Source organism: Anas acuta, chromosome 9 (genome assembly GCF_963932015.1).
Source record: "Anas acuta chromosome 9, bAnaAcu1.1, whole genome shotgun sequence".
In the NCBI taxonomy this organism is placed as follows: Eukaryota; Metazoa; Chordata; class Aves; order Anseriformes; family Anatidae; genus Anas; species Anas acuta.
In genome coordinates, this window is record NC_088987.1 from 15,314,159 (window position 1) to 15,371,774 (window position 57,616).

Genomic DNA, 57,616 nt, shown 5'->3' on the forward strand with positions numbered 1-57,616 from the left:
CTCTGGGAACTTTCTTCGCTACCACTCCCAAAATTACTTACAAATAACACGCAGGGATGAGCGTTTCTGACAGGGATGCTTAAAGGAGCAGGGACTCGAGGGTGAAGCTGCTTCCCCAGAGCAGCACAGGTACGTCCCTGCTGAGTCACCCATCCCCAGATCCAAATAAATCAGCTACGGAGCTGCTGCAGGTGTTGGCAGCAGCACTGCCCCCCTTTACGGCAGCTCACAGCTTAGATCTCCAAAGGGACCCTACCTCGTTAGTCCAACGACTTGCAGCTGTCCCAGGGCAAGGGCTGCTGAGACACAGAAGCAGGTAGTTTTTGCCATTCCAACTCAAACATCTTTATTTCTGCGCCGTTAGTTTCCCTGTCCTCACAGAGGACAGAGTGCAGGAGGTGAGTGAGCTTTTCCAGACAAGCCCCTGGTTACGTTTGGGGGCAGGGAAGAACCACGAGGAGCCGTTCCCGTTATTTTCGCCGAAATTTCATGCCGAAGGTCCGAGGAATCTTTGCTAAACCGTTGTGACTTGGAATCTAAAAGTGAACATTAACTTTTGGGCCAAGAGGAGTACTTGGTAGTGATGAGAGCCCACAGGATCTTTCAGAAAGTTTTTTCCCCAGCTGACCGTGGGTCTAACACATTCTGTAAAGGCCCTCCTGCCAGTCCACTCCCAACAGCAGCTGTACTCCTGCCCCAGAAACACACACTCTGAAGCAATACCACACTCTGGACTCAGAGGGGAAGGACTAGGATTAAAAAAAAAATACAAAAACTCAGAAGAGACTGACACAAAGGACATCAAAAATCGGAGAAGCTATGGAAATATGCTGAGATGGTGCAGAAAAGTCACATCAAAATATATTTAAAAAACAGAAATTCCAATCTGTGTGGAATTTAAAACTCCTTCCCCCCCCCCCTTTTTTTTTTCCTGCTCAAGGAGTCTTTGTTGTTCCAGGACATGGAACAGGATAGGCAGCACCAATTGTGTCCTGAACAGGTTAGTATGCCCCCCAGCTCATCTGAGTGCTTCCACCGTTTAAAAAAAAAAAAAAAAGACATATATACCTCAACAATCACCCCACCCTCCCTCTTTCCCATTCTACAATGGGCAGGAGAAAAAACTGCAAACAAATCTGACTTTTGATTTAAGTCCTTTTTTTTCCCCCCACATCAATATCCCTGCAATCCGTTGTACACCTTCTGCACAGATCCTTGTTTCAACAGCTGTTTGAGACCTGGAAAAGAAACGAAGGCGTTACTGCACAGCACAGGCAGGAGGAGGATGCTGCAGCTGCTACATTTAGCAGCTCCTGCTACATTTATTTACACATCAACTTGTAGGCTCCTGGCACGAGCCTCGAGGCTGAGCCCACGTATCTGAGTAACGCTGTCAAACACTGACACCCTGAGCATGATTTAAACAAACAAAAAAAAACCACACCAAAATCCCTCCAAACCCAGAGGTGAAACAGCTTTACACATGCTCCTTCAGCATTTCTATAAGGAGAAATAGGACTGAAGTCAATAGCGCCAGCACAATGCTTTCATACGCTCTCTGAACCACAAAAAGGCAATGATTCCAAGGAGAAAATCCCCTCTGCTATCACTTCAAAGGCGAGAGCACCACCTTGAGATCCTCACAGCTCTGTGAGGGATAAAGCTAGAGATAAAGCTCCGACTCCCAGAGCCATTTTGCTATTGAAGTCGAGAACAAGTTTGCCATCTTAAGTATAACTACACCAAGAACCGGCTTTGAGAGCATTTCCAGAGTTTAATTCTTGTCTAGCTCGTCTCCCCAGGCTCCCTCTACAGCCCAACAGAAACCCTCTGGCAGCACGTTTGGGACAGCTACATCTGGCTCCTTCCGGAATTGCCAGCTACAGAAAGCCAGGTGAATAATTACAGAGCAGGGGTTTTCACACCAGCGTGTGGTGCCTGGGGACAGTACTGTTCACCGAAAATAGTCCCTGGAGAGCAAGTTTGTTCTCTTGCTCGCATCTGTGGAGTCGAATGCTCTACAGACAGCTCGCATTTCTGTTTGGAAAGCCTGTGTTTGTAACTAGATGAGCATCACTAGGCTGGATTCAGCCTTTACAAATGCCATCCTCCCCACCCTTGAAAACCCATTCATAAAACATCCTAAAGAATTCATGCCCTGATGTCCTATCAGCATCCAGAGCAAGATAAGAGAACGGGAGGGTGAGTCAGCACTGAAACCGCAGCAGCTAATCCACTGGGGTCAGAACATTCAGGAAAAGACTGGCAGGGCTTTACTGCTACTTAAGGGTCATATTTGCACTGACCAGAGAAAGCAGACTGGCAAGAACATTATATGTCACACTTTTTCCAGGGATAAATCAGAGGGGACTCCCTGTTCAGAGTCAGCCTGGTCACCCACAGTGCCAGCACTCCCAGCCCTGGCTGTGGGGCCCCTCGGGGCACAGCAGCACCTCTGCTCTGACCAGCACCGGAAAGGATTGTGCGAGCAAACTTTCAAATAAATTAAAAAAAAAAAAAAAGCTGAATTGCTTTAATTCTGACGTTGGATAGCCCCAAAACAGCATCAGCCTCAAAACAAGCACACTGGCTTGCACCACGATGCGACAGAGGAGAGGACTGCTGTCCTGCCTCAGAGCAGCCTGCTGAGCTGCAGCCAGAGTCCTGGTGGAGGGGGGCGGGTGCTGGGCCTGTCTGCACAGCAGAGCACATTCGGCTGCCCGGAAGATTTTGCAGTGGTTGCCACCTTCAGGCAGGGTACACATGCAGGGAGAGGCAGCCAGTTTATAAGGATCAACCAACTCACTCATAAAAACAAAACAAAGTAAACAAACAAACAAGCTTCCAGGCATGCAAGTCCTTTGTTAGGAGAACCGGCTAAAAGGCAATAAATCTCCCTGCAAACCTTAACCCATTCTGGCTACAGACACTACTGTCCTTCAGGACTGGTTATTCGATGCACACAAGGTCACAGAAGTTCCATTAAAATACTGAAAAACCATCCTGGAAAGAACTGGAAATAGGAGGCTTGGAGCTACTTCCTGGCCCATGTGTAAGCGGATGTACCTTCTGGCCGTGCAGCCTTTCAAAAGGAAGGACGTAGCTGAAGAAAGGTGAGCTCCAGCAACCCTGAAAAAAAGTGGGATTTGCACCACTCTCGTACCTCGTTTCCTGCTGACTAGCTCTTAGGCAGATGCACGCTGGCCCCAAAGATAGCCTCATTAGAGCGCAGGAAGTTTTAACACTTATCTGATGCCCCAACACTTATCTGATGTGTTGGGGATCTGGTCCTGGCAGCCAGCAAGCCTGACGTTTGGTGCCACTGCACCCTCAGTCATTCACTAGGGCCAGCTTCAAGTTTTCCTGACTCCACTGGCAGGTGACAGGTTACAACACAACACTGTCACTTTGCTGCCTGCTCGTGCTCTCTGAGCACACTGGAGGGAGGTTTAAGGGTCCCTAAAGACAGCAAACGAGTGTTGGTAGATGTGTAAGAAACAAGAGAGAAAGTAACTTCAGATAAGCAAGCAGTAAGTTCCCTCACCCTACGCAGACAGGAAGGAGAGCAGATTGTTTCTGACCCAAGAGCTTAGATGGACCAAAGCAGTGCTCTCAGTCTCAGTGTCTTCTGACTGCCCCAGGAGCCATCCATATGGTTAGGAGATAAGAAATTAGGAACAGCGCCAACAACAAGGAAAGGGATGTTTTGAATTTTGAGGCCTTCAGTCTTCCTTTGAGTGTGTACGCTGAGCTGCTGCCACACTACACGAGCAGACCTATTCCCTCATAAACACCCTGAGATCTCTGGATGTTTGGAGATACTCTAGCGCACAGGGAACGCATCTGGCTGCTTACCCAGTCACCTTCCCCTCGGAAGGGTGGAATTGCTTTAGGAGGGTATGAAACACCCAAAGACCCTGTGCCTGAACACACCCGTGCCAGCACCATCACCTCCCTGGTCCTGGGCATGCTATCTCGTGGTTCTGACCAACACCCAGGGCTTGGTCACTGCTTCTTGCCCTCAGCTTTTACTCAAGCTGCCACCAGCAGCAGCCAGAAGAACCTCACGTCCATGCAAGAGGCGCTGCTGCCTTGTACAGGCTTGAGAAGGACAGCAGAGCCTGGAAGGAGGACACCTCGCACTGCTGCGGACACAGACCTCGCGGCCTGAGCAGCTGCAGCCCTGACTGCAGCAGGAGGAGCCGCAGAAGATGGGCCAGCCCTGGAGCTGCAGCCACCAGCTGGACGCCCTCTGGTAGCTCACACAGCGGTGTTGACACAGCAGGAAGGGCTGAGGAGAGACCACACGGGGCTTGGCCGCCCTCTACAAACTCTAGGAGTCCAGGAAAGCTGCACATTTGCTTCTCTCCACTAGGACAGCTGCCAGAGTCCAGTAAAAAGGCAGATTCAGGAGGTACGATAGCCCTGACCAGCAGGAAGAAGTGCTGCGGAGCAGGGCTTTCTGCAGGAGAGCTGCACTGCTATGGGCCAGGAACTCCTTTGCCCCCCAGCAGAGGATGGGGCAAAGATGTCTTGCCTTGATGTCTACTGTGATGCCTTGAGCAGAGCAGCAGATCCTACTGCAGAAGCCATTGAAGCAGAGCTGAATTTCCAGCTAGGATTACAGCATCTGCCCTCCCATCAGTTTAGGATTCCCATACACCTCACCCACGAGCTTCCATTCCAGCCCTGAGAGCCGAGTAGCTGATCCCTCCAACCACAGGTCCGCACTGCACACATCTTCCCCGAGCACGCCCGAGGCACTGAGGGTACAGGGAGATGTACGGAGGCACAAACCCCCCTGGATGCTGCACGGCACTGTTTACCCCTGACTGCAGGGGGATTTTCACAAGCACTGCCCCCAGGTAGAAGCAGTGGCTGGAAAGCAGCTTGTGATCCTGCTCCAGGAAAGGCAAAGCAGACGGGCTAAGCCCAGTAAGTCCCTTGCTTCAGGCAGATGGCCAGCTACAAAACAAAGCACCGCCAGGTCTGCCAAGTGCAACATTCCAGTAGTGGCACATTCCAATCCAATCCTGTTCCCTACAACTGTAGCAGCCAAGCTCACGGGCTTCAGAAGAAATTGAAAACTATTCAGAGGGCACTGGGTCAAGCATGTTGTGTTGTACAAGAGTTCCATGGAAAAGAAATCCCCTCCTGACCACTACAGGCTCCTGGTTCGGTTATCCTGAAGTCTAATCAGCTTTCCTGAGAACCACACAGCCCAAAGCCACACCAGCCGTCAGACACTCACCTTCACGCTGTTCATTTGTCAGCTGCTCTTTGGGGAATTCCACATCAAATGTGATTATTAGTGAGCCTTTGATATTATTGTTATCAAAATTGGGAAGACCTTCTCCTTTCTTCCACAGTTTGGCCCCAGGTTTTGTAATTTTATCCCGAGCAACATGGACCTAGAGACAAAAGAAGTTTTAGTTCATAGCTACTGTTCTGGGTACGTACCCCAAGCCCCCAAAAGCTCTTTGCAGCACACTGAACAACTTCAACTGATATTGATTACTTGCCAAAGATAGCAACATGCTAGAGGTCCAGGGAGCATTACTGCCAGGACACTGCCAGGACACGTGGCAGTGCTAACACCAAAGACAGCCCACGCAATACTGCTGTGGCAGCCTGGAACCCAGGTTCTCACCACACACCTTGTACAAGGCGCTTTGGCTCTGAAGGAATTGGTGTGGAAGTCTCTAGCTGAGGGGACACTGGGCACAGCCAGCAGCTGCACAGCCCCCATGCAAACTAGCCCTCAGCGCAAGAGGCCTGGCAGCTAAGTTTTAGTTACACAGAGCAGGAAAGCAAACCGTTTCCTCACCTTGTGCCCATCCAAGTGGGTGATATCCATTTCAAAACCTGTAAGTGCCTCGACCAGCGAGATTGTCACGTTTGTATACAAGTCATCTCCTCTTCTTTCAAAGACTGGGTGCCTGTGGAAATAAAGAGACTGGAACAGCCCTTCTTTCCTACAGGAAAAGCGGGTCCTCTAGCTTCCTCCCCTCTCTTTGTGAAAGGGTGTAGAGATTTCACAGAAGTCAGAGAGGAAGTGAAGAATGAATGAAATTTAGCTTCATTTTCCTGTGTGAGATGCGTACTACTAATAACCTTTCTATTTCTAGGGCAATGAGTGGCAAGGTGTGTCAAGAAGTCATGACTCACCCAGCAATCTTCCTTACGTTCTCTTACAATAGGGAGATCGCATGCTTATGGAAAAAGGAGGTACTTCATGTGATTCAGGCAGGAGCTAACTCATGTCAGAACTTGGGCCAAACACAACAAAAGCAGAATACTACTGCAGCATCTCAGCAGTGGTGAACCCTCCAGCATCCTTGGGGCTGAACATCCTGCACAGCCCTGACTACCGGGCCCCTGGCTGTACCAGCTCTGCTGAAGGGTAAGCTACACGCTAGCCAAGCAGGCAACACCGGCCAGAAAATTGCTTGCAAACTTCCTCTACAGTAACCAGAAAGAGTGGTCAAACAGGGCCAGCCACTTACTTAAGAACTTTTATTCGGAAACGCAGATCTCCTGGCTCCCCATCCACATGGGGTTCACCTGTGAAAGAAAGAAGAGTTCTGTTTAAAGGAGCCAGTTTGTGCAACTGCAGAAACAAACAGCGCATTGTTTCTTTACAACAAACAGCAAATACCTACATGTATACATGACAGAGATTTGCAGCTCACGTGTTCGAGGGAAAAAAGCAACTAGTTGATTCTTATGACTACAACCCTGATAACAAGTATTTTTTGCTAAACAACCCAGGATTTTTAGAGCGTTCCCTCAATGAATTCATTGGCTTGGACTGGTGCACGCTTCATTGGGTTAGAAACTGGCTGGATAGCCGGGCCCAAAGAGTCGTGGTAAATGGAGTCAAGTCCAGTTAGAGTCCAGTCACTAGTGGCGTCCCCCAGGGCTCGGTGCTGGGGCCGGTCCTCTTTAATATCTTCATCAATGATCTGGACGAGGGCATTGAGTGCACTCTCAGTAAGTTTGCAGATGACACCAAGTTAGGTGCGTGTGTCGATCTGCTCGAGGGTAGGAAGGCTCTGCAGGAGGATCTGGATAGGCTGCACCGATGGGCTGAGGTCAACTGCATGAAGTTCAACAAGGCCAAGTGCCGGGTCCTGCACCTGGGGCGCAATAACCCCAAGCAGAGCTACAGGCTGGGAGAGGAATGGTTGGAGAGCTGCCAGGCAGAGAAGGACCTGGGAGTGATGGTGGACAGTCGGCTGAATATGAGCCAGCAGTGTGCTCAGGTGGCCAAGAAGGCCAACGGCATCCTGGCTTGTATCAGAAACAGTGTGACCAGCAGGGCTAGGGAGGTGATCGTCCCCCTGTACTCGGCTCTGGTGAGGCTGCACCTCGAGTGCTGTGTTCAGTTTTGGGCCCCTCGCTACAAGAAGGACATGGAGGTGATTGAGCAGGTCCAGAGAAGGGCGACGAAGCTGGTGAGGGGCCTGGAGAAGAGGAGGCTCAGGGGCGACCTTATCACGCTCTACAGATACCTTAAAGGAGGCTGTAGAGAGGTGGGGGTTGGCCTGTTCTCCCACGTGCCTGGTGACAGGACGAGGGGGAATGGTCTTAAGTTGCGCCAGGGGAGTTTTAGGCTGGAAGAACTTCTTTACCGAAGAACTTGTTAGGAAGAACTTCTTTACCAAAAGGGTTGTTAGACACTGGAACAGGCTGCCCAGGGCAGTGGTGGAGTCATCATCCCTGGAAGTCTTTAAAAGACGTTTAGATGTAGAGCTTACGGATATGGTTTAGTGGGAACTGTTAGTGTTACGTCAGAGGTTGGACTCAATGATCTTGAGGTCTCTTCCAACCTAGAAATTCTGTGATTCTGTGATGAATTCGGTTTGCTGTTGTAACGACTTGCCCACACACTAACAATATCCGTCCTTTTCCTGTTAAAGGACTTGAATTCCTTGGACTAAGGGGATTCCCACACATACTCAAGTCAGAAGCAGATGTTTCTGTTCAAGTTACCATCTGCAACATCTGATTTAGGGCTTTCTTGTGTGTCTATCCAATACCAGCAGAGGGAGTGTATCACAGTCTTTGCCAAGTGTGGATAACACTCTACATGCTCCTGGATTTCAGCAGCACACACTGGACACAGCACTTCCAATAGCACGTGCTGGTTAGATTCCCAAAGCAGGGCTCGGACCCTTTCACTATCATGATGACCAGCCTTGCATCAAGGAAAAGGAGCAAGTAACAGCTGGGCAGCGCCCGCATACAGACCTTCCCCGATGAAGGGATACTCCATGCCATCCCTCACACCCGGCTCTATTTCCACTTCTAGCGTTCGCTCTTCATTCACGAGCCTGCAAAGGGGAAGAACAAGCAAGTGCTGAGTTTCCAGCATCAGGTGGTAGCAGCTCCTTATGTTCCTGGGAGAACGGTAACACCCCCACACGTTAACACGTTCCTTGCTCACATCTAAAACTGGAGGCCAAGTGCTGCCTTTCTTGCACACTAATACTCATCTAGGAGAGAGGGCAAGGTTACACTCCTAAACGCACAGCCAGCATCTGGATACACGACTACAACATGGCATTCCTCATCCAGCTGTCCCCAGCTGGAAACTGTGGGCTTCTCCAACTTTGCCTCTGTAGGTTTCAGATACCAATATGGAATTTCTACTGCAACAACTGGTTGTTCAAGGAGTAAAGAGCTGAAAGAGTAAATTGGTAAGCTCTTCATCTAACAGAGCTGGCCCTTACTACTCTAAAAATAAAGACTCTCTCTCCTTAGCCAAGAGAAACCTGGGTTAAATGCTCCCAGATTGCCCAGGTCTTCCTGGTTGTACAGGCGCTTTTCTCCATCTAGTGGCAGGTTTTGAATAAACATGCACATAGCACTGAAGAGCAGAAAACTCACTTGACATTGGGACATTCATCACAAACAACTTCTTGAGTCATCTGGAAACGTCCAGGTCCCAACTGCGTGGTCCTCATCTCCTGCCTGCAGTTGCATTTCCGTTTGCCAGGCGCCTGCCTTGCCACTGGCTTGTTCCTAACCACCTGCATGAAAGAGGCTGACGTAAGCAGACAAACCAGCACCCCTGGGCCTTGATTCCCCAAACAGCCTGAACATAACTTGTTTTTTTACACTCTGCTGCCTCCATGGTAGCTGCATGTGATCTTGGCAAAACTCTAAGTGATTTTCTCCTTAATTTCTCTAAGCGGTTTTCACCTTATGCCTCCCACACTAAATTCCCAAGCACCAGAAAACCATCTCTGAGGTCCTATTGCCACCTTCCTCTAGGAAAGGTAACACTAGGCCGAAACCTCAGCTGAAACCTTTGCTATCGCCTTTGGTTGCGATAGCTTCCTCGTTCCACACACCGGGCAAAATTATTTTGAGTTTCTCATTTACCCACTCACAACATAAATTTGAGCATTTCAAACTCTAACACAGTACAGAAGAGATTGTGAGCACCAGAAATTCAGCTTGCTTAAAAAATAATAATTAAAGTGCCACTATATGTTTGTTAAGTATGCAATCCAGAGATTCATAGTGATGTGCTTGGCCACATAAAAAAAGTGACAAAAAATCCACAGCATGGTTTTCTAAGGATTGCTGAAAACCAGAGAACTAAATTAAGTGTTTTAGCTTCAAACAACAATAAATTCTGGAGAGAAACCGCTAACACGTTTTCCAGCCGTGCTACTGCAGACTGGCCACAGCTAGGCCCTGACAGGCAGTAAGTTACTGTCACAAGAGCATCACACAGGCAAGTTGCCAGATGGCAAAGATAACTGACGGAACAATGTATTCCTTTATCTGCTACCAAACAGCATCATAACATCATCTACTGACAGACACCGAGAAAACAAGCATCTGTTTTAGTTCTCTTCTTCTGGAGAAGAGAGAGTGGCCCAGCCAGCCATCTGAGAGCTGAGAACACGCTGGAGAGCCCAACAGGCCCGCAGACTTACCTCTACGAAGTTCCCTGAATACACCTCCTCCAGCGTAACCTCCAGGTCCACGATGATGTCGCTGCCCCGCGGGATGTTCCTGTCCTGTTGGCGAGGGTTACCTCCGAACATGAACCCGAAGTCCCCAAAAAAGCTAGAGTGAAGGACATCGGTCAGTTCAGGAAGGAATTCTGATCACAGGTAGCTTTGCTGAAGAGAGCCACCCAAGGCAGCAGCAATGCCTCAGAACCTGATAGCTGCCTAACGGGAGGCCTCTCCGCATGGCTCTGTTGCTCAGCCACCCTCACCCTGAGGCACAAGCTCTGAGCTCTTCAATTCAGCGCTAGCAGGTTGGTTTTCACCAGTTTAAGGACAAACAGTATGAGAAAAAAAAACCCTGACAAGTCTGGGTGTTCTTTCCCAAATGGACCAGCAGACGGTGGAAGTTCTCACCCAGGACTACATGAGAGGAGCGACTTAAGGAATTATTTTAGGAAATTAGTTCCTAGCAGAAACAGAAGAGCCTTGAAACAACTACGAGATCAGGTTCTGCCTGAGCAACATGTGAATGCCTTCCAATTTTATTGATCAAAACTTTACAGTTGCTCTCTGGAAGTTACTCCAGCATTACCTTGCAAAAGGAAGAAAAGAACCCCCAAGTGTGCACACAGTCTGTGATAAAATGTTAAATGACCACATAGCAGAAAATGCAGGGGGGATGCTGTGCATTTAATGCAGCTGCAGCACCTCACAAGTCACCCACGTGAGTGACAGCCGTCCGTGTGGACAGACAACACTGCTTCCCACTCACTGTTCTTGCAGAAAGGGCCACCACGAGACAGATAAATGTAACGGCATGTGGGATATCCACTGCAAATGTGTTTCTTCAAACCTTCAGCTGTCACCTCAGATCAGTGCCCCTGAGCCGGTAAAAGCTTTTAACACTGAATTTGTCAAATGTATGCATGAGCATCACAGAATTACAGTTCTGACTACAGAGTAACCTGAAGTGGCAAAGTCTTACTGCGAGAAGATGTCTCCATGGGAACTCTGGTGCCCGTCCTTCAACCCCTCCTCACCATAGGCGTCGTACTGCTTCCTCTTCTCCTCGTCTGACAGCACCTGGCAGCGGGACACAGAGGGACAAGGCTTTTACCCACAGCTGAACAGGGCTATTTAAATGAGGGGCAGAGAAGAGCCATGCCAGGCTCTTACCAGGGGTCAAGCAGCAATGCTTCAGGGTACAGAAGCATTGGCTACAACTTGTTTGCTGTGCTGTGAAGTTAAATGTTTGTTGGTTAAGCCCTTAAGTTAAAATTAGTTTATTAAAACAGCAGAAGCAATGTAGAAAATATGAACAATACTGAGTTTATCTTAACGAGTCGAGAAAGACTCAGAAGGAAATAATAATTTAAAACCAGCTCTTACAAAGCAGGAACTGCTTCTCAATGAAAAAGAAAACAACGCTCAATGTCCCCCCTCATTTCCTCTGCTTGTTCTTTAACCCTTGGAACATGTATTCCTCTGACAAGTGTTTCCTGACACTTAGCAATGAATGCATGTTTACCTACCCAGTTGAATCTGCCAGGTATCCTAACTCTGCACCAGCTCGAACGCTGACCCTCACTTCTAAAAGCAGCCAAATTCAAAAGGAGCAGCCTTGGTACTAAGGTACAATAACGCATCCCAACACACAGCACTCAAGGTTGTAAAGCTTTAAAGTTTTAATTCCTAGGTGTTGATCTTTGCTCTTGCTCCTCAGGCACAGATCTGCAAATTTCTAGTCACACTTAGCCTCCCTTCCCTTTCCTGACCAGTTGATGATGTTTTGGAAGGTCACGGTTGCCAGATTAGCTTTCAGAAGGCTAGAAAGGAGTGGGAACAGGTGGAGAAACTGGCTTAATGATGATCAACAGCCTGAAATCGTAGCCAGCGATAAACATCAGCAACAAAGGAGAAGGAGAGGAAAAAGAAAAACCCACAAAACAGTGACTTTAACTATCAACTTCATCTTTCCAGGACTAGAGATAAGAGCTCAGTTCTCCCTCTGCCACCTAAGATTTGCATTAAAGCACCTGTTTCATAGAAGCAGGATAAGTTTTCCCTTCTGTGATCTGTTGGTGAAGGAACAGAATTCTCCTGGTGGACGACTGACAGTATCACAAGCAGTAACAAAGAATTAAAGAACAAAACATTTGCCTTTCCATTCATTTTGCTTCTGTCTGCAGGCTTCAGTGGAACACACCACTCCAAACATCACAAGGAAAGCTCTTGTTTGTTATGCTAAGTTACCTCAAAAGCAAAGCAGCTACAGTGGGTAAGCTCAGAAAAATAAAAGACAGCAAAAACTTCATACCCAAACCATCCTGAGACTAACAGCTGCTGTTACATGTAGGATTCTCCTTTAATTGAAGCATCTGTGTCTGTGCCACTCAGCTGGTGTGTTAAAAATCACTGAGGCTGTTTGAAGGAAGGACACTGAGCTGTTTAATTAACCTACTTCCCCCACATTTCTTTCCTAAAGGCTTTGCTCTAGATACTCAGTAAGACAAACCTTGAGCAGCACTGGAGAGGCTGTTTTATGGTAAAAACCACCCTGGTTTAGGTGAGAGCATGCTGCGTTTGTTTTGTCTGTGCTGGCACCACAACTCCCAATTTTATGCCAAACAACTTGGACTCTGATGTGCTATTTCTCACCTCACTTCCTCGTTCATTTTGTATTTGCATGTCGGAAGAACAGAGCAGTATCGGGGCGGCAGCTGGAGCCCTGCAGCACCCAGAGGTTTAGCTGCACCACCAGGCTGCACAGGGGGGACAGCCCCTTTCCTTCTGACCACAGCTCTTGGTTCCAGCTCATCCTACAGCCCGACTCCTCTGAGTCAACACCAAGCCCCCACCCGGCTCCCTGTTGGTCAGTGCTCTCATCTTCCTCAGGAGCCCTCTGCTCCAGGGGGTGGCAGGAGCAGCAGGAAACCAGCAGTGGCAGAGGAAGCAAAAAGAAAGAAACAGAAGCAGCTGCCTGGTGAGTTGTGTCCATGCCCACGCACGTGGCAGAGGAGATAGCAGACTTTGACTTAAAACAGCTGGCTAGCAGTTCACACACAATTACCTGGTATGTTATGCTATCAGTTATTATTTACATGCTGCTCCATTGTCACGGAACAGAACTCCTTACGCTTATAGGACTAACAATTATAAAACGCCTTTATCTGGTCAGCCCGGCAGCCTCTCTGCCCACCTGTTCTCATTAGGCCCAGCACCTGAGATCCAGCACAGGACCAGGGGAGGCCGGGTCTCCCCAGAGCCTCACAGAGGGGGGTTTACGTCTCCCAGAAGCCCTGCTGGGGGCGTGGGGCCGATTTCTACCCCAGCCCGAAGCCTCCCGGGCGCCGGCCCTCACCTCGTAGGCGGCTCCCAGGTCCTGGAACTTCTCCTGGGCCCGGGGGTCGTCGGGGTTCCTGTCGGGGTGCAGCTGCAGCGCCAGCTTGCGGTACGCCTTCTTGATGTCCTTCACCGAGGCGCTGCGGGACACCCCCAGGATCTTGTAGAAATCCCTCCTGCAGCGGGGAGACACGGGGGGGGCGGCGGGGCCCCGTCAGCGCCTGAGGGGAGCCTGAGGCGGGCTGAGGGGGGCGGCCGAGGGAAGCCTGAGGAGACATGGGGAGGGCTGGGAGGGGCTGAGGGAAGCCGGGGGGGGGCTGAGGGCACTCACCCGGCGGCGGCCTCCCCGCAGAGGCAGAGCAGCAGCGGCAGCAGGAGGCTGAGGCGGCCGAGCCGCCCGGGGGCCATGGCGGCGGCGGGCCGGCAGCGGGGCGACGAGGAGGAGGCACCGCCACCACCCCGCCCAGCCCGCCTCACGCCTCGCAGCCAATGGGAGCGCTCCCCGCCCGCTCCGCTCCACCAATCCGCGGCTCACACTTCACCGGCGCCTGGGCGGCGGACCAATGGGAAGCGCGCTTAGAGGCGGGGTGGGGTGGGGGGCGGCTGTACGGCAAAGGAGCCGTCATGGCGGCCGCCGTGGCGCTGTGGGTCCGTACGGAGCCGCCGCTGCTGGGCGCGCTGCCGCTGCCGCCGCCAGCCCGGCTGGGCCGCCCCTACCTGCGCAAGATGGCGGCGTACGCGCGGCGCCGGGCGGCCGAGGGCTGCTTCCCCCGGCTGCGCTGGGCGAGCTGGCGGCACATCGCCTGCGGCAAGCTGCGGCTGGGCCGCGGCCTGGCCTGGCTCTACTTCCAGCGCTTCCTCCGCCTCCTCCCGGCCCCGCCGCCCCGCAGCCTGCGGAGAGCGGAGGCGGAGGCGGCGTGCGGCAGCGCTGAGGAGCTGGAGAGGGAGCGGAGCAAGGCACGGCCGGGATGGGGCTGGGGGTCGGGGGCTGTGTGTGTCGTGTCCCCGTGTCATGGCGTTGTCTCTCCCCCCGCAGCTCTCTGTGGACACGCTGCAGTTCCTGCTCTTCCTCTACCTGCAGCAGCTCAGCCGCCTGTCCCTGCGCACGGCGATCCGAGGCGAGCAGTGGCCCAGCCCCGCAGCCCCCGGCCCCGCGGGGAAAGGAGCCGGGCAGAGCAAGGTGAGCGCCCCTCCAGTTTTTTTTTGGGGAAAAACGGCAGTTTTGGGGCTGGGGGAGTGAGGTGCTGCGTGTGGTGGGGGTTCTGGGCTGGAGGAGCTTGGTTAAATATTAAGCGATGCGAGCGGGGTGTGGGATCCACACAGGCACTCCCACAGGTTATGGGAGCTCGCTTGGAGCCCTCCCGGTTCGCTGGTGAAGAAGCAGCAGCCTCCGCTTTCAGGCAGCTCTTCCTTCCTGAAAAGCTGCTGTCCCACCTCCTCCTACAGAGCCAGGGGGTCCCGGGGTGCTCCCTAACAAATTGACCTGAGGTTGTGCCTCAGAGAGGCTGTGGTGCGGTCAGGCAGCCACCTGGAACACGAACGCCTCCTGTAAGGTGTCCTGGAAGCAGATTTCGGGTGGGTGTAACTCTGTGAGTTATAGGTTGACCCCATCGGGATCAAGGCTGGCTGCAAACCTCAGCAGGTTTGTTGTGGCTGGGCTGCCCTGAGCTGTGCAAGCACGGGCAGGGCAAGCTGAAGTGACTGAAAATGGGTAGCCCTGTTCGATTTAACAAGGAGATCTAACAAATGAGGAAAGAAATGAGAGGACCTGATAGATGGCTATGAGACGGGTGGCACCGGAGCACCCAGTGGAATTGAAAAGTTGATGTTTTCCTTCAGACTGCTGCTCAGGTGTCAATTTTACACAAAACTCTGAACAGGACTCTCTGTGCACGAGAGAGTCTCTGTCACAACGCTGGGCTTTCCAGACGAGATGCTTGTGGCTGCGTGTTGTGCCCCCTCACGTGGTGAGGACAACGTGTAACCACAGCTGGGTGCTCATTCTGCAGCTCACGGGCCAGCAAAGGTTGTCATTATTAACGTCTGCCGTGGCTCCAATCCTTCACTCTGTGGTATGGAGCCCTTTAGAATCTGAACTAATGCTTTTTTCAGGGGTTGGTTGCTTTATTGGTCCACTTGCCTGTGAAGAAATGACCCCCTGCTTTTTTTTTTTTTTTTCCTGCGGCTCCTCATCAGAAGCGCTTAATCATAGCTGAAGGTCTGGAGCAGATGCAGCGATTTTCCAGCAGAGCAGCTGTAAGACCTTGGCTGTCAGCTATTGATTTGTTTCCTACCTTCAGTGCTAGCAGCAGCTGGCTGAGTTTCTGTGGGAGGAATTGCAGGGGAATCCGTTTCTGCTTTCTAGAATGAAATAGCTGGTGTTTGGAGTTAGAATAAGAACGCTTTTCTTTCTTGGAGGCACTTGCTGATGAGTCCGGTTTCCTTTCTGTGTTTGGGAAGGGCAGAGCAGTGGGACCGGGCACCGTGTCTGACCATCTTCCCCTCCTTTAAAACGAGTTAGGCAAGGGTGTTTGTACAGTAGTGCTGGAGTTTGTCATCTCTCTGAGAACTCACCTCACTCTTGGTTTTCTGCTCCCTAAGAACTGGAACGACCAGGACCACCTTGCCTTCGTGCTTGCCCATCTCTCGGACATGCTGGAACTGCTGCTGGAGCCGGAGCAGCTCAGCGCCTCCTCCCACGCCACCAGCAACAGCTTGGTGTCTTACGAAGCCGTCTGTGCCCTCAGCTTTCTCATTGAAGGGACTGTGGAGGGCTCAGGGACCATCCATCCTCTGCACGAGCTTGCCCTCTGGCAGCCCTGTCAAGAGAAGAACGGCTACTCAAAGAGCAACAACGCCTTCTCCTTCCCCAAGCTGGAGAGCTGGCTGCGCTCCTGCCTGACGACAAACCCTTTTGGAATGACTGCCTGCCTCAGGTCTGGGAAGAAGCTTGCCTGGGCACAGCAAGGTATCTGCAGGCCTTGCCTTTACTTTTAGAAATAACTTTCCAGCCTCGATTCCTCTTGCTTAGCAAGGATCTGGCAGGGAATTGCCTTTCTTTCCTCCAGCTGATAGTGAAGATGGGGAAAGTGAGAACTTAGGGGTGAGTCTGCAGGAGTGTGGCACCTGTGTGTGCTTTTCCAGTCCTCAGATCACTTTTGTGAGCAAATGTTAATGACTTAGTTTTCAAAGACTCCCCTGAAGAAGGTCAGTATTGCAACCTTCATTATTCAAGTACAGCCAAACACAGAAAATAGATAATGCGATGTGTTTGTGGCAAAGCCGAGAACTGACTGGGATTTTTTCATGCCTTGAATCCCAGCCCTTCACCCACAATGGCACTGTGGAGAGCTGAGGCACCTTTCCCCTTAGGAGGAAGAAAAAAGTTTATTTTTTTAATTTGACCACACAATAGCAAGAGTGGCAGTGTGTTTGGTAGAACAGTGAGGTTGCTCAAGGATTGTGCTGTAGGGGGAGCATTTTGCTGGTTTAGCGTGTCTTAAAGTGTGCTGTCCATACTTTCAACACAACGCTGAACACTTGCCCTAAAGACCTTCCTGGCAAGCTCAGATTTGTGGCCAGGAACTGGAAATGGAGATGCCCATGTCCTGGCTTGCAGAAGGCTTTGGCTGCCCTGAATGGTTTTGAAGGTTTTTTGATTTTTCGGTGTGCCCTGGAGCTTCTGACTGCTGTGTCCTGTCCAGTAGGCACCTGTGGGTGGTGCGACTGTTGCGTGGTGACACGGTGTCACCGTGCTACTGTCAGGTTTTGGGCTGATTACTTTCGGGAGGGATAGCCAGGTGACGTGGATGGTGAACCATCGTGTCTGCGTCTCTGTAGGAGGCATGTATAGCCTCTTTGTTTTCCTTCATTTTAAATATATTAACTTTATTTTGCAGTAGAGGGAACAACCAGGAGAGCAAAGATTGCCTGCAATGCTCCTGTGGTGCCGGAGGTATTCCCCATGGTGATAATGAGCCAGGTGTACAAACAGACGCTGGCCAAGAGCTCGGACACCTTGGTGGGGGCTCACGTAAGAATTCATCGCTGCAATGAGTCCTTCATTTATCTCCTCTCTCCTCTTCGGTGAGTTTTCGTTCCCTTGAGGCCCAGCCAAATATTTTTTCAGCGTTTGTTCAAGTGCTAAGCTCTTGTTAGGTGGATTGAGTAGTGAGAAAGTTCTGGCTGTTTCCTGCTCACTGTGTCTTCGTTCTGTTGCTCTTTTGCAGCTCTGTGACCATTGAGAAGTGCCGGAACAGCACTTTCGTGCTCGGCCCTGTGGAGGTGTCCGTTCATGTCCACAGCTGTGACAACGTCAAGGTCATCGCGGTGTGCTACAGCTTGTCCCTTTCTTCCACCACGGGCTGTACTTTCCACGTTCTGACGCCCACCCAGCCCCTCATCCTCGCGGGTAACCAGACGGTCAGCCTCGCCCCGTTCCACACGCACTACCCCATGCTGGAAGACCACATGGCTCAGGTGGGCCTGGCCACCCTGCCCAACTACTGGGACAGCCCCATGCTGCTGGGCAAGGAGAGCAGTGACACCAGCGTCTTCCGCCTCCTGCCGCCCTCAGACTTCTACACCTTTGTCATCCCGTTTGAGATGGAAGGAGACACCACGGAGACACCGGGGGGGCTTCCCCACGCCTATCAGAAGGCACTGAGTCAGCGGGAGCAGAAGGTACAGATCTGGCAGAAAATGGTGAAGGAGGCGTGCCTGAGCAAGTGAGTGCCGCGTCCGGACGGGTGTGAGCTGCGCTGAAGCTCAGCGTGGTCATACAAACAAGTCTAATTTGATGTGGTTCTGCAAAAGTGCTTTAGTAATGGGTTGGTTTCTGTGAGCTATGTCTTGCATGCCAGTCCTAAAGCACGAGTACTTGGCAATCTTGAGATCCTGATCTTCAGTATTGTGGCAAGGGGAATAATGTTTACAGTTAACTCTGCAGGAGGTGCTTTCTCCTGATTGCATGCTTGCAAAGCTGAAGGGGAAGCATGCCTAGATGCTGCTGAGGGCCGAGGCGAGGGATCTGTCCTGGTGGCACGAGTTTACAGCTTACCTCACGCTGGGTACTGTCTCCTTGCTGTCTCTGTTCTGCTTCCAGTGCCGCATGCTGACGTGGGTGAGATCTGGGCACGCACCCTGAACAACAGCTCCACAAATTATTGGCCTGCAGCTGATTGGTGATCATTCTTAGCCCCAACCTTTACATTGAGATCGAAGCTTTAAATTACTGTCCCACCTGTTGTTGAGGTGAGCTGAGAATATGCATGTGGACCATTACTGTAAATCACCTCACGGACAGTAGCTTTTAAAGTTCTCCTTAAAATCCTCTGCCCAGCGTTTACTGTTCTAAGTAGTCCCAGCCTAGCCTGTCTTGTGTACTGATACACATCCATTTGCTTTCTCAGCACCTGTTGGGGAGTTCTGAAAGAGTTCACCTTCCTTCCTTTGTTAACACGCTTTCTTGAGCAGCCAGCCAGATTGGGCAGGTGTACAAAGCTGTCACCTTCAGTTTTGCTGCTTTTATGTTCTGTGAACCATTTTGATGTAGCAACCTGAATGATTTGGCTTCAGGACAAACAGAGAATGGGGTTAGAAGAGCAGATAGTTGATTTTAAAGATCTAAAGATGTGAAAACAACTTTTGATCCCTAAGCTGTGCTTGCACTGTATATATTTTCTTCCTATTCTGTGCTCAGCTGATGGGTTGCAATGGGCTTGTAACTGGGTGAGAGCTAGGGATCTCAGAGGGGTTTGGTCTGTGGGACACAGGGAATATGAAAACCACCTGTTGGGTCAGTCAACAGTTCCTTTCATACCAAGCTGAGGAATTTGAGTCTGTTTGTTCATTGTTCTGGAGCAGCTCGCTCAGCTTTCCCTGTCCCTTTGTGGGATTCAGAGAGCTCAGGAGCCTGCAGTTTGAAAGAACTCCAGAATGGAGAGGGGAGAAGGGATTCTTGGATTGGGATTCTGCTACAAATAGAGGATGGTTGAGCAGAAGTGACCCAGTAGTGGTGACAAAGGTATAAAAACCTTCACAACTCTAAGCTCTTAAATCTTGAAGAGCAGCAGAGAGGAAAGTCTGAACCTTGACTGTTGTGCTGGAGTCATCCTTGTGTTCATCAGCCTCATCTGAGGTGCTTCTTGTCTCTGCAGCCATTGCCCTCGCAGTGCTGTTGCTCTTCCCTCAGGGTTTTACGAAGGTATTTTGCCCATCAAAATCTTACAGCTGAAGAAATGTTAGATAATGCGGATGGTGCGCTTAGTTTTAGTGTCCTCTACAGCAGTCACAGGAGGTGGGAGCTTGGTACTGGATTGCTTTATTTCATAAAAGGGGAAAAAGGGGCCCAGGTTTAGAAGGTTGCTGAAAAGAAGCTGGGCAGTTGACAGTGTATAGTGTGTCTGTCCCCTGCAGGCAGGGAGAGGACTAGACAGACAACTTGGAGCAAGCAGATGATCAGGTGTGTGAAAAGAAAAAAAGCTGCTGGTGCTTGAGCAGGGAGGTGAAACAAACTGTTATCAGTAAAAGCCATCTTTCAAAAACTTGAAGTTGTCCGAATGAGGAAAGTGGGCTAAAAAAAAGAAAAGAAAGAATATAAAAGAATGTAAATCCTGCCAGGCTAAAGGTAAAAACCCCATAAGACAGGACCAGTAAGAGAGCTGGAGGAACAACTTGCAAAAGCGTAAAATCCTGCTTGCTTGTTTTCTGAGCACATCAGACAAAGTCTTTCAGGGTCAGCAGCAGATCGAGGTGTATAATAAGCACGTGGAGAAGATAAAGCCATGAGAGAAGAGAGGAGCGACTGCCTTTGTGTTCACGTTCACTGGGGAGGAATTTAGGTTAGCTTCCAGCCTAGAAGCCTGCTTTCTGGGGAATTTGTCAGTGAATGTCTCCAATGGAAGTGACAGTACAAAGAAGAAGAGCCTTTAAATTGAAAAAAGGGTGTGGGTAAACTGGGGCCCTCTGAAGCTGAGTGGCACAGAAATGAATAGGGATGGTTTGCTGCTTTTCCCAGTACAGGATAGGAGCATCAAAACAAATTAGGAACGAGTCAAAGCAAAACCACACAAAATCTCCAAAGGATATTGAAGATGTTCATGTTTTACTTTGGTTCAGAAATGTATTGTGTAAGCTCATAGAAAAAGAAGTCTGTCAGGAGCTATTCAACACTAACGCCACCTTTGGCATAAGAAATTCAGGAGCTGAAGTGATCCCAGATGGCTGGGAAGTTCTGGAGAAATACTGCCATGAGACTGTGCTGCTCTTGGACGTTTGATCATTGCCAGAGAGAGTGATAGAGGTGATATACCCTGTTATTGTTGGTCTCGCCAAAAAAAAAAGTTATTTCCTAGTAAAGGGAGTTATTTGAGGAGTAGTGTTTATACGTACATCTTTCCCCCATCTTCATTCTGTCTTTTCCAGATGTTGCCACAACAAAATTTTCTGTTTCCATTGCTTGAACATTCATTACCGATCCTTTTCTACCTTTTCAGATGGTTTTTAATCTGTGCTCTAAGATTAAAGCAGAGGAAGCCTTATGGAGCAGGGTGGCTGCTAAAGGAGTGGGAAGTTTGTGTCGCTTGTATAACTGCTGAGTTCTACCTTTGGGGTTAACTTTAGTTACATTCACGTGGTAAAAACCTTCTCTTCATGGTACAGGCAGTTCTTGAACCAAGCCCAGCTCTTAGCTGATATGTTTAGAGGCTTGTTTCGGTAGAGAAGGTGAGGATTAGAAGAATAATACTACAAAAAAAAGTATGACTTTTGCATGCTTCCTTGCTGATCATCTTCTTTTGGTTGCAGGGATCAAAGGAAGCAGTTCCAGATGCTGGTGGAAAGCAAGTTCTATGAATGGCTGATTCAGACAGGGAACCGTCAGCAGCTGGATAGCCTTGTCCCTCCTGCTGTGGGCTCCAAGCAGGCAGCAGGATAGCATCGTGTTACTGTGCAACAAAAGGAAAGGAAGGGTGAGTACAGGGCTTCTCTTGATTCTTCTGTATCTAGAAGACTTGTCCCGTATTTGTACGTACAGCCTAGGCAGAGGAGGAAGAAGCTGGAAGCTGCTTGGTGGAGATTCTCCCGAGAGCTGTGCATTTGGTTTTAGTTCTCATTTTGCAGTCAAAACCTCTTTTTAGTTTAAGCCTGTTCTGTGTGTACTCAGCACCTCCCTTGTTCTCCACAGGTGGTGTTTGATTTGCTGGGGTCATCTGTGTGCATCTGTGAAGACAGATAGGCTTATTGTACATAATCTGAAGTAAAAACTTATTTGAACAGCTGCCTTTTTAAAGAAGCTGTGTATTAATGTCTGTACTCACCTGACTCACTTTCTGTTTAAGAGAATTGGGCGAGACTTTAATTATTTTGCAGTCTCTTTCTCTTCCTAAGCAGAAGTGATTCAGAAGCTGGAGGCAGGCCCCTATCCTGTTCTTCTGCTATTGCATATTTCAAACCATAACAAACTTTTTTTCTCCCTTTAGTCTTCATGTTGCTTTCTCTTTGCTAGTGTTGGGCCTAAACTTTGCTCCTCTCCTTTGTTACAGAGTTGTAGGAAGAAAAAGCAATACCCTGAAGGCAGTTCTCATCACGACTCTGCAGCTGTCACGACTGAACACGCTTGATGTGGATCTGATGCCCAGCCTCAGAGTGGATTTGGACATCTCTCTGGTTTAGGTTTTCAGTTGCTGCCACTTTCCCAGGAATGTGCTGCAACTATTCTGTGGGTAACTGAGGAAGCGCATGCTGCTGGAGGAAGATGAGCAAGCATGCCTGCCCCTTGTTGCAGGGCAGCTGGTGCCAGGTAGCATCCGTGGTGTGCAGGTGTCCAACGAAGGAGCCTCTCCTGGTGTGGCGCTGGACGTAGGGCCCTGGCTGTCCCACACATCCTTATGATACAAGCCAGCTGCACTGTTTTTATAAATGTGAAAAGCAAATGTTTTGATTTTTTTTTTATGAATGAAATTCTATAGATTTTTTTAAATACGAAGATGGCACTTAAGCAATGTGATTTTTGTGGAATTACCTTTCTTGTACGTTTGCTTTGTTTTGACAAGTGTCAATAAAATAGAGTTCTCAGAAAAGCCTGGCACGTGTTCTAGAGACTGAGTTTTACCTACACAGTTGGTGTTAGAGGGACACAGCATCTTCACAGCTTTTTGATGAAAGGTGACCCGGTCAGCTGAGAGAAAAGTACCAAATTCTTAGCAGCAAAGGAGCTGAAGGCTTTGAAGGTTATCTTAGTGCAGTGTTTTGATAGAAACACAGTTTCCTGCCTTTATTTCCTGCAAAGAGTATCAACATGAATGAGTCCCGTGCTCATTTTTTGCTAGCGGACCCTGTCTGCAGTGGAGCTGTCCTGAACCTACTGGGTTGCTTTCTAATAGTATCTTGGTCTGGGTCAGGCTTTGGTCATCGCAGGACAGCATTTGGATTTAAAAAATGAAATATCTGTGAGTGGCTTCACAGCTTCCTGGCAGTAAGAGATGTGAGCAGCAGCACTAGATGATTGAAGACACCTAAAATGGGAGGAGGATGAGATGCTGCTGAGCACCTGCCTGTCTCTGATGGTCATACCTGACTGTGAATTCCTCCAGTGTCCAGCAGGGCTGCAGCAGTGTGTGTGGGGTGGCACGTGGAGCCCCTGTCGTGAGACTGCCCTGACAGATTTGAAGCGGGGTCTGTGTGCTTCAGGCGCAGCAGTGCCAGCTTTGTGCCTTTGTTCTGCTAAGCTGCGGGGTTGGTGCAGTGAATAGCTGCAGGGGTGGTTTTAATCTTGTGGAGGCTCAGGGGTATGCGGGTGTACAGAAGCCAGCGTTCCTCGCCCTCCCTGCTTGGTGGGCCAGCTAAAAGAAATGATCCCTTGCTTAAACTGCAAGCAGTGGGGTAAGAATTCTGAGTTAAACTTGTGTCAGTGGCAGACTTCTTCAGAGATTCAGGTGCATTCTTTGCTGTTTACTGTCACTTTTGGGGTGTATGGCCAGAAATGCTTCCTCTCCTTGATGTCAGGCACCGTTTAGAGCAATATAGCTCAGCTGAGGGCGTGCTGTAAAAATTCACGATAACTTTGCTGCAGTGAAGTTTCCACGTAGGGCTTTTGAAGCACAGCCTCTGAGCAGAGGCTATTCTTTGCGAGCTGTGGTCTGCTCTGAGCACGTGCTCACCCTTTCCTAGCTGCACCCTTCATTGCATGGGAACGTTCTCTAATAAATATTTGTGTTTCTTCCTTGCAAACGGGGATGGGCCTTTTTAGAGCTGACTAGGATGCTTCTTGTTTAACATGCTTAAAAGGGAGAGCAGCCAAAATGCCCTCCCCCCTACCCCATCCTCCAGGGCTTGGCAGGGGGCTGCGTGCTTTGAGTGCGTTTGGCAGAGTTTTGGTGTTCTGACTCAGCAAATGGTAACAAAGGGAGGACAGCGAAGCCTTCCTTTATTCCATAATCCTGTTTGTTTTTCTGGAAACCGGCTATAGCCTCAGAATCACTGACTCAATTTTTGGATCCTATTCTCATGACAAAGCGGCTGGCTGGTTTAAAACAAGCCCACTATAAAAGGGGCGCCTCGCATCCTGGCTGTTTGTAAGAGGTCCTGACGTGCCTCCAGCACTGGGAAGTTTGGCTGGAACAGAAAATGTCCAGAGCTGGAGCCAAGGTAAGTTTATTTGCAACCTTCACACGATATTTTCAAGTACACTGAGGTTCGATGCCCTGTAAATCGATGGCGAAGGCTGCGGTGCCAGCAGTGAGCGTGATGAGGTGCGTTTGCAGAACAAGGTCTCGTGGAAAGCTTCCCTGGGATGAGCCGAGTCCTACCAGCAGCTGCTGAATCCCCCTTCTGTGGTGGAGCAAAGGGACAGACAGATGCCTGAATCATGGCTGTAGCACCAAAGGCAATAGCATTGACAAGGGAGGAGAACCATTTGTGATCTGGTGGAATCAGGAGGGGTGACTTAAACTGAAGAGGTAGGTCACAAAGCTCACCTTCAGCTGGGGCAGTGTGTGTTAGGTGGGGATCCAGCTCAGATGCTGGGAGCTTCGGTGTGGAGGTGGCAAAGCCCTGCTGGCTGTTCACACAGACAGTGCTGTAGGCTTGGGATTGGGGCAGGGGTAAGGGTGAGAACTTGGGGCTTGTGGACCGCTTCCCCTGGGAAGTGTTGAACAACTGCTAAGAGCCTGTGGGCAGCTGAACGGCGTCCCCTTGTATTCCCTTGCCAGGTTATGTTCCTCTTAGCCTGCGGAGGCTGTAAGGCCCAGCAGGCAGAGAGCTCAGGGGCAGAGTGGTTTTGCAGGCACTGGTCTGTGCTGCGGAAGGTCTGGACCCGCTCCCTGCTTCCCTGCTCCTTTTGTCTGGTTTGAAGTGATTGAGCTGTTTCCGAGAGGTCTTTAGAAACTGAGCGTGGTGTGCCACTGCCTCCCAGCCTGGGGGCTGCAGCTGTGCAGGCTTTATGTACCCGTGCACGAAGGTGCTGCAGAATGTAACTGCCTGCCATCTGCATGAAGATACTTCAACGTGTGCTTTCCCTGCTGGAAGCCCCGTCCTCAGTTAGGGTGCTTTGCCCTGGCTGATTGTGTGCTGTGGTGTAGCAAAACGTCTGGGATGAGTGAAGTCAGCGCGTGAGCCCAAATCTTGTCTGTTCTCTGTGCTCTCGTGTAGCACGTTCCAGGGAGAGAAGAAAAAGGCAAAGGAGAGAATTAAGTGCTATTTCCCACAATGTAAGCAAATGGTCTGCCCTAGAAAGGCATCACCGTCCCCATGCTGCCTCTACAGAATGCCATGGGTGCTGCCAGGTATTGCTTAAGGGTGTTGTTCACAAGTGTCCCTCTAACAGACCTGCTGTTGGGAAGAAAAGTGATAACTGCTATGAGGTGGCTGAGGGAGGGAGAGTTTTGCAGTTGTGTAAGGAAGATCTGCCGTGGCAAATCTGTTATCTGCCAGGTAAGCCCCAGAGCAATGTTTGGGCAGTGAGCGGTTAATGGGACGGAGCTGCAAGCAGGGCAGCTCCATGGCTTTGCTGACAGAGGTGATTTGTGTCCAACCTACGGATCTGGAATTGAAATCTGTAATTCACCTGTCGTTATCCTGCTGGTGAGGACCATCAGTCTGCTCTGCTTGTGCCCACAGCCCCGAAGGAAAGCTGAGGGGTGCCGGGTCTGAGGGTCTGCAATGAGCTGAGGGGGTGTGCAAAGGGTGATGGTGGGGAATGGGTGGGCAGGAGCCCGCTCCTTACATCTGCCTGTTAAGTGCTCAAAGAGTAAACCAACAAACCACGCCTCTAGTTGGTCACTGCTCCTTCATGCGTTCTCAGATTTGGTTTTGGCTTCGTGGCTTTATAAGTCCAGGGAGAAGATCTCCCAAGGAGCGGCGGGTAGCATTGCCAAATGGAAATTCCCTTGTTTTCCTCAAGGTGGGGAAGGAACATGAAATGAACTCTCCTTCTTTGTTAGAAATAGAGGGCCAGCTTAACCAATTCAGCAGACAAAGTGTTGTTGCTGTGATGGGGCATGATACCAAGGACATAAATCCTCTCCCCAGACTAGGGTTGGGCTGAAGGGGCACACTGACCAACCAACCACCCTAGGAAAACGGAAAGGTCGAATGCTGTCTGAGTTTGTACTGCGTTGGATCACTGACCTGCACATCAGTTGGTTCAGTGCAAGGCTCTAGAAGACACTGGAGTAAGAGACTGATCCATGTCAAACCGATGTAATTTTCTCTAGGAGAAATTTGACAGCACTTCACAGTAGGAATGCTTTTGGCATGGTCTGGCTTCACTGTACCATAAGCAAACAAGGGAAATAGTCAAAAATAGACGTGGTGGTTTGGGAACCCTTACTCCAAAGAGCAGCTCTCGAGTAATTGTCATCTGGAAGGACTGAAAATGGGGGCTGCACAAAGGGCTACTCCAGGACTTGGCGATCAAAGGACCTCTGAAGTCCGTGGACATCACTTCTCCAGGCCTGGATGGGTTGGTGACACCTTGGGCAAGAGGGATGGGATCTGCTCACCAGCTCTGAAGATGAGGTTGGAACAGGTTGTGATGAAGCAAGGGGAAAAAGCATCCCTAAGCGAAGTGCTTTGCCATCAGCTGCTCGGCTGTAGTGCAGATCTTTGGAAAGAAGCACGGTGATGAATTGGGAATTTGTTGGCCGTGTCAAACTGGTGACAACGGCAAAGCACCAGAGCAGAACAAGCCAACTGCAAACACAATCAGTGATACAAACTGAGCTACCCGCATACTTGAAGCACTTTTTTTTTTTTTTTTCATGGGTAAAGCTCAAGTGATATCCAGTTGTTGGCATTGACTTTCTCAAAAGCAAACTGTGGAGCAGGTTGGGTGGGGGCAAGGAGAATGATGGCAGGGCTTGAAAACAAGGCCCAGGAGGGGAGAGACCTCACCACTCCCTTGTCATTGGGGCCTGACTACGAACGCTCAATAAGCCAACTGCCTGGTACAGCCCATTGACTACTTATGGCTCCCTTGGCTGTAATTTAGTTACTATTGATCTAGAGAAGGTGGGAGGGGAACATGTTAACAGAGCTTGCTGCAAAGAAAACAGGGCTCTTCCAGGGGTTGGACTGGGACAGAGCAAGGTGCTGGGAAGGCCGAGGAGTTGGAGAAGGGTGGTGGTTGGAGATGTTGGGGCCACACTGGTGGATCTGCTGCCAGGGTTGTTTGGATGCATCTGATCCTGCTCTGTGGGTGGGCTGGATGATTTATGGACATCCTAAAGGCTCTGTTTGCAAATATTTCAAACCATGATGCGGCTACAGCCGTGTCTAGTGGAAGATGATCCTTATGTAATGTGTGTTCCAGCCCAAACCAGTCTGTGACTCTATAGGATACAGGTTCAGGAAAAGGACTCGGGAAGGCTGCCTTTTCCCTGGAAAAGTGAAGTTTGGAGATTAAATTGTTGGTCTTTTTTCCATTCCTCTTCACGTTAGAGGCAGGAGGGGTTACAGACCACCTCTGAGTGTGACTGTGTGCTTCGGAGCGACGCTTCCAGCGGCAATGCCGACGCTGCTCGTGGCTGCCTGCACGTGGGCTGCTCGCGCCTCCCCGGGCACGGCGGGGTGAGGAACCACCCCCATCTCCCTCCATTCCTTGTGTTTCAGATCACCTTCTACGAAGACAAGAATTTCCTGGGCCGTCGCTACGAGTGCGACAGCGACTGCCCCGACTTCCACACCTACCTGAGCCGCTGCAACTCCATCCGGGTGGAAGGAGGCACCTGGGTGGCCTACGAGAGGCCCGACTTCTCGGGGAACATGTACGTGCTGACGCAGGGCGAGTATCCCGACTACCACCACTGGATGGGCCTGAACGACCGCCTGGGCTCCTGCAGGGCTGTCCAGATTGTAAGTGTGGGGCCTGAGGGGGCCTCTGCGGTTACGTGCCTGCCGCTCTGGTGTGCTTGGAGGTGGCCCTGTCCTCCTGGAGAGACGGGGAGAGGACGGCTGGAGGGGGCTCGCTCCCACAGCCCTGCCCAGGGGACTGAATCCGAGTGGTGCTGAGTCCCTGCAGGGCACGCGGAGGAGCAGCCTTAAAACCAGCAGGATGGGAGCGTGGGTGTGTGAGGCTGTGGCACCAGCGCCGGTGCTGCTGTGTCTGCCAGCGGTGGAGCAGGCGCTGGTGGGGATCTGGGCATCACTGATGTGAGCAGCGCTGCCACGGTTTGGCACCACGTGGAGCAAGGGTGCTTTGCTTTTGTCTGGAGGTCTAACGCCACTCTGAGCCTGTTGTGGGTTTGAGGTGGGTGTAAGTCCCTCGGCACAGAGCAGGGAGGGTTTCCAGCCAGCTCAGAGCTCTGGTCTGGTGCTAGGGATGGAGCAGGAGCATGCGGGAGGTGTAACAGCAGTGCAGCTCCCTCTACCAGCATGAAGTGCTGCACGTCCACCAGTGCCTGGCCTCCCATGCACAGGGGCCAGCTGCTCGCAGGGGTATGGTCAGAGGACCTGGAGCAGCATCACGGATCCGTGAGACCCCGTAGAGCTCAGCTGGGGCCGGCAACCAGCGTGGACGGGAGGGGAGGCGGGGGAGGACGGTGTCCAGGCAGCTGCAGATTAAAACCGCCGCAGTGCCTTCAGGCAACACAGCGCTTGAAATCACAGTGGAAAATACCCGCGCTGCGTTCTGCTGTAATACAACCCAGCTGGGGTCACCAGCTCATTAAACTCCTCATTGCCCGGAGGAGCGGGGAGCGGAGGGGGTGCATCGCTCCGCTCGGATCTCACCGAGCAGCTTAAAGGGTTTGTGCAGGCAGCGTGTCTGGGACAGAGCCCAGCACTTGTTTGTCCTCCCTACGCCCGTCCTGAAGCGGGGCTGTGCTGGGGCTTTGAGCTGAAATTGCTCAGCTTGGGCTCAGTGCCCTCTTTGCATGTGATGCGTGGTCGGGCATTGCCCCGTGCTGTGCTTTTTGGGGGCTGACAGGAGCCGTTCAGCGCCGTCCCGGTGTGCTGGGGGTGCTTGGTGCCTGACCTGAGCCCAGCTGTGCCTTGGCTCTGCTCCCATCCCTTGGAGAATTTGTCGGTGCCTCAGCAAACACCTTACAATTTTCTCCCTGTTTCTTCCAGCCGAGTGGAGGCCGGGGCCACATCCAGGTGTTCGAGAAGGGAGATTTCGGTGGGCAGATGTTCGAGGCCACCGAGGACTGCCCATCCATCATGGACGAGTGCCGTATCCGTGAGGTCCACGCCTGCCGGGTGCTGGAGGGTGTCTGGGTGTTCTACGAGCACCCCAACTACCGGGGCAGGCAGTACCTGCTGCCCAAGGGGGAGTACCGCCAGCCCGTGGAGTGGGGAGCCGTGAGCCCCGCCGTCCAGTCCTTCCGCAGCATCGCCGAGTGAGCGGAGAGGAGCCGTCCCCCCCGCCCCAATAAAGCAGTTGAGTCGCTCTGTTCAGCCTGTCCTGCTTCTTCCCTGCGTGCCAGCCTGCCTCCCAGCCGTCCCTGCCCTGCTGGAGGTGACGTGGAGCTGAGCCTCCTCCAGGCACAGCCTCCATCTCTGCTGTCCTCCTCCTGTGTGCTGGCCCCGTCCCCTCTGTCCCTCTTGGGTCTGGTGGCAGTGGCTGTCCTGTGTCTCGGGGAGCGTGTCCCTCTCGTGGTGCACAAGGCACTGGGACAAGGGTGGGAGACAGAGGGGACAGAGCAGGAGGGTGGCAGCCACAGCCTCCATGGGGACACTGGCAGCCCCGAGTGTCAGGGTGCTCCCTGGAGGTGTGAGATGAGGGGAGAGCGACAAAAAGCAGGGCAGTTAGAAGAGGAAAAAGAAGCTGGATGCGGACCGAGATGGTGAGCACCTCTCAAAACTGCCCTGAGATGCGAGATTGCTGCTGGCTGGCCCCAAAGAGCAGGAGGGGAAGGGAAGGAGCTGGTCCCCGGGCTCCTGAGACGTACAGGGAGCAAAGGGGGCTGTCAGGCTCTCCAGCGCTCCCAGTCAGCCCAGTTTGGAAGGCCCTGTTTTGCCCAGTGCCGCTAGATGTCAGGCTGGATGCGTGCCCACGCAGGATAAGTGATGCTGGCTGCACGGGCCCCTCTCCTCCTGGGGCTGCCCGGTCGGTTTGCAGGTGGAGCAGAGGGACCCTGGGATAATGATGGTGGCAGAAGCAGAGCCCCCCCGGCCGTCTCCCCCCGGCTGATGTATGAGGTTATTACGGAGGGGGAGGTAGGTTAAGCGCTACTTGTCAAGCCGCAGGCACCGTGACCCCCCGGGAGCGCAGTGTCCCCATCTTCCCCCTGTTCCCCCTTTGCCTTCCCTCACCTCTCTCCTTCCCTCCGGGGTTTGACTCTGCCTCGTCTCGGTGCTTCTGTGAAGGCAGCCGAGTTGTGGGCTCTCGGTTTGTGTGTCCTCGAGGGGTTGGACGGATGCAGGATGCAGACAGCTCGGGTTCCAAACACTTCCAGGACCAACCAAGGGTGCCAGCACCCAGCTCCAGCTCCCCTTTCACCCCCAGCTCCTGGCAAAGCTCTCCAAGGGCTGCCTGCACAGGCGCTGGCTCAAGCACACCCTGCCCACAGGGAGCCTGTTGCTGTCCCCATTTCTGCAGGGAGGACTCCTGCAGGCAGGTGCGTGCCAGCTGCTGCCTTTCCAACCACCTCACTCTGATTTTAGGGACTCTGCCAACGTGTGCTGCTTCCCCATCCCCTGTGTCCTACGGTGGGATTTGTCCTGCACTGCTGAAGATGCCTTTGGGTGCTGGGGCTCCTCCAGCATGGGGCATCAGACAAACCAGGCTCTGCTTTGCCCTTATGGTCACGTTTCTTCCCTGTTTCTTCCCTGTGTCCTTCCCGTCCATCGCTCGAGGTACCCGCTGGCAGAATGCAATTATCCCAGCTCTTCCCCCTCCCCATCCTCCGGCTGGCTTTTGCCCTCCAGTGAATTTTGCATTGTGCCCCTAGAGCTGGCAACCAAGGCAAATAACAATAAAATATGCTAGTTGTGTGCTTTTTATTTTATTTTATTATTATTCTAGATTACTTTTTCCATCGGGGGCTCCCTTGTCACGGCACAGCCGAGCCCGTATGCATATGAGCAGCGGGGAGCGCAGGCAATCCAACCCAGCCTGCTGATGCCATTGCTTGACAGCTAATTTCCATTTTTCGGTATCAGGGGGTCTGCTCCAGTAATTGGCATGCAGATTGTGTCTGATGGGCCTGTTCTACACGAGAAAAGACTCTGCTAGTTAGAATAAGCCAACCCCAGGCTGATGGATGGGGCATAAGGAGGTCATTGCGAAAGAGAATATGCGGGCGCGCATGTACGAAATGTGAAATTTCTCCCCCCCCCCCCCCCCCCCACTTTCTTTATCCGGAAAACTCTAATCTATCATATTGCATTGAGACAAATCCTGCTCTGTTTCTTTCCCCTTTTTCCCTTGAAGGGAAATGTGCTGGAGCCTACCCCTGGATTTAATAAGAAGATGGTGTGGTGTTGCAGGAATTAAAGCGGTGCCATGCTTCATTAGCAGCTGGGGATCGTGCGGAGCTGGCCCAAATGTTAATTACACTTTGGGAATTAATTGCTGTAAGGTGTACATCTCCTCCATCATCCGTAATCCAGCGGGTGTGCGAGGACTTGAAGCAGGAGCTGTGGGGTGGGCACCAGTCCCCTCCTCTGCCCGTCCATCCTGCTGCTATTTTTCCCCCCCGTTTCTGCCAGAGGACAGAAATGACATGGTTGGAAAGGCAGAATATTCCTCCCTGTGCTGCCCATTTGTTCCCTTGCCAAGCTGCCGGGGGAGGTAGGGTTATTTCCATGACCGAGCAATGCACCTTGGTGTTTCTGCAATCTCAGGGAGATCATGGTGTGGCCCTGGTGGGATGCTTGCACTCTGCTTTGCCCCCCAGAATTGCTGCTGGGCCTTAACAGTGTGAACTTGGGGACACAGCATGGTTTGGCCAGAGCTCCCACCGTGACCTGGTAGCCTCATATGTGTCCTCCATTCCCTGGAGGAGTTGGTGATGCTCTTCAGCCTCTGGACATCTACAAACTCAATGAGAAACCTCTCCTCCACCGACAAAAGGGCCCAGCTCTGGGCATGGACAGCTTCCAAGCCGTGCACAAGTAGATGCAGCAGCAGAGCCAAGCTGCTCCAAACCTTGCATGAGGCTGTGTCCCCAGTGCTCTGGCACCCCAGCTTGGGGCTCCCCTGAAATTGCAGAGGGAGATGGAGAGGTGAAGGCAGTGCCCGAGGGATCAGCCGTCCCTTTGGCAGTCCCCAGCAGAGGGCAATAGAAGCAAATGGAAGAGACAAGACTCTGCAAGTGATGTGCAAGTGGAACAGTTTTCGAGCCGGTGACATGCAAGCAGGCGAAGTGATGTGCAAGCAGAGAGGCGTGCAAGCAGGGTGATGTAGAGAGCGATGTGCAAGCAGAGCCAGGTGCAAATGGGAGCAAGGTACAGGTGGAGACGATGTGCAAAAGGAGCAATGCACGGGGAAGTGATGTGCAAGGGGAACAATGTTTGGCAGGGCTTGAGAAGAAGGTTGAGGCAAAATGGAGTGATTCAAGGGTATTTTGGCAGGAGTTAAAGTGAAATGATGCTTTCATGAGCCCAGACTGAATCGCTTTGTGTTTGGAGGGAGAAGAAGAGATTTAGAAGGAAGAGGAGGGAGGTATTAACCCCTTTGGTTAAACTTCCTTGAATTTGGGTCAGTTTTAAAGTGAAAAGTGCTGCTGTGACAGTGCCATCCCTGGCTCCTTGGGTTTACCCAGGGGTGTCTTGGCAAGGAAGGGTTTCTGTGGCAGGAAATCCACGATCCTGCAGATGCCTTCCTGGCCAGGACAGGAGCTCTGCATGGACACACAGGGCTGTGCTCCTGTCTGGGTACATAGACATGGAGACACAGACTTTTTTTCTTTTTTTTTTTTTTTTTTTCTTTTTTGAGGGGTGGTGGTGAGACAGAAATCATCTCCTTAACCCCCTCCCTGCCAACACGAGCAAGGTGCAATCTCCCCATCTCACCGCTATCTCCCCATCTGCCTCCTTTCCTACCCGGCTTCCCGGCTCTCCGCCACACTCCCCGTCGTCTCTCCAGCTCTTATCGGCCGGATTTGAGCCCGTCTGAAAGTCAAACGGATTTTTGGCAGGGCGGTCGGAGCCAAGGTCGGCGGTGGGGAGCTGTGCTCCCCCCGGCCCTGCTCCAGGTAGCGTGTATCCCCATTTATTCGGCAACATCATCAATTACATCGGGATTATTATTCCTCGTCCAAGCCCAAGCGAGCGGCAGGCAGCGATTTCCTAACGGGGAAGTGTTACGGGAGACTTATTAAGGAACAATGCGTCATTAAGGGGGGAGAGCTTCAAAGGCTCCTCAGTGCATTTCAAAGGACACAATGCGAGCGGAGCCCGCAACTGCATATCTGGGGGACACGGGCAAAATTTGTAACAAGGAATATACCGGGCCCAATGTAATTAACTAATTCCTGATCAAAGGGGTTTTAGAGCTGAATGGTCAGGGAATTCAATTATCGGTTTCCTAATGAAGCACCATGTGCCAAGGCTTCCTCCTGGAGAAGCGGGGCTGGGATTGGGGCTCAGAAGCCCCAGCACAGCTCGTCCTGGGGGGCCAGCACCCGTGTCCCCTATCCCCAACCAAAAACAATCACCCCATACCTGGGTTTTGTTCTGCCAAAGGCTTCTCCAACACTGAAGCTGGTGGACGTGGCTCCCCAGAGGCCACCCTGCCCCCGGGGGTGGCATTTCCCGATCCCCCCTTCTGCTGAGACCCCCAGAGCAGGGACCCGGACAGGGGAGATTTTCTCCTCTCCCCTCCGAATCTGGCCTCTTGTTAAACTGTAACGTTGTTCTCCGCTAATAAAGGAGCCTCCTCTGGTCCTCCAGTAGTTTCTCTTATTACAGAAAGTTGGTTTGCTCACTTTACAAAGGGAAATGTATTATGAATCTTCCCTTCATTCCCCTCCTTTTTTCCTCCACGTTTAACATCCGATTTGTGTGTTGCATGAAAGTTACACAGTTCTTTAGATGCATTTGCTATTTTATTTTCTTTCATTCAAAAATATGTCAGTAATCTTTTTGTTAACATGAAAGATAAAGGATTAGTAATGCAAGATGCAGTTTTCTTGTAACCTTCTTGAAAGCAGACTATAGTTTCTTATCTGGCTCTAACATTCATTTTCCTGAAATGAAAAAAAAAAAAAAAAAAAAAAAGACTTCTTAAAATGAAACAAACTCTATTCGATTCAGAGGAGAAGCGCGAGCAAAGAAATTTATTGCGGCTGGCAGAAGGGAGCTGCGGCACACCAGTCCCCCTGCCGTGGCTGCCAGCACCTTTGTCGTGAAGCCATGCACACATGCACGCACACGCGCGTGGAGCAATGCAGCTGCGAAGGGAAAGTGGTGTGACCGAGCCTTGCACTGCTCCTGGCACATCCTCACCCAGCCCCAGCAGCCCTGGGGGAGTGCCGGGCTCGAGAGAAGACAGTGATGCTTGCCCCAGGGATGTCCGGGAGTGGGATCCGCTGGCATGTCCCGCACTGGAGCTGAGCTGATTTGTGAATTTGGTTGGTCCCGATGCTCATGGAGACGTGTTGGTCATCCACACGGGTGGGTCATCCACATCTCTTTGGGTTTGGTTTGTGAACCTCATGTTTTCTGGGGCTACCGCGGGCACCCTGCAAGCCCTGGAGACTCCAGGGAGCACCAGCAGTTGCCAGTTTTAATGCTGGTGATCCCCTGAGAAAGGTTTCTAATGGAGCCGTGTGTCTGAAGGGAGGTCACTGTGGTGGGGGTGAGCGCAGCCCCAAAGAACCTCAGAGCACCACAGCACGCAGGCAGCACCCTCCTGCTGGCTGTCTGAAGCTCCGTGCTCTCTCAAGCACCTGCAAGGGGAGCTACAGCATGAAGTAGAGCCTAAAAAGAGCAGGGTAAAAGCTTCTGCACAGCCTGAGAGAGTTTTCCTTCTAAGGAAAGAGGAAAACCTGCCCAGGTTGGGAAGCAGCGGTGGGGCTGGTGGCACCAGGTGCCTCTGGCAGCACCTTCTGGGCTGTCCCTGCCTCTCCGTCGGTCTCCAGCAGTTTCCCTCTCCGCATCTCCCACCGATGGCCCATGACATGGTTGGGGTGGCCCTGCACGGGCACAGGGTTGGACCAGAGGGACCCAGAGGTGCCCTCCAGCCCTGCCCATTCTGTGACCCTGCGGTGCCCTCCTCCTCCGGTGTGACAGCTCTGCCAGGGTTAAATCATTATATAGAATGCTGGATTTCTATGGCAATTAGCTAATGGGCCCTCGGCACGTAAAACAAGGCGCTTTTCCCCCATCAGGTGGATTTGGTTAATATTGAGCTAGCACAATACGGAGCCGGCGTTTTCAACTTTGTTTATAACCTCATTTGTGGGGAATATGTTGTTTTGCTCCAGAGAAACTTGATATTTTCTGTTGCTGCCGGAAATGTCAATTTCTTAAGCACATGGCATGGCTTGCATTCTGCTCCCCTTGCAGGGCTTAAAAAAAAATAAATTAAATTAAAAAAATAAAACAAAGAGCGTCATCTTTGGGTTGAAATCTTTGCCTTTGGAGTTTAATGGAGCTCTTGTCCTGCGCTGGCAGATCCGCACTTTCATTTGAGGAAAAGTGGGTTTTCATATCAAAGGAGCCCCCCCATGACCCAGCCTTCTCTCTCCCCCTCTCTGCCCCGGCACACGTGCTATTTTAATATTTCATATATTTCCTAAGCTTTTATGCCTCTAAAAGAGAAGTGAATTTGTGGAGAGTTGAGCTCTCCAGAGCTGTACTTCAGAGCCGGGAAGTAATTCAGGGTGAAGCCTGTATTAATCTCAGGTGAGAGAGATATTTAAATTCAGGCTACCAGTGTGAATATAAAATGGGGATCTCTTTACAAAAATTTCAAATTGTAATATGCAAAGCTTAAAGAAAAGAAACCCCAAGGGAACAGCTTTCTTCCGGAACATTTTGTTCCAACCATCATCTCTTTACCTTTATTTTTTTATTTAAGAAACCCTCCCTTTGCCATTTTGTATTTTTAAATTAAATCTTGCCGTTTTTAAAATGAAATTCTCCGTTGCGGGGAGTCGGCGGTGGGCTGGGGGGAGCGAAGAGATGGAAATTGCTGCGAAAAATGGTGCGTGGACCCAAATCCAAGCCGCAGCAGAAGGAACAGTGCTGGGGGGGGAGGCAGAAGAGCACAGTCCACCGGGATGCTTCCTCACCTCCTCGGCCCCATTTTCATGGCAGATGCGTGGGGAAAGGAGGTGAAGGTGATTTTGGAAACCTCTCGCCCTTTGGGGAGGGAGAGGAGCCGAAACCTCTGCTCGGAGGGAGGGGAGAGGCAGAGCAGCGGTGCCCTTGCCTGTACCGTGGCGCACGTTTCCCTGTTTCTCCTCCCGAACAGATAACGTTTTAACATCGATTTGCGATCCGAGGCTGGGGACGATTCGTTTGTGTGTGTTTCAGAGGGGGAATTGGCCCACAGGCGGATCGAGAGGCACAGCCCGAGCCCTGCAAAGCCTCTCCCGACTCTGCAGCTCCCAGGTCAGGAGAAACGGTGACGGATGACACGCTATTATCAGCTCCGTCAATTAATTAAATTATACATTATGCTTATGAGGGTGATATACTGAGCCACTCTAGATTAAGCGTCTCAATTAAGTCTTTAATTTAGATTTAATAAGTAAGTTATTATATGTTAATAAAAGATCAATTAGTTGTTAAAAGAGCATTGATCCAGGTACAGTAAGTGTGTCAGGGCGACACCGAAGGGATGGTGCAAACAGCACACGTATGATTAGGATTTTGATGCCGTCAGGTTGCGGTGGATGGTTGGGCACCTGCGTTTGGGGTGATGTTATGCCGTGCCGTGAAACCCCTTTTGCAGGACCTGGTTCTCCTCATGCTGTAAAGGTGCAGGGACAGACAGGTCAGGTGAATCCTGGCACAGTGGATCCCTTGGTCTCAGTGCGAGTGACCTCTTCTCCTCCATGGGATAACCCCCAGGAAGGAGCTGGTCCCTTCTCCCAAAACCATCACGGTGCATGGCTGGTGGTGGTAGGGAAGATGCTCCCATGCAAACTGTGAGCTCTCAGCCTGGTGCATGTCACACCGGTGCCTCCACCGCCCTGTTGGGGAGTGTGATCTGTCCCATGGGAAATTTGGGGTGAGCCTGGGGCTGGGTGTAGGGTTGGGGCTGGGAACGGAGCTGGGGCTGGGGCTGGGGATGCGGGGGAAGCGCTGGGCTCCGTCGGAGCCGAGATTTCAGCTGAATATGGATGACATCATTATACGGGTGATCCTTTCAGCGACAGCGAGCTGGGTTTTAAAGTAGCGACCTACAGCATACAAATGATGGGTTTAAAGGAAATAAAAAAAGAGATGATTTGAATAGCATACATTTATAGAAGAAAAGCCTTCTTCCCCCCCACCCCCCTCCATTTCTAATATCTTTCTATGGGGCAGGCGCTGTGCATTCGAAAAGAAATTAAAACACTCCTCCTAAATACACTCCAGGCAGTAACAATGGCAAAGTTAAGAAGGTTACGAGACTTAGTTGTCCCAGCAACATGTCATCAAGTTGAAATGAGCAGGAAACACAGATAACGTAAGAAAGAGGAGCGGGGAGGAGAAGAATAAAACCACAGGAGGAAAAAATGCCAAGAGATTGAGAAAGAAAAGGGAAAACCCTTTTTATTTGCTGTTTCATTAGGATGAATCTGATTTTATAGTCTCTAAAAGAGGCTAAAATATAATCTCCTTTTGTGTAATGCGCGCGTTAGGAAAATGTGTCATCAGCAATTCTTCTGTACACTACAGCAATATTCAAAAAATTAGCAGGGATATTCAAGTCGAGCTACAAAGAAAAACAAACAGAAGGCTCACATTTTGAGCCTGAGCTGTCATTTAAGAACATTTTCAACTTTTTATTAACCTTTCTGATCGTCTCTTATGGTTTCTCTCCACCGCAGCAGAAGAGCTGTGGGTTTGAGAAAGAAGACAAAGCAGGCGTGAGGTTGGGGATGCAGCCCTGCCTGCCTGGCAAGCCCAAGCTCTCCCTGCTCTTCCAGCACAGAATGATTTTATTTATTTATTTATTTTTATTTTTTACAAAGTGAAATTTGGGCCATACACCCAAACCTGCCTGGTGAAACAGGATACTGATCCTTGCTCAAGGCCCCAGCCCAGTGCTAAAGCTCTCTGGCACATCAGCATTGCTTTGCTTCCGTCCTGCAGGGTCGAAACTGAGTGTCATGGGGACCTACAGCTTTTGGTGGACACATCTTCAAGGCCTCATACGATTCTCATCAGTGTTCACCACCCCTGTGTCCTTCATGTGTGAGCTGTTTTTGGGGTGCCCCAGAAGGGTGTGCGTCCCGTTACTGACTCCAGGTTGGCATCTCCCCCCACTATTGGGGATCCTGCCATGGGACTGCACCACCTCCATGTGTGGGGCACCGTGGGGTGCTGTAGGTTTCATGGGGGAGCACTTCTGGGATGCAAACCTTGGGCTCTGTGTTGCTCAAGTGTTTGGGGCTGTGTGGACAGGAGGAACTCAGGGCAGGAACTCACCGTAGCCGTGTTGTGGTTTGGCCCCTGCCTGGAGTCTCTAGGAATAACTTTAAATAGTAATTGATGAATCAAGCAAGCACTCAACCTCATCTGTAGTTGCTGCAGGAGACCCCGGGCTGCCAAGAAGCAGGCTGTTTGCTTTCCTCCCAAAACAGAGGCACTGGGACAGCTGGCAGCTAATTCAACTAGAAGTGGTCAGTGATACTGGAAGAAATGGGGCAAAGCTGGGAGAAACTTCAGCTGACCACCAGTGACTGGTTTTTGATCGCAGAGCAAGGAGGAGGCTGTGGAGGAGCCCCCACCAGCCCACCAGGCTCTGCACCTTGTCTGGGGATGGATGCACCCTGATGTTGGTGAGTGGTGGCACCAGCACTGCCCACTCTGGGGGGGACTGGGTTTTGTGGTCCCATAGAGCTTTCCTGGTTATACGTCTTCAAATGTGGTCTTTGGAATCTAATTTTATGTACTGCTTTTAAAAATCTTGATCTAAGCCTTTTTTTGGTGTGCCTCCAAAGTCTTGACACCCCTCAGGTCCCTCAGCCTCGTTTCAAAACCTCAGCAGCCCGTCTTGGTGTGCTGCTTGTGGAGATATTTTTGGTACTTCTACACTGCATGCAACAACCCAAAACTATTCTGCTCTCTGATAAAAATCTCCTCTCTCCTCCCCACTCTTCTCTTCCACAAAGATATTTGTTGTTGTTGTTATTGTCATTTTTTTTTCTAATTGTCTCTTGCTGTGGCTCCTTGTTGTGGATTATATTTTAAAGCAAGGATTGATTTAGTTAATTGATGGAGAGCTTTGCCTGTAAGGATTTCATAATCCTTGCTATTTTATCTCTGCAATAATTGCTATGTTTGTGATTATTTCAAAGGACTAAGAAAAAGGAGACAACAAGAAAACAAGCTCATCCACTCCCATTTTGCAGCTTCTCCAGGCACCTGGGTGGGCTCCTCCTCTGCAGGACGTTTTCCCAGGAGGACAACCTGGAAACGCGTGGGGTGAGATGCTGGGGAAGGGTGAGAGCATGGGGACCCAGGGCACAACGTGGTCGTGAAGATCATTTGAAGCTGAGAAGGGCTTTGGGGGCATGGTGACACTGAGGACTACAGCCATATTTATAGCCATGCTCAGCCAAGGATGGTGCCATCAAGTAATTGCTGCCAGGATGGTGCCAGAAAGAAGGGAACTGAAAAGGAACGAGCCCCCTTCACATTGCTGTGGTCAAAAAGCTGCCTTTTTGGTTAAAAGGGCATCATTCTGGCTATTATAGGCCAACCATGATACCGCATCTGGCTGATGGTGCCACGCCACACGAGGACACTGGGCGCAAAGCCAAGCTTGGGTTTGCCATGGGACATGGGGCACGAAGCCATGGTCTCACCATGGGATGTCAGCTGTGGGGTGCTTGCGTGGGATGTTGAACACGAGGCCCCACGGGTGTTCACCGTGGGACACGGGACACATAACCGTGCTTGTGCTGTTTGCCAGCTGGCCGCTGGAGGCTGCTGCTGTCTTTGCAGTCGCAGGCAGCTGCCTGCAAGCCCTGCTCACCCCCAGGAGCTCTGCCCAGGCAGCACGGTGTAGACACGAGGTACGGTGGAAGCCACCTGGGTCTCCTCCAGCAGCCCATAGCTGAGCAGGGCTGGAAAGTATCCTCCCTTCTTGGCAGGAGAAGCTAAAAAAATTAAAAAAGGAACCAGGTCACAGGCTGCCGTGTTCAGGAGCTGTGGGATTGCATCTCGGTGGGCAAGATGCTGGCTCACCTGTGGCCTCAAGCTGGTCCTGCCCCGTAACGCAGCGCTGCTGCCTGCTGCTCAGCACCACATGCAGCCACCCCAGCTGCCGAGGAGCCTGGTGAGGTACAAACATCCTTCTTCCTTCAGCCTAACCTCCCCACACTTGTTCTTCTCATCCCTTTGAAGCTCCTCGGCAAGGAACACGATCTAGATAAGGGACACCCTGCAAAAGCACCAGGCTTAAAGCTTAGGTGGGAAGCAAACGCCAAGTTGGACATTCAAAGGTGTGGTGAGACTGGGTCAATGTTACGGCCAATAGTTGTTGTATTAGACAAAAGGTGGCACCTGGGGGAACTGCAAGCCATGTAGGTTCTCTGCTGTTGTCTGGAGAAGTCAGAAAGGTGTGGGTAATGCTCTGGGTTTCAAGAGTTTCTGCAGTAACTGCAGAGCAGGAGAATCATAAAGAAAACAGGCAATAATTGTTTCACACATGGAGGACACAAAGTGCTGGAAAAAGGGCATAGTTCGTAAGGGTGCTGATAATTTATCAGCTTGACTTTGGAGATATTTTCCTCAGTGGGCAGGGAGGGAAAACCCCACTGAAAGATATCAGTGCATGTTAAGTCTAAGGGAAGCACTTCCATAGTTCTCCAAGAATTATAATGGGGGAGGAAGGGGGGGTTGGGCTGGAGAAGCAGAGCTGGGGCCCTGCCCTGGAAGGGCAGCAGGGCAGGGCTGGTGGCTTTGGGTAGGAGCATAAATAAATGATGGGCACTCTGCAGGTAGGCACCCCCCTGTGTGATGCTTTGGACATCTCCAGGGTTGACAGCAGGGAAGGAGGAGGGGGGTGGTGGGATCTGGGGGCTCCCCAGGTCCCTCTGCAAGGCAGAACCGTGCGGCAATCGAGGGCTCAGGACACAGGAGGGGGCCTTCATCCGTCTGAGCAGCCTGGATTAGCTCCTAGCAGTGCTTGCTTGGTCAGCCCCCTCTGGCTGCTGCTTCGTGTGCGTTTTCCTGGGGAAATCCAGGGAAGGAAAATCTGGTGGTGGGTCTGCAGGAGCAGAGCTTGGCTTCACCGGCTCCTACACCCAGCTGCTGAAGTCCTGTGCTCCTCCTGAACCTGTAGGGGCTGGAATTGCTCGAGGCAGTGCTGAGCATCTGCCACCTGGGCATCTGTGCCTTGAAGTTTGTATCTGGAAGACAGCATCAGGCCTTGGGCCATAATTATCAGAAGTGCCCCTGAAATGAAAGTAATGTTAGCACCAGGGAAAGTGGTTGAGATGACTGTCAGACATGGATCCTACAGCTCTGCATGAGATGGGGCTAACAAACACAGCTCTAGCAAAGAAAACTGGGCTTTGATGATGTACTGGGGTGTGCTACTCCACATTTCTAACAGCATGTATCCTGAGAAAAGGGGGCGTTTTGAGTACTGGAGGCAAGTATTGCAATGCAGCCTGTCTTGGAGGCAACCAGGGAGAGACCAGGAGAAAGAGAACGAACGGTCATGACGCAGAGGTAGAGGAGGCTCATGCAGGAGCTCTGCCAAGGTCATGAGAGGCTCACTCCTTCCAGCATCTCTGGCAATATCCCATAGAAGAACCACTCCCAGTTAAAAAAAAAAAAAAAAAAAAAAAAGCATTTGAGGCATTTTTTTCCCTCCTGGCTACAGTGCAGAGCTGTTTCTTTTTTTTTCTTTCTCCTTCAGTGGGTGAAATTTGTATGCAAAGTGATGAATACAATTGACTCCCTGCCTTTAGGCATCTAGGGAAACGGCTAAAAGAGATGGAGAACACTGAGGAAGGCAAGCTTGGAGATCGGTGGTTGGTAAGGTGAGACACGTTGCTGGTTTACAACTTTCCTTTCTCAGAAGCAGAAGGTCTGGTGTCTCTTTCAGTACGAGAACCAAGGATGTGAGATGATGCTGGTAAGGAGACAGATGGACAAAGGGGGGTGTTTCTGTGCACAGTGTATGTTTAAGGGGCTGGATGACCATCCCACAGGTGTGCTGGTGTTTTGGGTCTCTTCCAGCCCCTGGTGGTGCAGGTGCTGTGTCTGTCCCGGTGCCTTCCTCCTGGCCCTGGTATTTTCTGTGGCATTTGCAGTTTCCTTCCCATACTCAATAAATGGTCACATTGGCTACCATTGTCAGCTATTGTCCTGTTCACCCAAAGTGAGAAAGAGGCACAGCACGACTTGACGGACCACTTGAGTGTCCCAGGCCTTTTGACTTGGAGCATAAAGTGGGAAAAATGCGATGCATTCCCTGGAAATGGCTTGCTATGCTAACCCTGTCTCTGACCCCACTCTTTGTATGCAGAACTTGCTGCTGGGAGTCCTTCATGTCTGTGCTCCTTCATCTTCCTGGGGTCTGCATCTGGCACTTGCAGCGTGAGCCATTTCCTGAAAGCCTCGAGTGCTTCGGGCAGCCGGCTGCAGCGCCTTTGCCAGCATATTCCTCCTTTGGGGGTAAGCTGTAGGGGCACCCTACAAGTGATGGAGAAGGGAACGCAGGGGCTTGGAAGTGGCAGCTGTGGGGGAAAGAAGCTGTCTTTCCTTAATCCTGCTGTCCTTCCTAAATCCACACAGCCCTTCCGATCACCGCCCGGTTTTCGTGTGCTGGGGAAGGAGGGGAGCAGGGAGGGAAATCTCATTAAAGACCTTGCTGTTGGGAATGGTTGAGTGTCTCATTAGAGTGGGCAAAATGACTATTCCCGAGAACTCCACGGGGAGAAGGAGTTCATTTATAAACAAATGGACGTGCCAGTGTGCCTGCGGGGCGTGGGGCTCGTATCCCAGCACCCAAATGGGAAATGTTGGTGTTGGATTCGGCTGTTGCTTCATTTACTGATCGTGTAAGGTGACGTCTTACATGATGCCCATCTCCCATCATGAATGGGAATGGCTTGGTCTCCTCTGGAAGTTGTGCAGTATGGAAAGAGGGGAGGAAGGGGAAAAAGGGGTGGCTGAAGATCCCTTCCCACTGCCCTACCTGCACACGCTGTCCCTGCGGGAGTACTGCGCTCCTGCCAGCAGAAACTTGGCGCGAGGGGGGAGAAGGAGACAGCAAGCATACTTATCAAGTGGCTTGGACCGTAGCCGATTTGAAATATTACTAACCTTGCATTTTCAAATTTGATGCACAACAACCAAGATGCTAATACTTTCCTTAGTTTAGAAAAAAAAATCCTTTCACCCATCTCTTCTAGCCGAAGATTAGGAGAGAAGCTTTAAGAAGATTTAAAAAAAAAAAAATCAACTTCTGAGCAGCGGAAAAAATGGTTTGTGATTCAGGGGCTCCGGGCAATTCATCATGGAAATTGGGTTTCTTAGCCGACATCATGTGAATCCTTTCGGCCCTGTCAACTTTTTAATACATTACATTGAGAATGTAAATCGTGTTGGTGAGGGGGAAAGAAGAGGGGGAAAAAAAGAGAAAAAAAGAGAGCTTCTTCATTTTGGGTTTAGAGGGGAGGCAGCTTGAGGCCTGTAATTCATATTAACTAAATAATACTGAAAAAAATACTCTCTAAATATACAGATATGTATATACACCTTAGGAGGGCGGGGGGAGGGAAGAGAATGAGACAGACCAAAATTGAAATCATTTTATCCTTTTGAAGGGTGAGTATTTGAAAAGGGTTTGTTATGGATTTATTTTTATTTTATTTTATTTTTTTTCTTTTCCGTATTTGGGGTTATTTTATCCCTTTCTCTGCTTGAGCTTGTTGTTCCATCAAGGAAGAGAGCAAAATGAATGTTTTGGAGGTGGAGGAAGATGGAGGCAACAGGAAAGAAAAACCTGCAAGAACAGACTGGGATCTTTTCTGAGTTTGACTTTGATTTCGTTGTTGTTTGCATGCATGCTGTGTCTGGGTGCTCTTGATTAACTCTTCAGTGCAAGGTGAAAGCTGGAGCTGGTTTGTGTGAAGCTGAGGGTGGGGAGCCCACAGGCAGTGCTGCAAGATCTGAACCCAGCCCGGTCACACTTCGAGGCACGAGCCTTGTAGCATATTTGCTCTGAAGACCTTCAGGAAGTTCAGTGCAAGCTATATTGATGCTAAAGTATTGATTGCCTTTCCCACAGGTTACGAGAGCCCACAAAACTCCAATATCCTCAGAGAGGGGAAAATGGCTGGAAGCTGGGATTGTAGCTGGAGCACATCAGGAAAGATCGGGAAAACCAGCTTGTTTGCTCTGCTGAGGACTTCTTGGAAAGCCTCTGGAAGGATTAAGCCGCTCCTAGAAAAGCCATGCTGATGCTCTTTCTCTGAAATACAATTGTCGTCTTGGATGCCTGCCACAGACAGGAGATGGTATGAGATAAGTTCAGGGACAGCCCATAAAAATATTGTAGAGGCTGGGGGGAAAAATGGAGCTGGACAATGTCCGACTCTGCTTTCCTGCAAGAGGAGAAAAATAAAAATGTTGCCCAAAATGTCTGGGGGCAGATAAAGGATGTCTGGAGCACAAGGGACAAAGGAATGGCTGGTGTTTCTGATAGCCCTTAGCTGATAAAGCAATGTGCTTTTATCAGCAAAGTTTGCTCCACGAAAAAAGATGCAAGCAAAGCATTTAACAGGATAACCATGCACCAGTATGGCACAGGGCCATACTGGTGTGGAACTGGGAATGGGTAAATGCTGTCATGTTTTCAGGCAGATCCAGCCTCCAAGCTGTGCATAACCAACCTGCTTTAAACTCCTTCACAAATGGGTCGCTAGTGACTGGTTCGGACAGCAGAGTGTTTTATCTGGCTGTGTTCAGCTCTCCTGCTAACCTCACCTAACGGCTCACCTCCCTCTGTGCATTTCGGCTGTAGCAGGAATAGAAGAGCTGGTTTATCATCTCTCTTGCTCAGCATCTTCCTAAGTCTTGAAATATGATGTAAAGCTGAATGTGTTTACTGTGACTTATTAAAGGCAATTGAACTCTATTTAAATAGAGTACCCTAAAAAGCAAATACCCATTCTGAACATGTACATTTCGGTTAAAAATGCTCACTTTTACTCTCTTTTTGCACTGCTAGAATCGGTTGCTGCTCCTCCCTCCATGTTTGCAGCTCAGATTTGCAACATGATAACCAAGAGCAAGCAGTGATTCTTCAGTTTTCCTAGAGACATTTGCAGGTAAATTTGTTCATAAACACATGTAGAGTATGCAGCTATGCAAATCTGGGGGTTGATATTAATAATGCACAAGGAAGAGGTTGGGTGGACGTGCTCCATGGTGGTGATATTTTCATGCATAAGAATATTCCTGAGTATTGCATGTGATTTTACTGAATACGGGAGTACAGTCAGGCAGCTGATATCATCAAGGTATTATTTAGCTGGTTTCTTCAGTCAAGTACAGCATTTCCAGGGGGGTTTTCTGGGCCTGGTGCCTGGCAAAAAGAATTAATTTCCTCTTTATTTTTTTTTCCTTCTCCCAAACCTGTACTTCTCCACAGGTGCTCTTCTGCTCTTGGAAAACATTTCCTGTCTTAATCCTGCTCACTTACAGCACCCAGGACCAGAAACAACCCTGGGTGCCTGGCTCCTGCTGAGAACCTGGTCTGTCCTGTCTAAAAAGCTCCAGAAAGGTGAGTTCCCCCTTTTGGGGAGCAGACTAAGAAATATTAACGTAGATGGAAACTTCATTAATAGGTCACATCTTAGAGTCTGTAGAAATGAGCTGCATCTTCCCTCTGTGTGGGTCAGGAGGGACAAAGCAGACAAGAAGCTCATTGGCAGGTTTAGGTTTGCCCTACAAGTGGTGAAAGTTTTGTGCAACTCCACTCAACCTCAGTCATTTTCACCTCCTTCTGCTGAACCTGGCAGCCTGTCTCTAGCCTACATGTCCCTGTGCAGCAGTCTTACAGGGCTCTGTCATTAAGGTAGCTTACAGACCTTGCTGATCCTCACAGATGGACACACAGGTTCCCAGGGCACTTCTTTTAAAGTTTTATGCAGGTTTATTTATTTATTTATTTTTATTTCTTATTATTTTCCCCTCTGCTTCCACCACATGCTCAGATCTTAGAAATGAGTTGTTGAGGCTGTCAGAACTGTACAGCACATAATAAACTGTGCACATATACCTATATACACATACATATGGGCTTGCTTATGTTTTGATGCTGTAGTACAGCTTAATTAGGACATCGTTCAGACATCTGGGCCTATGCCTAAACTGGAAATATATTTAATTTAATTTATTTATTTACTTATTTTTGTGTGTGTGTTCTCATTGAGGTTTTAGTCAGATTCCCAAGTGAAATAAACAAAAGGCTAATTGCTTTAGGATTTTAATTACCACTGCAGTACCTGGGTTTATTGTACAAATTGTATTCTATAGGTGGCTAAAGGATACCACTAGCAAATGACAGATTTTCAGCTAACAACAGCATTATTAAAACCAAAGTAATTCTTTGCAGTGGGATCCAAGGGACAAAATACACATTAATTTGCAAAACTCCTAACTTTGTTGTAGAATGTTAAATTCAAGGCTTGGCTGACTTTTAGACATGATATAATTAACCATGCCTGAAAATGTGTTTAAGAATAAGAGACAAAAGTAGAAGTATTTTATAATCCAAAGTGTTCTCGAGTCTCTTCCAAGTTCCTTGAAGAGTTGCATTCCTGCTTTAGCTCACAGGTGGCATGCTCCTAATGGTATGCTCCTAATATGTAATCCCCAAGTGACTCTTCACACACATTATTACTCAGTTCCTACAGCTGTTTGGTTCACATTTGGGTATCTGTAATGCATTAATCCATACATGCCTTCTGTATGCCTCCTGCTTTGTCAGGTAGGTTATTCCATTGATTTTAAGGCTTAGAAAATATAAGTCAAATTCTCATTCTATGTCTGCTTATCCTAAAAATATTTGGCACCATTTTTCTGTCCATCTGTATTATCTTGTTCATGATGCCCTGATTGAGCAACTGCAAGAGAAAAGAACCTTTCTGAAAATGCTCTTAAACTTTTTTTTTCTTTTCTTTTTTTTTTTTGACAAGTTATACTCCAGATTTATGTTATCACTGGTGGCCAAAGGAAATCAGAGCAGACGCAATATTTGAGAAAGCCAGATAATGTATTCTGGCTGTATTTATTATAAATATCTCAATTTGGGAGTAGCGTTGAGTCTTGAATAACTTTTCCCATAGTCTTGCAATGAAGAACCTCAGCTGGATGACTTTGAAGTTTGTGCTTGAGCTTGTCAGGAAATGTGAGGTAAAGAAGAGAACTCCAGGAGAGTTGTAAGGCACCAAATCCTAACAGCCCTTGGACAGAAGTGGGGTGTGGATGAGATAGGGGTTCTGAAGTTTCAAACACAGGCAGGAGGTTTGTGGAAGACCAAAGCATCTTCTGGTTTGAGACCTACTTGGAGGAATCCCCAAATGTAAGCTATTTGTGTGTAATTTTTTTAAAGGTTTAAGGTTCAGAGAATTCAGGAAAGTTATACAAATTTGAAGCATGACAGCTGCTTTCAGCAGAAACTGAAAAGAAAGGAACAGTCTGGCAGACCAGTTGTGTCCTGCTGGTTTTATTTATTTCTGCAGAAACTTGCTGTATACCAGCCCCAACGGTAATAACATTAGCTCTAAGGGTAGCAGGGATTTGCATTTCGGCAAGATTTATTAAAGCTGGGTGGGATTTGTTATCGTTACTTAATATTTGTATGGTGGATGTGTCCCAAAGGCTATGGTTGGGCCCAGCTCAGGATGTACATGAGGTAAATGGAGGCCGTGCCATTCATGGCCTAGGATGGGGATAAGGCGGAACAGGCGGCTGGTGGGTCACTGGATGACTCCTTTAACAAAATATGCCAATAAGTGATGCTGGTCATGATTAACCCTTGCCCATCTGTAGGCAGGCTGATCTGTGTATCACAAGAGCTGATGAGGGCCTTTGGGGAAAGACTTCCGTGCAACCAGAGTCCTTTTATTTGACTTATGGCTTCCAGCTTGTGCTGGGTCAGGTTCCATTCAGTGGGTTTTAGTAGCAAAAAGGAAGTAGTCTTATCTCTCAAGTGCTTCCCTCCAGCTCTTCTTCCCTCCACACAGCTGTCCTTGAGAGCCTCCCTCATTTCCCCTTGGCCCATTTGGGGTGGTCCCCATGTCCTGTTATGAGGCCTGGTGTGGGATGGTAGGCACTGTATTTGCTCAGTGGTCCTTCCAGAGCTCAGGAAGGGCAGAAAATTAATATAAACTCTTCCTAAATCTTTGAAGAAATGTAAATTCTTGTTCAGGGTGGGACAGCCATAGGGAACAGGGCAGCCCCTCACTCCAGCTTAGCCCATGAGCTCATACCAGCAAGTCCTGCCTTGTTTTATTTTTATATTGTAGTCATTGGGAGCATAAACATGTTGCCAAATACCACATCAGTAATTAACTCCACACCGAGAAAGCCCTGGCTTCTAAATTTTGACATTTTATCTTACAGATTATCAAATGATGAGAACCAGGTATGATGTAATATGTGGTAGGGTTTATTCATTTGGGAAAATGTCTCTTTTTATAACCTCAGTTGCTGTATTCTTTCTTTCTGTCTGAGTAAAATGTGAGAGCTGGTCCAATGCGTGTCAAGTAGATGAACTCCGAGACTAAAATGCGTGATGACCCTTGAAATGAAGAGGCTTTGGCAAGCAGGTATGATTGCATGGGCTGCTCTGGTGTTAGGCACTAACTCAAGAAGGAAAACCACTGAGATTTCTGGTAATGGAAAAATTATGTAACTGTATTAGCACTTTTCAATTAAATTTTACATAAACTGTGAGCAGAATTTCAAGGTTTAAGGACAAAATGAAACATCCGTTTTAGTATCTTAGGAAAATGTTTAGAATTTTTTGCATGTAGGATTTGCAATCTTGGAGCTTGTTCTGGAGCAGAATTAAAAGAAATTTTGAAATTTTCACTTCACTGAAACAGGTTTCTCAGCCTTCAGCAGAGCTTGAATGGAGCTAAAAGGATAAAAGTTTTATTTTTATCTTGCATGCCTTCAAATAAACTTGTTGCTCACTATAGAGGTGTAATACACTAACAGTGATTTTATACTTAAAATAGTCAAGCTGATAGGAGAAAGTAGGATTTTTGCTTGTACAACCATCACAGCTGGTCTAATAAAAATGGTACCTCAAAGCTTTTATTTATTCATTTATTTATTTATTTTAAAATGGAAGGACTTTTTAATAAAACAGAAGCATTTTGTGGGGAGAAAAAAGCCATCCCCAAACTATTCAGTGAAATAATAACTTCCAGTTAAAGAAAAAAAAAAAAGAAAAAAGAAAAAAGAAACAAAAACCCTTTGAATTGGAATTCTGGGACCTGCTCTGTTACCACTGTGGACCATTCTGATTGGAGAAAGAAAGTGTTTTTAAAAAAATTAATCTAGACCATATGAACTGATAAAATGCTTTGGTATTTCCAAAATGGTAAGTAGTACTGTGCTGTAACCCATTGCTCAGTATTGTATCAGTTGCAGTATATTTAGGTCCTGGTCTTTGAAATATTTTTTTATTCATTGTGTGGAAAAACTCAGATTTTGTAGACAATCAGGATTGATGGTGTGACAAGTAACGGTGCAGACAGATTGCGGGCACAGAGCTTTCTGAATTTTACTCTGGCAAGCTGGACATAAGTCAAACAACATATGTTTCAATACCACTGAAAGCAATAGCAAAATTCTAGAAAGAAAAGATGTAGGAAGCACTGATGGGCTATAGGAGGTTAAAACCTAGATATATCCCAGCAAGTGGTAAATTTGAAAAAGTTTTGGTGTAACTGTACATAAACAGCTGCGTGTGCCCTTCTTGTTGTCGTCCTGAGGCATGAAGGGTATCTGTCACCTGGCATCCTGATTTGAAGCAAGCAAGTGATACAGCCTCCACTAATAAAAATGGCAAGATAATTGCTGAAAGGTGGCATTTGGTTTGGATCTTCACCTTCTAAGAGGGGGGCACAAGTGTATTAAAGCTAGGGGTTCAGCATACACACCTGCACACACAGGCATTGTTCAGTCTAGAGGACGATTTGCCTGTGGAATCTCAATGTCAACACAGGCATCTGCTACTACAGGGATCTTTGCTCTAATAGACCCAGCACTTCTCACTGAACTCGTATAACAGAGTGCTCATAAGATGAGCACTTGATTGGACTTAAGTGTGATAAATTCCAGAGGAAAATAAGATGCTGACAGTGAGAGCAATTAACCGCTGGAACAGCCTCTCGTGAAGAGCAGCGAATCTGTCGTGACTGCATGCCTCTTAGTTCACAACTAAATGGCTCTCTGAAAGGTTCGCTTGGGTTCAACCACCACTCTGGAATGGGCTCCAGGTCCCTCAAGAAGGTGAAACTCCCACTGCAGTACCTGGGAGGTGAACCCCTGTGACCTTTGTGGCCAGCACAGCCTACTCCAGCCTCAGATCCCGCTCATCTTAGTGTGAGGTGTTTAGAGATACCTGAGCTTCTTCTCAAACACCTTCGGCACTTAGAGCGTCTTCCCTGAAACCAGTAAGGGTAATTTCATGCATATACTGATTTATGTAAAATTATTTACACTGGTGGGGCAGGCCTGCCAGGAGACCTTCCTTCCTGGAGGAGAAGAGTACCCATGATGTTTTAAAATACGTATGACACAAGATGGCTGTAATCCTTGACTGGCCCTGAGACTGGACACCAAGCACCCTGAATCCCTTAAAACTTGGTTTCCAGCCAGGAAAAGATGATGCATTCAGCCACTGGGCATCATGCTTTTCCCTTCCAATGCCAATGTGTCTCAGCCTGACATGCTGGCTCTGACAAGTATTTTATTTATTTATTTATTTTTAAATGGAGGGGTTTCCTGCATTTGGGATGAATCCTGCTTAATATAATAAAAACAGATTTCACTTTCTGAACTTAAGTATATTCCCTGCAGCCAGAGCAGACTGCATCCAGGTGCTGACATAAGGAACTCCTGTCTGGGACAAAATAAACACCAGTGCAACAATGCAAAAAAGGTGGTAAGACCAAGGCATCTACATACAATAAAAACTGATTGGTACTTTCTCCAGTTCTTTCATAACCCCCTCAGTTTACATTTATTTCCCTTTTCTTCCTGCTTTTCCCATTCTTGTCTTCCCTTCTGTCTTTTCTGCCCTGTGTGTGTCAGCCTTTCTTGCCACAAATCAAACCTATTAGGAGCTCCAGAGGGACTCCTGCCAACGGCCTCTCTTTGTGAACCCTCTGGCTTTTTTTTAATCTGCAGTGTTCCACATTATATTGCCATTGATTTAATAGTCCGCCATGAATTTTACTACCTGTCAAGCAGCACAATTATTTTGAATTCTATTGTGGGAGAGCTTGACACCCAGCTCTGGATCACTTTACACTTTTCACCAGAGGGACCCCCTTGCTGGAGGGCACTTGCTGATTCAGGATAGCATTTTACGTGATTGTAGGGTGGTATTCTGTGTTATTGTCTTAATTTGGCATTTGGGGTATTGAATGAATTGGCAGTTGATGGATAAAGACTCCCACCTACTTGAACCTGGAAACAACATGTGGAATGTGGAAGCTATTACAGGGTGCTAAAAACACGCACCAATGACTTTCTTCCCTCTTGCAGCTCCCAGCTCTGACAAAATTAGATGTTAAGAACACTAATCTTTACTGGCGGTTCATTCTTCATGGGCTGATCCTGAAAGCTTCCCAAGCAGGGTGCTGAGTTCTCTCTTGCTCAGCTCTAATGGGATTGCTCAGCACCAACAAGCATTGCCTGGATGCATGCACCTGGAGATGAATTCCCTGTGGACAGGTAAATAAGAACTGAAACATACTTTCTGAAAGCTGGGGTTGGCACCGTGCTGCAGATTTCTTATTTGGAACAATGAGTGGATTACATCTGCATTAAAATAAAGATTGGTTAATTCAGGATGAATCAGTCTTTTGTATCCCTTTTTAAAGAGCTCTCTTTCTATCATCTTTCATGACTGGGATAAATTGTTTTTCAGATGACAGGAATAACAGATTGAACCCACGTTGTTCTAGGGGCTGTACGCATGGAGAAGGACTCCAACAATTTGTACGTACCTCATGAATATATTTCAAGACAACAGCAGGTTCCTGTGGGCAATGAAGAATTATATAACTTGCCCATGGTCACAGACTGAGCCCTGGACCTGGATACTGCTTTCCAATGTTCTATTCCAATCATTTTTATCAAGATGTTTTTCCTCCCCTGCTGAATGTGTGATCCTTCTCACAATGAAATGTTCTGACTTGGGTCTGAAGCAGATGAGTTTGGAGTGTGACCTCAGAGTAGAGAAAGCTGTTTTGGTAATATTGGGATAGGTTATGGGAATAGTAATAAGATGTTTTTTTTCGTCTTGTACGTTTATTTTTTTTTTAGTCTGGTAGAGAAGGTGAAACCACTGTGACAAATACATGTAATGATCCATATAGATTAGAAGAGAGAATATGCTTCTAGTTCTCCTTGGCCTTATATCAGGGAAGGTTATTGTCACCTTTCAGGAAGCTGGCAGGATGGTGCGGACTCCTCACAGCTCCTCACATATGGGGCACAGGTTGGCCTGCTGGGGGCTTTCTGGCTCAGGGTGGGTAATTCATGGATTGCATAAATCTCCCAGGAAAGTTAGATGCAGGCAAGTTCTGCTGTTTATGCGCTGAGGCCCTGGCAGACCGCGAAGAGGTAGGTCTGAGATTTGTGGGATCAGGCCCGGGTCCCTCTGCCTCCCTCACAAACACAGAGCTACGATACAGTTCAAAATGCCCAGGGTCCTCCTCCCCCAGCATTGTGACAAATATGCATTGTGTTCTTCTGGAGATCACAGTCAGACAGAATAATTAGGTGGCAACACAATTTATTGCCTGCAGCCCTATAAAGCTCAGGAAGCACTCTTTCAGCCTTCAGCTGGTATTTAATCAACATATCATAACTTTTATTAAGCCTAAATGAAATGCTTCTGAGATACTAAATTTAAAGTATGCCTGGAAACCAGGGTCATTTTTTGTTTGATTTACATATTGCAGCATCATGCAAACGGGGAATAGGATCACAAGGGGCCCAGATTACAGCCTTCTCCCTGGGGATGCTTCAGAGGTTTTCTCCTGCTGTGAGACCTCCGATAAAACACCAGGTATCAGGATGGGGAGCATGTGTATGTGTGCTGGAGCTTTGGAGGCCTCAGCTGCTGTTACAGATGGAGAAAGATGGGGCGAGTCACATTGCCCAGGATAGGTTCAATGGAAGCACTAGGGGCTGTGACAGTGGCTTCAGCTGCGTATCGAGGAGTACATCTGAGTCCTCCAAGAGGTGTCTTCTTCTGCAAAGGTCCACAGACATGGAAGAATGGTTACAGTCTTCCCAGGAAGTAAATTTCTGTTTCTGAAGTGCTGTACTGATGGCATTGAGCTTTCCTGGGCATCCCTTAGCATGTCTCTGGGGGCATTTTATACCTCCTGTGGCATCCCCCATACTGGTCCAGTCACCCCAGTGCTTCTGAAAGAGGACTTCTTCCTCGGATCCTTTGTATCTGCCAATGAGCAGGCCAGCCCTGCTCACATCCCCTTTGCTAGCTGTAGAGGTGGGCAACCACAGAACAATTCCAGTGGCATCTGGCTGCCAGCTGCCCAGAACGGGTGGCTGTCACAGCCCTGCTAGCCAGGTTGTGCCCCAAACACTCTCATTTCTGCAGCAGCCAAAGCTCTGTGACCAGCGTCACATCCACTGGTCATAGGTTTGGCCAGGCTGAACGATGGGACCCATTTCCAGTTGTGATGGATGGGGAGAGTGAAGGTTTCAGGCCCCACTGCCTGGGATTTGACAGAAGCTCAAACTGTGCCAGATGCTGGAGACTGACTTAAAATGCTAATGACACTATTTAAAACCCATGAAAATTCTAAAACAAGGATGTTATTAAAGTGGAATTAAGGACAAAAGTGTTGCTAATGTCTTCAAGAAAAGGGAGAATAAGAACATTTGGGTTTAAAATTGTATTAGAATATTAGCTGAAATCTAGAAATAGGGTTTATCTGTAAAACATTGCGTCTGAGAATATTTCTATTCACAGATGAGATGCTCTGGGTAAAACTGATTTGACTGTCGGGGTCAGCCCTTCTTGGTCTGGGTGGCTGCGGAAGGGGAAGGCTGAGTCTGAATATTCGGGGTTGGGGGAATATTGCTCTCTGGACACATGCAAATTTCTGTGGGAGACGCTGACATGTTTGCTTTGATATTGTCCTCTCTCTCCTCCATAAAGGTCCTGGGATGATGATTTTAGAGCTGGTTAAAGCATCCAACAAAAGATTTTGTGAAAGAAGGGGTTTGGCCAAAATTAGCTTCTCCTTTTCTCATGGAAATTACTGTCTGCAGGGACATCTTCTGGGTCTGGGTCATGGGCTAAGCTGGGGCTGGAAGTGTGCAGAGTGGAAAAGAAGAAAGAAGAAAAGATGGAGAAAAGGAATAAAACTTTGAAAAAGATAATCTAAGTCAATTCCAAGTGAAGGTAGTGAAATTGCAAAAGGAAAAATACTCCATTTCAAACATCGAAATGCTAACAATTGATAATTTCTTTGTATTGCCTTTCGCAGAGGTGGAAGGCATTGAGAAACTAATTTTTCTCTTAAATTATAACCATTTTTAAAACATTGTTTTAACTACTTCTCACTACTTTCTGAGTGAGATAGTTACTAATGTTTCTGCAGTTAACAGAGTCCTGTGTAGTGATAAAATTAGGAATATTAGCAAGACAGAGTTGCCTTCTAGGCTTGCATAGGTGGTGACTGTCTGGCCCTTGGTCATCTTTGTGTCCTGGAGCCCAGGACATACAGAGAGAGACAGGACACTGGGACAGGGAGTAGAGCACTAGGAGGATTTGTATCGTCGGAGATATTCACAAGTCAACATTTTCCTCTTTGAGGTTCTTACAGATGGTTAGAGCTCCAGCATATCTTTACTTGCTTGTGGTCATGGGGGACTAAGGTACAGTCTTAAATATAAGACTAAAATATAGTCCTCCCTCAGCCTGGGGAGGTTACAGATAGAAAAAAGCCAAATCAGCCCTGAGGCTCCTCTGAAATGCTCAGTGGGGTGGCTGAGGCAGATGAAAATCCATACCTGGAGACATACAGGCAAAGCAAGGACATCTCCACATCTTACAGCTCAGTCCTATGGCTGGTTGGAAGTCTTTCCTGGTGAATATCACTGGCAAATGCTCTTGTCATTATATATATATTTGTTAGCACACGGATGGTGCTGAAACTAAGCTATAATTATTGGCGGAGCTGGCAGTGGTGCCTATAATTAAGGTTGCCAGACATTTCCCATTAAAAGATTCTGTTTTCCAATGCTATATCCTTGCCAACACGTAACTGTTCAGGCTGAAATTTTCAGTTGCAGGCCACTGGCTCGGGATGGTCTTTGTACGTATGAATGTGCGTGTGTGAGCAACATGCAGTTCAGCCAGATCCAAGAGTGTGAGATGGGGAAAAGGCATTGTTTCATAGTTACTTAAGGGAAAAAAATGCTAACAGCTACATTGTTGAGAAGGTCTGGCACTTTCATGCTTTATTTTGTATTATATATATTTTTTTCCTTTTTTTTTCAGGGATTGACATTTGGGTTTGTGACAGATCTGGGCTCAGGAGAAGGTTTGCCCTGAGGTCTGTCTGGCTCTCATGCAGCCCAGGGCTTTGGGAGGGAAGCAGGCTTCCTCCTTCCCTGTGCAGGCTAGCAGCCTGTTTTGGGGTTTGGCCAGGGAATAAGAAGGAGGCAGCTTGGGTTTCCCAAACCATGGTGTTTCTCCTGCTGACTCACACAGCAGGGAGGCAGACACATGGGCAGTGATAGCACAGAGGTAAGGGCTTCCTGCCATGAGAAGAGAATACAGAAGAGATTGTACAGGGAGATGGATGGGGAAAGGGTAACAGTCTGCTGCGAGGGGGGTAAATCCTTGGCAGTTTTGGTTATGCTCACCCAGACCAGAGACTCTGTAGGATCAGTCTGTTGAAGTGAGAGTCCTGAGACAGGAACTGCTCTGGGGAACCTTTGTTGGAGGCATCATCTCTGTGGGTGTTCCAGTTACAGCTGGGGAAATCTCCCACCGAGGCTTTTATTTCCCCAAGCACATCGGGTCATGTCAAATTTGCTGTAATGCCAAAAAACTCTTTCCAACCAGAATACTTTAGGTGTTTTGGTTTGGTTTAGATCTGCAAACAAACAAACAAAAAATCCTCACTGGAAATAATCATTTCTGTAGTCAAGGCAGAGCTGAGTGGCCTGGAGCCACCTATGATGCAGCTGAACTCTGAGGAGCATTGGAGAGCTGCTGGTTGAAGGAGCACTGGCTGACATGTGCACTGGGTGAGGCAAGGATGCTCCAGAAAAAACATTAGGGATCTGTCAGGGACATCAGGTATATGAAAACAAAAGATAATTCAGATTGTGCAAACCACTCTGATTCTTTAGAGCATCTTTCTTCCTGTGTTTCCATGTGTAATCCTACCTACACTGCTACCTATCCATATGGAGATGTATGCAGACATACAGGTGCAAGGTGTTCCGGATTTTCCTGGCCACTGGAATGGTGGAGTATGGGGAAAACTTTCCATGCACGTAGGCTTGTAGCTCCTTTGACTTCAGTGAAGTTACTTTGACTTATGACAGCTGAATATCTGGCTGTCTACTTGCTTAAAAAAAAACAAAAAAAAAAAACAAAAACTATTTACATATTTACATACTAGGCTCTAATAAGACCTTGAAAGAGGCAGTGATTTTTGCTTTTGTTTTTATTCATTGTCTGGTCCATTGACTTTCTTTGGCAAATTTAAATTATCAGTGAAGACAATACTGGAAGTACATTTGAAACATCACTGTTTAAAGTTCCTGTCCCTGGTTCCCATCTGAAATATTTCAGAGATAATTTATGAATGAAAATGGAAGCATGTATTCATTTACAATAGCCTGCCCATTCCCACCACAGTACTGTTGGGGGAAAAAAAATCAACCATATTAAAATTTTGAAAAAGGCAGTCTTTGCAAGGCTTGCCCTGGAAAAGTACAGCTTTTCTTAGAAAAGATGCTGAGAAAAAGCAATTTGCCTTTAACGAGTCAGCCAGGGTACCAATCTGAGTCAAGATACTGTAAAACAGGCAATTTGAGGCAGGCTAAAGAAAAAATTGCAAAGTGACTTTACAAGTGAATTTGCTAGTCATGCTCCCGTAATTATTTGCAAGTGCAACATCTGATGTTGCAATGCAGTGGCCTCGCTTGCTGTCCTAATTGTACTGAGGTCAGCAGATACTCCCAGCTGTTGAAGCCTTGCAAAGAGCCAGCATCCTGGAACTTCTCCCATCCTTCTCCTCCTTCACTTGAAGCACCTTCCCTCCTCCATCTGGAAAAACAACTTCACTCTCTAACAGTGTCTTGCAGAAATGAGCTAACACTGTGCAGTTAAACTGGTGCCTGGTCAAATTGGCATTTCTTTGAGCAGAATGGCAAGTTACCAGGCTTGCTGAGGTGATAGGGAAGGAATGATAGGAGACATACCTTAC

At 49.0% G+C, this 57,616-nt stretch overlaps 3 protein-coding genes across 4 annotated transcripts; 2 read left to right on the forward strand and 1 right to left on the reverse strand.

Moving 5' to 3' along the window:
- Positions 1-320: 320 nt before the first annotated feature.
- DNAJB11 (DnaJ heat shock protein family (Hsp40) member B11) lies at positions 321-13,801 on the reverse strand. Its single transcript, XM_068692957.1, has 10 exons — positions 13,645-13,801; positions 13,333-13,489; positions 10,957-11,054; positions 9,954-10,086; positions 8,893-9,035; positions 8,254-8,336; positions 6,507-6,564; positions 5,828-5,939; positions 5,252-5,411; positions 321-1,238 (listed from the first exon to the last, which is right to left on the reverse strand). Exons 1-10 carry the CDS (start codon positions 13,719-13,721, stop codon positions 1,174-1,176), a joined length of 1,086 nt encoding a protein of 361 aa, XP_068549058.1. The 5' UTR covers positions 13,722-13,801; the 3' UTR covers positions 321-1,173.
- TBCCD1 (TBCC domain containing 1) lies at positions 13,788-22,393 on the forward strand. Of its 2 annotated transcripts, none has more exons than XM_068692956.1 (7): positions 13,788-14,270; positions 14,350-14,493; positions 15,915-16,281; positions 17,213-17,399; positions 17,543-18,040; positions 21,120-21,283; positions 21,857-22,393. In XM_068692956.1, the coding sequence occupies exons 1-6, from the start codon at positions 13,803-13,805 to the stop codon at positions 21,247-21,249; spliced, it is 1,794 nt and encodes a 597-aa protein (XP_068549057.1). In that variant the 5' UTR covers positions 13,788-13,802; the 3' UTR covers positions 21,250-21,283; positions 21,857-22,393. The 2 variants fall into 2 exon arrangements, 1 of the variants encoding a protein (XP_068549057.1); XR_011099619.1 differs by lacking the exon at positions 21,857-22,393 and adding an exon at positions 18,418-18,566 and having other exon boundaries at positions 13,803-14,270; positions 21,120-21,254.
- Positions 22,394-22,536: 143 nt separating this feature from the next.
- Positions 22,537-29,201, forward strand: CRYGS (crystallin gamma S). The gene is made up of 3 exons (XM_068692962.1): positions 22,537-23,960; positions 27,423-27,665; positions 28,881-29,201. The coding sequence occupies exons 1-3, from the start codon at positions 23,940-23,942 to the stop codon at positions 29,151-29,153; spliced, it is 537 nt and encodes a 178-aa protein (XP_068549063.1). The 5' UTR covers positions 22,537-23,939; the 3' UTR covers positions 29,154-29,201.
- The last annotated feature ends 28,415 nt before the right edge of the window (positions 29,202-57,616 follow it).

What these genes read in the sequence shown, in the direction of transcription:
- CRYGS (XM_068692962.1), top strand. Translation starts at nt 23,940, where the DNA reads ATGTCCAGAGCTGGAGCCAAG. An exon ending in TGTCCAGAGCTGGAGCCAAG is followed by an intron (nt 23,961 to 27,422) that starts GTAAGTTTATTT and finishes CTTGTGTTTCAG; the next exon opens with ATCACCTTCTACGAAGACAA. An exon ending in CCTGCAGGGCTGTCCAGATT is followed by an intron (nt 27,666 to 28,880) that starts GTAAGTGTGGGG and finishes TGTTTCTTCCAG; the next exon opens with CCGAGTGGAGGCCGGGGCCA.
- TBCCD1 (XM_068692956.1), top strand. Translation starts at nt 13,803, where the DNA reads ATGGGAGCGCTCCCCGCCCGCTCCGCTCCACCAATCCGCGGCTCACAC. An exon ending in TGGAGAGGGAGCGGAGCAAG is followed by an intron (nt 14,271 to 14,349) that starts GCACGGCCGGGA and finishes CTCCCCCCGCAG; the next exon opens with CTCTCTGTGGACACGCTGCA. An exon ending in TATCTCCTCTCTCCTCTTCG is followed by an intron (nt 17,400 to 17,542) that starts GTGAGTTTTCGT and finishes GCTCTTTTGCAG; the next exon opens with CTCTGTGACCATTGAGAAGT.
- DNAJB11 (XM_068692957.1), bottom strand. Translation starts at nt 13,721, where the DNA reads ATGGCCCCCGGGCGGCTCGGCCGCCTCAGCCTCCTGCTGCCGCTGCTG. An exon ending in TGCGGGGAGGCCGCCGCCGG is followed by an intron (nt 13,490 to 13,644) that starts GTGAGTGCCCTC and finishes TCCCCGCTGCAG; the next exon opens with GAGGGATTTCTACAAGATCC. An exon ending in TTCCGAATAAAAGTTCTTAA is followed by an intron (nt 5,940 to 6,506) that starts GTAAGTGGCTGG and finishes TTATTTCCACAG; the next exon opens with GCACCCAGTCTTTGAAAGAA.